At 39.3% G+C, this 72089-nt stretch overlaps 1 protein-coding gene across 4 annotated transcripts; it reads left to right on the top strand.

The window, feature by feature from the left end:
- Nucleotides 1–30485: 30485 nt before the first annotated feature.
- LOC124252815 (glycoprotein 3-alpha-L-fucosyltransferase A-like) lies at nt 30486–64989 on the top strand. 4 transcript variants are annotated; one of them, XM_046686492.1, is made up of 4 exons: nt 49936–49994; nt 56431–56854; nt 62941–62999; nt 63264–63368. In XM_046686492.1, the coding sequence occupies exons 1-3, from the start codon at nt 49953–49955 to the stop codon at nt 62955–62957; spliced, it is 483 nt and encodes a 160-aa protein (XP_046542448.1). In that variant the 5' UTR covers nt 49936–49952; the 3' UTR covers nt 62958–62999; nt 63264–63368. The 4 variants fall into 4 exon arrangements, with proteins under 4 accessions (XP_046542447.1, XP_046542448.1, XP_046542449.1 ...); XM_046686493.1 differs by lacking the exons at nt 62941–62999; nt 63264–63368 and adding an exon at nt 64934–64989; XM_046686491.1 differs by lacking the exons at nt 49936–49994; nt 62941–62999; nt 63264–63368 and adding an exon at nt 30486–30853 and having other exon boundaries at nt 56431–58311.
- The last annotated feature ends 7100 nt before the right edge of the window (nt 64990–72089 follow it).

The raw sequence follows: 72089 nt of genomic DNA, 5'->3' as shown, positions 1-72089 counted from the left end.
TGACATGAAGGTATAGTTATGCTTGTCCTTTATGTTACATTAACACAATGATTTAAAGTCTGGTGTACATAGGTACTATGCACTAATATATAGCACATTATTTAACATAACACGCAGCTATAGCTAGGCATTTCATTTATGTTACTGTTGCATTAACATTGATGAAGACAGTGACTGTGTGTTGGTGTTCATAAGTACTATGGACTAAACATAGCAATTATTTATGCCTGACATTCAGCTATAGCATATCGTTTATGCTACACTAACAAGGGAATGTTTATCTCGTGTACAAAAGCACTGTGCACTAATGCATATATTATTTAACATGACATGCAGGTATAGTTATGCATGTCATGTATGTTACATTAACGCAGTGATTATGTGCCTCGTATGCATAAATATTATGCACTTATACGTAACGTGTATTTGTACATAAAGTATGTCTCACAGTCCCTGAACCATATTACTTTCTGTTCCGACCAACCCTTTCTGTAATTTAAAAGCTGTAGATGAACTCAAGTCTACATTCCTCATGTTTTGAAATTCCTCATGATTCCTTTTTAACTGAAATTGCATTAGTTGTTTGTATCCGAATGATATATACTGAGAGACTAGGCGTTAGCCTAATACATAAAACCTACCTATAACTCTGTGTGTTCTTTATGTTACATCAACACAGGGAATATGTGCCTGGCGTACATAGATCCTATGCACTCGCACATATCATATTACAGCCGATATTCATGGGACCAAGAAAAAATATCGAGTTATCCGAACTTCGAGACATCCGACCGGGGCATAACATTTATTTAAGATAACATGCAGCTATAGCTATGCATGTTCATTCTGTTACCTTAACAAGAGAGTGTGTGCCTTGTGTACATAAACACCATGTACTGGTACATATCATATTATTTACACGTAAAATGCATATATAACTATGCATGTCGTTTATGATACGTTATCACATTGATCATGTATGTTGTATGCATAAATACTATGCACTAATACTTAACCAGTCTGTCTCAGTACCTGAACCACATTATTTTTTCTTCCGCCTAACCTTTTTCTGCAGTAGAAAAGTTCCAGATAAAACAAATCTCTATTCCTCAGGTTCAGGAATCTGAATCACTTAGCTCACTTGCGATCCTTTTCATATTAAATTGAGTTATTTATATGCATCACAATTATATATATTCAGAGACTAAGCGTTAGCCTAATACATATCACTCAGCTATAGCTGTGCGTGTCCATTTTGTTACATTCACAACAAGTGATTGTGTGTCCGGTGGACATGGATACTCATACATCGGTACTGTAGCAATAGCCAGGCTAGTGTACATGATAGTAACACTAAGTGAGTTTAGTTTTACGCCGCTTTTAGCAATATTCCAGCAATATAACGAAATGGGCTTCACACACTGTACCCATGTTCAGAATCGAGCCCGGGTACTTCAGGATGACGAGCGGACGCTGTAACCATTAGGCTACCCAGCCGCCCCTATGTTCAAGTAATAATGTAGCTTGTGGGAATTTAGATATTTAAGAATGTATGTGATCAAGGATCTGGCAATATAAATGACATATTCATTCATATAACGCAGCATATCAATTAAGAGCTCTCTCTGCGGATCTGATTCCGATGTGATTGCTAGGACCGCGGAAATCGATAAGGAAATTAGCTACTGTATGAGAGACTTTTCGTTTTCATCTTGAAGATGGTGGGATTTTGTGAAGATTTCACGTAGTGATGCAACTACTTCATTTTGATGGCGAATGCATTTTGAAAAAACAACTCTTCCCCAAAGCAGAGGTTTTTATATGAGGTGCAGATGTTTGTAAAAATTAATTGGTGTTGTAGTACAACTGACAAAGATTTACAGATGTGAATGTTGATGAGGTGAAGTGCATCTGTGCAAACTGAAATGCAGAGGTTAAAATGTGTCATATTACACATGATTGTTAAAACTGAGCGGTTGTAATATATACACAGTAACACGTGTTATACACATGTCAGATGATTCAGATCAGATGTTATGACGACAGTTAAGATGTTTAAGGAAGTAAATTGTAATACGTTATTTCGTACAAATGGAGACGTTTTAGCGGTTAACTGATAAGGTGTTATAACAGGAAATATTGTACACAACACATTGTGATGCTTGGTGTTAATATTACATCTCCCAGATTGTAAATGATAATATATGCTCGTTTGAACCTGAGTGCAAGTGACAATGTATTAAGATATTACTGATACGGTGATCAACTATACTTGAGTGAGTGAGTGAGTTAAAATTTAAAGTCACTTTGGCAATATTTCAGCCATATCGTGACTATAACAAGTTACAAATTAATATATATTACAGGTAAATTATAAAAACCTGTCAACGAAGGACAGTAAAACAACTAGATTATCACAGGTAGAAATTCAAAACTAGTAACCAAATCTAAAACATTTAACTATACACGACAGTACAATATAAACCCAGGCTATAGATTGCCAACAACTGAAGGTAGATCACCACACGAGGGACCACTTTACTTGAGAGATTTATACTGCAAATAATTTGATAGAGAACCCATGGCTAGGTTTCAGTAACCAAATGATTAGGCATCAGGGTTCAAAATGAGATGTGTTCTGGTACATATCAAGGTGTGATAGGATACAAATATTGATGTGTTATGGTATACACAGAACAAATGTACACTCTTTCCAACCAATATATATCACCCCCACCCCCCACCCCCACACACCCCTCCCACCACCATTCCCAGGACACACACACACACACACACACACACACACACACACACACACAAAAACACACACAGACAGACAGACAGACACGGACACACACACACACAGAGCTCTTACACACCCCACTCAAACACTTCAACCATTTGATCCCTATACTCCTGCCGTTAATACAGGGAATGAGCCACACTCATACCGCGTACAATCGCCCCCTTCTCTAACCCCCTGTAAACACATCACAGCTCCCACCACCTCACTCTAACATCATACTAAATTGTTAAGCCCACTCAGACTTTTTACCTCAACATACACACCAAATGAATGTTAAAAGCTAACATAGGATCCATCACTACTACACATATCTGCACCCCACACCCAGCTACACTCCCACCCACCACTACACTACTCAACACACCCCTTCACCCCCACCCCCACCCCCACACACACACACTACCGAACACGCACACGTAATCTTACATGTTTCCCCATTTACCTAAACTCACAATCACATGCATACGCTCATCACATTTCAAGAGTTCATCATGCATCATTCATTCATCCATTCATGCAAATAGATATATACCTACATAAAAAGTTACGGGACCATAACAATTATTAACATTACACATGTTCACAACTTATTTTTAAAACAATTTGAGAAAATACAATTACAACCGTAGATTACAGATTAATTTACAAGATTACGTCTTCTAGCAAAAATAGCAAATAGGGCATCTCCTAACTTCCTTTTTTTCATTTTACACATTTGCATTAAATAGATAACTTTTCCGGGTTAAGTGAGATTTGTGAAATATGTCATCCCGGAATTATCCTTCAGGCGTGTTATGGCACAAAATGAAAGTGGGTTATGGTACAGATGAAGGCTTGTTATGGTTCAAATCAAGATGTGATAGGATATAAATAGAGTTATAAATCAGTTATAATAGAGATGAAGGCGTGTTATGGTACAGATGAGGGTGTTTTATCGCACAAATAGTGCCATGTTATGGTACAAATGAAATGTTTTTACCTATAAATAGTGGCGTGCTATGGTACAGAAGACAGTGTGTTATGGTACAGATGAAGGTGTGCTAAGGCACAAGTGGATGCGTGGTATGGTAAAAATGAAGGTGTGTTGTGGCACAGATGAATGTATGTTATGGGGCAGATAGATGCGTGTTATGGCATAGAGGAAGGTGTTATATGGTACAAATAGAGGCGTTATATGGTACAGATGAAAACGTCTTATGGTACTGATAAGTGTGTTTTATGGTACATATTAAGATGTGATACGGTACAAATAAAGGTGTGTTAAAATTACAATGTCAACACTTCACCTTCACTATTTAATATGATTCACAATTGCATTTCGAAATGTTTAGGTCTAACTGTTTTTAGCCGATATTAAAATTTTATTTTATGGAAAGGGTTTTGTTGATTACAGTAACCATCAAAATCAGAACATAATGCACATCACAACCAACCTACCCATTATTATTTCCAACTAATCTCCAGGGGCATTGACTGTTTATATTTACTGGTAATTATATTACGCTCTTTCAATTCATCATTTAACGCATTTGTCTAAATTATCGGTTATGTTTTCATTTGCTCTTGGCATTAATTGCGAAGTGAGTATATTACAGCGAGAAATTAACAATATCTCATCATTATTTTTACAATTTAACTTATGCGTTAATCCCTGTCATCTTTGTATAACCCAGTTGTAACTTCTCAGTGGATGCACTAATCATCTCTACAACTACATATCCTTATAACAGTCGATCAAGATTACTATGGCCCTGACCAGTGTGTCAGTCACATTATAAGAGTATGGGGTGCATTTTCTAATCCCATTTAGCCTACATTGTTTTTGTATGCTATATGGTTGAAGGCGAATTGAGATGTAGGCGAATAGAGACTAAACCCTGGATACATTTGTGCGACAACTGTGTGGAAGGTGCCATATGTTAAAGTGATTATTAAAGGGGTGTCCTCCCATTTGTGAGAACTCCCAGTTGTGAGACACATTAATTAATGGTTCGGTGCACATAGGTGGTGTTTCCACATCCCTACAATGAAAGTGGGATCAGCCCAGCCCAGTACCCACAGGAGGCATAGTTCATTGATGAGTTGATTAATGAAATAGATTATCAAAGATTATATTTACACAGACGAAATAGTTCATTAAATATTTTATTTATTCAGAAGAATATGTAATTATGATGACACATTTTTATTGACTATTATGAAGTTTGAAAGTCATTTTGGTTTAAACATATTTTATTATTATTTATGAAAATGAATTGTGATTGGTGAAGTATTACTGCTTATGTTAACACCGCTCCCATGCAACATAAAATAAAAAATGAAATGGACGTCATCGATATTGACTATTGCATAAATATATTTTTAAGTACATATATATATATATACAGAGTACATCAAATACAACTATTCTCTAAGTAGTCATAATCAGAGACTTACAGTTGTTTGTGTCTAACAAGCTATTGTAGGAATATAAATCAATCAAGAGAAAATTCCCTGTGAAAATTGGAAGGTTGTGATGATATAATCGTGGACGGATTTAACTATTTTCTGGTTTACACAAGGAGTAAATTCTTTGTTTCCGTTCAAAAAATTATCCAGGTTATAACGAGTAGTTGATATCCACAAGAGCAACATGCACTGTTTATTAAATGTCTGTTATACTTATCGGCGTTTGGGTCGCAAGATCCGAGCCTGAGGCAGCAATGAACGATTTGACAAGAACAAGAGCCATAATTAAGATCAATATAAATCTTGTTTTCGGTTTTTGTAATTAGTTTTAAAATTCTTTGAGACTGCATGACTTTGGAATTTGGTAGGGCATTCCATAAATTCATTGTGTCGGGTAGAAAGGGTTTGGCATAAGGGGCATTTCGACTGTAAATTTCAGAGTTATTTCAGAGTTATTTCTTAAACTATAGCTTATAGTTTCGGAGATGGAGTAAATCTTAGTAGGTAAAAATAATTTCTCTTTGATCACGAAGTTACCTATACAAAGTGTTTAATTATTAAAGACATTTACCTGAGTATGTTAATCAATTTATCTTATAAAGGTTAATTAAGTTACCTCCACAAGATTCAGTTACATAGCAAATCAGTATTTAGCTGGGGCGAATCTATTCTATGAGACAGGGGAGTATGGTGTGTTTTCGTTGTTAATTACCGACTCCACTGTCTCATAACTGGGAGTCTCACAACTGGGAGTTCTCACAAATGGGAGTAGACCATTAAAGGACAAGATAGACTTACGTGGAATTCACCCTTTACACCATGTTGGCATCACGATAGGGCGTGCATCATGTTTAGGTTTGGTTGTGTCCGTCTCACTGTTTACCACAGTCTATCATTTAGCATGATATGATATGTTTACTGGATGTCAGATTGTACCTGGTGTCATTGTTTGAGATAACAGGTTATACAGGTTTCGTGAAAAGGAAAGTGAATTTTAATAACAGGTGTATGGGCAACATGCGCATATAGTCTCTGCACAAAGTATAGCAACAGTAACGAGTAATGTGTGAGAAATCTCTGTGAGAGTCGGATCGTCACTGCCAGCTGCTGGCGTGGGGTATCGCAGGGGGCGTTTATAATGTAACTGTAAAAGTGTAAGTACAAGTGCCAATGCTTTCCAGACCAATACCCTGGCTATAAATCCACCATAAACACAACTGACAATGTAGCTATCTATGCAATAGTTTTGAGACCATTACATCTTCTAAATCCCGCCATATAGCTGGAATATTGCTGAGTGTGGAGTAAAACTAAACTCACTCACTCACTCTAAATCAGCAAACGAATTTCTTTCAGTTCAGACGTTTTCACATTTAGTCAAAATGCATGTTGCCCATACACCTGTTATTCAAATTCATTTTCCTTTTTCACAGTGGTGGTTTGTCGTTTTGTAATTATCAGTGATGTAGTTTCGGGTGTTTTTTTTGCCCTTTAGTTCATCTGCTAATTCTTATCAAATACAGTAGATCACTGTTTCATTAAAAAGGATTACACAAAACATTTATATCGTAGAGAAAGCTGTGTTTTTTCTTAGCTTACTGACACTTATTTTACAAGGTCATTTTCTCATGAAATTTGAAAGCTGTGTCCTTACTTGTTCATAAAACTTGAAGTATTATGAGAAAAGCGAGATTTATGGATGTCAACTTCTTTATTGTGAATAACACGACGTTTTTTGAGTGTATGCTTACTCCTTCATCAGGTGAAGGAGTAAGCATACACTCCGAAACGTCGTGTTATTCAAAATAAAGAAGTTGACATCCACAAATCTTGCTTTTTCTTATGCATTCCACTTCTAAATGCCCTTCAAATATTTGAAGCATTATGGTAAGGGAGATACATAGGGATGACTTTATCTTTCCAAAATATACAAAATATGCGCATACTCATAATTATTGTCACTCTCTTGATATATGCGTGTTTGCACAGGGTTTACACTTATTGTAACTGCATGTGTTTAGTGTGTGTTTCAAATAGAATGATATATATATATAGAGAGAAAGATAATGTTTATTTGAGTCTCACTTTCTGTACATTGTCATAGAATGCATGCGTTTTGTACAAAAGTTAATAGTACAGAAACCACCCGTTAGGTTATGGGAGACTATATTAAATCAATAAAAACATTGTGAACCAACAAATATCAGCACACGTATAATCGTATACATTTGAAGTTAACACGTACAGGTATGCATACATACATAACATATATACAACAAACATACATACAAACAAACATATAATCACATATACAAAACAGCATACAACCGCACATAATATACGCATACACGCATACATGCATGCATACATACATACATACATACATACATACATACATACATACATACATACATACATACATACATACATACATACATACATACATACATACATACATACATACATACATACATACATACATACATACATACATACATACATACATACATACATACATACATACATACATACATACATACATACACAACATACATACATACACACACATACATACATACATACATACACACACACACATACATACATACATACACACACACACACATACATACATACATACATACATACACACACACATACATACATCCATACATACATACATACATACATACATCACACATACATACATACATACATACATACATACATACATACATACATACACATATACATAACAGCATACAACCATACATACATACATACATACATACATACATACATACACACATACACACATACACAAGTACACACACACGCATATATACATACACTCAAAACATATATGCACACCTACGTACAAACTTACATTTAACACATTTGCGTGCCAACACAGACATACACATACATACACACACTCATACAAAGACGCATACTACACGTGCGCACATACACGTACCTACGTATATACATACACACGCACACATGCACACACACATACAGACGGACGGACAGACGGACGGATCGACCGACAGACAGACAGACACAAAAATATACAGGTATTATAATCACACATTGTATACCCACACACATACAGATACAGGTACCCAGCACACAATACAATATAATGAAATACAATACAGTTACGTACATTCGTACAGCCTTACAATGCATAACATTTATACACCATATGGTGCATTCATCTAGTATAAATGAATGAAAGGGTAGAATATTAATACATTTAAAACTTAAGATACAAGTAGTGTATAATATTTAAGATAATGATTGACGCCGTTTATACATGTTTGTAACTGTATCACAGAGGAGATGGACTATGTCTGGTGTGTTTAATAGATGTGTACATTTAGTAACTCAGGAGGAGTTATTGAAGGATGGATATACATCAGATTGTTGCATTGTTTGGTACAGGTCGTATCGCAGGTCGTTGTACATATCACAGCCTACAAGAAAATGGATTTCATTTTCTATTTTATCCGGGCAGAATGGACACACCTTTGCATTGAGAGGTACTGCGGGTCGACTGTACCTGAGTTTTTCAATGTTTAATTGCAGGCTGCCACAACGAAGAAGTGCGAACATCTTTCTTGAAGATCGGGGAATGGGTCTACTCTAAACATAAGTTTCAGGCTTCAAATCTGTCTTGGTTAGGCGGTATGTTTGAAGTTTATTTCCGTTTGGGTTGCCATGGTCATTCCAGAGTTCACAAAACCAACTGTATTCGTCAATGACATGAAGCTTTCGTCGAAGTTGTGTCATGTCTACTGTAGATTTGTTAATTTGCTCATAAACATTGAGTTGTCCCAAGAATCTGTATACTTCTATTCTCTGTTTGGTTACACGGGCGGTCCACCCCATGTCACCCCTTGAAGCAATATTAGAGGAGTTCCGACTCAGTCTGAGAAAGAATTTGCAGGCTCTGTTTTGAATTGTATCTATACGCTTCTGTTCATACATACCCCAGATGGCGCTACCATAGAGAGTTATTGGTTGCACAAGACACTCATACAAACTTGTAAATATATCATCGGTGAAACCACCACCGTCAAAATATTTAGAACATAGAGCCCCAAGGGCGCGGCAAGCGGAATTTCCCAGCTCATTTATCGCAACTGTGAAATCTAAAAATTCATTTAACCAGAGTCCAAGATATTTATAATTGTCACTTTATTCTACTTTCATGTCCCCAAAGGCAAACTTGTTGTGAACTCACTGTGGACCTCGATCTGAAGTGTAAAATCTTAGTCTTCTTTGGATTAACGCTTAGTCTACAATTATGACACCAGGTGTTAACATGATCTAGTAAACACTGAAGCTTCTTCTCACTGGGGGCAATCAGAACAACATCATCTGCATACAACAGTATACTGACATTTCTTTCATTGATATCAATGCCACAATTAAGCTAACGTAAGGAGTCAACAAGATCGTTGATATAGAGTGAAAAAAGCAACGGTGAGATCAAACATCCTTGCTTTACTCCTCGGGGTGCATTAAACCAGGGTGATAGATGACCATTTGCTCTAACCGTGTATTGTACATCTCTGTACAAGGACTTCACTGCGTCCAGGACTTTACCGGTGATACGATATCGTTGGAGTTTAAACCACAAGCAGTCACGGTTGACATTATCAAAAGCCTTTTTCATATCAATAAAACAGCAGAAAGTCGACTGTTTAGCATTTATTCTGTTTCTAAGAACATCTCTATACAAGAACTTGTGCGTCCAGGAACTATATATATGTTCCAAGCAGCTCACGGTTGACATTATCAAAAGCCTTTTCATATCTGAAAACCATTTTTAGTTCTTCAGATAGTACTTCATTATTTTCACCCAGATACTCTTTCTGAAACCATTTTGTTCTAGTGTTAATCATTATATCACAGTATACTTTTACACACAGATTTTACACCATGATGAGTGAGATGCCTCTATATCTTGACGGGTTATAAGGATCAGGGGGCGGTGGGGTAGCCTAATGGTTAAAGCGTTGGCTCGTCACGCCAAAGACCCGGGTTCGAATCCCCACATGGGTACAATGTGTGAAGCCCATTTCTGGTGTCCCCCGCCGTGATGTTGCTGGAATATTGCTAAAAGCGGCGTAAAACCAAACTCAGTCAGTCAGTATAAGGATCAGAGTCTAGCTTTAAAATAGGGTTAATGATGTTCTGCTGCCAGGCATCTGGAACTTCACCACTCTTAACATAATGAGATATTATTTTGTGCAACATGTCAACACAGATTGGGTTCTTCATACTCTCGGCCAGTAGGTTGTCAATACCTGACGGTTTTCTCAGTTTTAGGCGTATGATCGCATCTTCTACTTCTCTGTGTGTAATAGGTGTGTTAAGGGAATCACATGATACCTGTCTATCAGGCTGAACAGTGTTGTCACTCAGCTGGTTCATAACATCACGAAGGTGAACATCATCATATGTGTCATTATTCTGCACAGAGTATATATGTTCAAAGTCACTCTTCCATCTGTCGAGAACAGCTTTTGTTTCAACTACACGATTTCCCTCTTCATCTTTAACCTCCATTGGCACTCGGTGAGATCTGTCACTGGCAACTCCGATTTTACCTATCTGCTTCCAGAAATCTCTTGAATCATTATTATTAAACGAGTCAACAAGCTTATCGTACTTCACCTGCTGATATGGTTTCTTGCACTTTCTCAGTTGTTTGTCAAACACTTTCCTTTGTTGAATGTATTGTTGTTTTAAAACAGTTTTAACACTGTTATTGGGAGGTTTACATTTTAACCATTTTCGTTCTTTGTCACAGACGTCATCCCAATGTGACTGAAGATCAGAATTCCAATATGGCTTCCTTTTATAGGCATTATGCTTGTTATGTGAAACGGGAACATGGTGTTTGTTTATCTCATCTTGTATCACATTAACAAAGGACATGTATGCTTCGTTCAGACTATTCTTATGCTGTAGTTCATTTTCAAGTCGATGAATGCAGTGGGAGAGTCGTAGTCTGTCATCATCGCCTAGTAAAAAATCGTCCTGAACGGACTGTCTTGTTGTATTAGCACATATGGGGTTTTGAGTGTTACTATGTGAAATATCAATATTGATCGCAAATTCTAACAGAGAGTGATCGGGGGGTTTATCTGGGGGAGGGATATTACAAGTGTTAACTACATCGGCCATACGACATACACCAAAGTCCGTCAACATTGACAACAACTCATGCGGAACTAGAACGTAGTCAACGACAGATTTGCCTTTTGTACTTATTCATGTGAAATTATCACTGTCCCCAATTCTACCGTTGAGCATACAAACATTTACATCACATAAGAAATCAATCAAAATGTTGCCATATTGATTATCGATTGTATCGAGTACTGACCTTGGTTTCAGTCTGTCTTCTCCTTCAATATAATCCATTCGATCTCCACATCGAGAATTAAAATCACCGCAAATGCACATTATACCATCATTTTGATACAAATAAACCTGGCGCACAAGTGTACTGAAAAACACATCCGGGTCGACTGCACGTGAAGTTCCCGCAGGCGGCAGGTAAAACGAGCATAAACACAATGTGACGTCACTGTTTTGTAATTTTAGCCATAGGATATCTTCATTGCTCTTATATCTGATGATCCATCTCAAAAGTTGAGTGGTATAGCTTATAGAATTTCATTTACACTGCAAAAACCAGCATTATGATAATGCATATGTCATCAAACACGTGATAACAAAGCATAATATGCTATAGAAATATTGAGGTAAAACTACATTACAAAAATAACTACCTATCAAAACTGGGGGTTCATGAAATACAAAAGCAGCAAACAACATTTAAACGGTAAATATATGAAGCGTTTCGAAAAATAGGATGCATTGAAATAATCATAAGGGAAGAATAATATACTTAAGATATGTTATCACTGGTGATGGTGAAACAAAGTGAGTGAGTAAGTAAGGTTTTACTACGCTTTTAGCAATATTCCAGAAATATCACGACAGGCGACACCAGAAATGGGCTTCACACATTGTACCCATGTGGGGAATCAAATCGGGGATGAAACGAAGACTTCTTTAAGTGGCATTTAAAAGCTGGAATCAGGAAGAGGACAGACAACGCCATTATTGCAATAGATGCGACGTTTTGCTGTAGATGCTAACACCGTTATGAAGCAATATGAAGCAAGTAATACAGGGAGCTCTGAACATGCTAATCAAATAGAGCTCTTGAGATGAAACAGTCAACGATTTCTGTATCGACATGGTTACATTCATTATAAAATGTTTGATAAGCTGATACAGATATTTTGGTCACTCTCTTGGATGATGGTTTGCAGGGAATTCCTCCGACTTACGCGACATGTGTGTTACTCGATACACGATCGACACAAAGCTGGCGCTGTGAGATGTCTAGTATGTCTCACAGCCCTTGAACTACCCAGCCCTTTCTGCAATGCTAAGCCTTTAGTTAAGCAAGTCTAGATTTCCTCAGGTTCGGAATCCCCCGAACTGCTAGCTGCTGGCGGGGTGTGTGGGTGTGTGGTGTGTGTGTGTGTGTGTGTGTGTGTGTGTGTGTGTGTGTGTGTGTGTGTGTGTTTGTGTTTGTTTGTTTGTTTGTGTGTGGAGGCGTTTATAATGCCACCCTACAAGAACAAGTACAAGTGCCAATGTTTTCCAGACCAATACTCTGGCTATAATTCCATCTTAAATCACAATTGACAATGTAGTTATACATGTAACAGATTTGAGATCATTCCTAATACTAAATAAGCAAACGAACTGCTTTCAGTTCAGGTGTTTTCAAATTTAGTCTTCACACAGCCAGACTCAACAAAGAGCACTTATCAAACCCTGAGTCTACCAAGGAAAGTCTGGGTTAGATTTGATCCTCAGTAATCCATGATTGTCGTAAGAGGCGACGAACAGGATAAGGTGGTCAGGCTTCCTGACTTGGTTGACACATGCTCCTGGTTCATGTTGTTGCTCACTGGATTGTATGGGCGGGAATCGATTTTTGCACAGACTCCCTAAACATCACGTGTTACCAAGTATCATTTCAAACAGGAAAATCAAAGCCGCTAGTTGAAGTTGCAGTGAAATGATTCCTTCTGAAGACATTGCTCACATCTGAGAATCTAATTGCTTTGCAGAACAATAATCCATCGTCACCAATCATTTCTTCATAATTTATTCTAGCTTCACCAGTACTTTGTGTCTTTGTCAGTTTCTTTTGATATGGCTGAACGTAAGCATGTCCTTATAAAATTTGTTCTGTTTCTCCGAGAGGACCCCTTCTAAAGCAGACGTTTCACACAAAACGGACATTTCTGCCAGCATCACTTTACTATTTCTACTGGTAACAGCTTATTAAGAAATGCAGTCGTGTGTAAAGAAAGATTTTAGGCCGTCTCTCCCTCCCCTCCTCTCTCTCTGTCACTCTACGACAATTTCAACTGTTGAAAGATTGGCAAATCCATCAGACACTGAGAAAGAACATTCTTCTCTCAGTAGCCCAAAGAAACTGATTGTGAGAAATAATAAGTCAAACAAACAACACTTGATTGAGTCAGTCTCAATCGGCAAAAAGACAACACATCCCAAGCTGACATTTATACGTCCACTTTCTCTTACAGTTTCTCAATTTTCTCCTATATTGGCCTTCTTTGAACTATTTATCTTGCTGTTTTTCAATGTTAATCAGACACTCAATGTACAGCAGTGGAATGTCAGCAGTAAACTATTCTCTCACTTATCATAGGAATTGCTGTTAGAATTGTCTCAGATTATATTCTGCATGTTGCCGAAATGCATGCCAATCAGTCGTATAAACACGTCTGCTTGACAGCCTCTGTAGTGACAGTCATCAGTGGGAGTCTGCCTCTCATTGGCTCTTGAGTCACATGACTAAATATACAACTGAGATAATGGCCTTGTCAGAGCGATGAGTATTGTGATTGGCAAATTGGTGTCAAGTGCTGTAATATAAGGCCGCAACCACTTTCTACTGGCTGTCATACCAACAGATCTTACAAGCATCAAAATGGAGACTTCTCGCTTTGACGTCAACACTCGCCTTAACGAAACTGAGATGAAGTTCAAAAGGGCATGCGAACAAGTGGTCCTTCTTAATGACAAGCTGGAGGGATTGCAGACTCGTTATGACAAGGCACGACAAGAAAACCATCGCTCCTTTCGCTACAATTTAAGGCTCCGAATGGCAACAGTGGAAGGGGTTCGCAATGCATTCTACGAGTATGCTTGTGAAAAGGCTGAGAGAATTGCAGAGCTCAGATACCACATCTCTCAGTTGGATGCAGACTCCGGCTCGGAGCAGAGCGATTCTGACTCAGTGGAGTATTGACAACACAGCCTGATGTTCAAGACATTATTATATAGCCCTTTTCAGGGCTGACCAAATATCACGAAAGAAAACTTCAAAACATTCTTTTAAAATCAATACAATGCTGATTTCACACTCGTGTAGAAATTGCCTACAGGTCAACTTTTTTAAGGAAAGCCCAGCGTATTTTGATCTTTTCAAATCGAGATACTTCTCCCATTAGTGTTTTCCACATTTATATCTTGATGGCGTACTATTTCAATTATCGATACACCTCTTCCATCTGTACATTTAAGTTACTATTGCAAAAGCATAAAACTACACTCAAACATTTTAAGGTGCATTAGGGGAGACGGATATTATCTTAAATGGGACAAGCATAGACATTTACAACAGTCACAATTATTAATGTCCATGCACTCTCGATGCGAAAGGCACACCCTGTTCATTATGGTAGGACAACATACCGACTTGTATACAGGGATACCCTTTGTTTCATCAAATTGTAATAACTTCAAAGGAATTCCCGACTGTACGATTCTACTTGAATGTTTGCCAATTTAAATACAAGTAAGAATGTCCACTGGCTTCGTTTGGGCTTCTTACTGTACACTGGACCTTTCAGGATAGGGTGCTCTTTCATTCGTGTCTTCATACATTCACCACAGATGAAAACAAGTAAGAATGTAACACGTTGTATCAGGAACTAAATAAGTTCAAAGGATCCCCCAAAGTGCAAAATGGGATATAATCAGTCTGATAAAACAATAACATTTCAAGTAGTTCGTGTTCCTTTAAACTGGCCAGTGTTGCATAATGGGGGAATCTTTCTTTGTACATTTGATCTCAGAAACATCAAAACGACAGGAAATGATTTGTTACATTTATAAATCGTTACTCTGAAGTTAATCAGTTATCTATAGGAACAGACAGGTGTTTCTAATCTTCTCCGCATGCACTACGCTCAATTAGACTCGTTACTGCTGGAGGCCTGCTGATAGTCTTCTCCAATATAGCACTTATCAAAATAAAGGCATACCCGTTTCATCATTTCTTACCAACACGTGCCACCAAGTAGCTACATTTCAAACAGGAAAATCAAAGCCGCTAGTTGAAGTTGCAGTGAAATGCATGATTCCTTCTGAAGGCAATGCTCACATCTGAGAATCTAATTGCTTTGCAGAACAATAATCCATCGTCACCAATCATTTCTTCATAATTTATTCTAGCTTCACCAGTACTTTGTGTCTTTGTCAGTTTCGTTTGATATGGCTGAACGTAAGCATGTCCTTATAAAATTTGTTCGTTTCTCCGAGAGGACCCCCTTCTAAAGCAGACGTTTCACACAAAACGGACATTTCTGCCAGCAACACTTTACTATTTCTATTGGTAACAGCTTATTAAGAAATGCAGTCGTGTGTAAAGAAAGATTTTAGGCCGTCTCTCCCTCCCCTCCTCTCTCTCTGTCACTCTACGACAATATCAACTGTTGAAAGATTGGCAAATCCATCAGACACTGAGAAAGAACATTCTTCTCTCAGTAGCCCAAAGAAATTGATTGTGAGAAATAATAAGTCAAACAAACAACACTTGATTGAGTCAGTCTCAATCGGCAAAAAGACATCACATCCCAAGCTGACAATTTTACGTCCACTTTCTCTTACAGTTTCTCAACTTTCTCCTTTATTGGCCTTCTTTGAACTATTTATCTTGCTGTTTTTCAATGTTAATCAGGTACTCAATGTACAGCAGTGGAATGTCAGCAGTAAACTATTCTCTCACTTATCATAGGAATTGCTGGTAGAATTGTCTCAGATTATATTCTGCATGTTGCCGAAATGCATGCCAATCAGTCGTATAAACACGTCTGCTTGACAGCCTCTGTAGTGACAGTCATCAGTGGAGTCTGCCTCTCATTGGCTCTTGAGTCACATGACTGAATATACAACTGAGACAATGGCCTTGTCAGAGCGATGAGTATTATGATTGGCAAATTGGTGTCGAGTGCTGTAATATAAGGCCGCAACCACTTTCTACTGGCCATCATACCAACAGATCTTACAAGCATCAAAATGGAGACTTCTCGCTTTGACGTCAACACTCGCCTTAACGAAACTGAGATGAAGTTCAAAAGGGCATGCGAACAAGTGGTCCTTCTTAATGACAAGCTGGAGGGATTTGCAGACTCGTTATGACAAGGCACGACAAGAAAACCATCGCTCCTTTCGCTACAATTTAAGGTCCGAATGGCAACAGTGGAAGGGGTTCGCAATGCATTCTACGAGTATGCTTGTGAAAAGGCTGAGAGAATTGCAGAGCTCAGATACCACATCTCTCAGTTGGATGCAGACTCCGGCTCGGAGCAGAGCGATTCTGACTCAGTGGAGTATTGACAACACAGCCTGATGTTCAAGACATTGGCTATATAGCCCTTTTCAGGGCTGACCAAATATCACGAAAGAAAACTTCAAAACATTCTTTTAAAATCAATACAATGCTGATTTCACACTCGTGTAGAAATTGCCTACAGGTCAACTTTTTAAGGAAAGCCCAGCGTATTTTGATCTTTTCAAATCGAGATACTTCTCCCATTAGTGTTTTCCACATATATATCTTGATGGCGTACTATTTCAATTATCGATACACCTCTTCCATCTGTACATTTAAGTTACTATTGCAAAGCATAAAACTACACTCAAACATTTTAAGGTGCATTAGGGGAGACGGATATTATCTTAAATGGGACAAGCATAGACATTTACAACAGTCACAATTATTAATGTCCATGCACTCTCGATGCGAAAGGCACACCCTTGTTCATAATGGTAGGACAACATACGTTTATACAGGGATACCCTTTGTTTCATCAAATTGTAATAACTTCAAAGGACTGTACGATTCTACTTGAATGTTTGCATTTAAATACAAGTAAGAATGTCCACTGGCTTCGTTTGGGCTTCTTACACACTGGACCTTTCAGGATAGGGTGCTCTTTCATTCGTGTCTTCAACATTCACCACAGATGAAAACAACACGTTGTATCAGGAACTAAATAAGTTCAAAGGATCCCCAAAGTGCAAAATGGGATATAATCAGTCTGATAAAACAATAACATTTCAAGTAGTTCGTTTCCTTTAAACTGGCCAGTGTTGCATAATGGGGGAATCTTTCTTTGTACATTTGATCTCAGAAACATCAAAACGACAGGAAATGATTTGTTACATTTATTAATCGTTACTCTGAAGTTAATCAGTTATCTATAGGAACAGACAGGTGTTTCTAATCTCCTCCGCATGCACTACGCTCAATTAGACTCGTTACTGCTGGAGGCCTGCTGATAGTCTTCTCCAATATAGCACTTATCAAAATAAAGGCATACCCGTTTCATCATTTCTTACCAACACGTGCCACCAAGTAGCTACATTTCAAACAGGAAAATCAAAGCCGCTAGTTGAAGCTGCAGTGAAATGATTCCTTCTGAAGGCATTGCTCACATCTGAGAATCTAATTGCTTTGCAGAACAATAATCCATCGTCACCAATCATTTCTTCATAATTTATTCTAGCTTCACCAGAACTTTGTGTCTTTGTCAGTTTCGTTTGATATGGCTGAACGTAAGCATGTTCTTATAAAACTTGTTCTGTTTCTCCGAGAGGACCCCTTCTAAAGCAGACGTTTCACACAAAACGGACATTTCGGCCAGCAACACTTTACTATTTCTATTGGTAACAGCTTATTAAGAAATGCAGTCGTGTGTAAAGAAAGATTTTAGGCCGTCTCTCCCTCCCCTCCTCTCTCTCTGTCACTCTACGACAATATCAACTGTTGAAAGATTGGCAAATCCATCAGACACTGAGAAAGAACATTCTTCTCTCAGTAGCCCAAAGAAATTGATTGTGAGAAATAATAAGTCAAACAAACAAAACTTGATTGAGTCAGTCTCAATCGGCAAAAAAGACATCACATCCCAAGCTGACAATTTTACGTCCACTTTCTCTTACAGTTTCTCAACTTTCTCCTTTATTGGCCTTCTTTGAACTATTTATCTTGCTGTTTTTCAATGTTAATCAGGTACTCAATGTACAGCAGTGGAATGTCAGCAGTAAACTATTCTCTCACTTATCATAGGAATTGCTGGTAGAATTGTCTCAGATTATATTCTGCATGCTGCTGAAATGCATGCCAATCAGTCGTATAAACACGTCTGCTTGACAGCCTCTGTAGTGACAGTCATCAGTGGGAGTCTGCCTCTCATTGGCTCTTGAGTCACATGACTGAATATACAACTGAGATAATGGCCGTGTCAGAGCGATGAGTACATGTATTATGATTGGCAAATTGGTGTCAAGTGCTGTAATATAAGGCCTCAGCCACTTTCTACTTGCCATCATACCAACAGATCTTACAAGCATCAAAATGGAGACTTCTCGCTTTGACGTCAACACTCGCCTTAACGAAACTGAGATGAAGTTCAAAAGGGCATGCGAACAAGTGGTCCTTCTAAATGACAAGCTGGAGGGATTGCAGACTCGTTATGACAAGGCACGACAAGAAAACCATCGCTCCTTTCGCTACAATTTAAGGCTCCGAATGGCAACAGTGGAAGGGGTTCGCAATGCATTCTACGAGTATGCTTGTGAAAAAGCTGAGAGAATTGCAGAACTCAGATGCCACATCTCTCAGTTGGCTGCAGACTCCGGCTCGGAGCAGAGCGATTCTGACTCAGTGGAGTATTGACAACACAGCCTGATGTTCAAGACATTGGCTATATAGCCCTTTTCAGGGCTGAGCAAACATCACGAAAGAAAACTTCAAAACATTCTTTTAAAATCAATACAATGCTGATTTCACACTCGTGTAGAAATTGCCTACAGGTCAACTTTTTAAGGAAAGCCCAGCGTATTTTGATCTTTTCAAATTGAGATACTTCTCCCATTAGTGTTTTCCACATATATATCTTGATGGCGTACTATTTCAATTATCGATACACCTCTTCCATCTGTACATTTAAGTTACTATTGCAAAAGCATAAAACTACACTCAAACATTTTAAGGTGCATTAGGGGAGACGGATATTATCTTAAATGGGACAAGCATAGACATTTACAACAGTCACACTTATTAATGTCCATGCACTCGATGCGAAAGGCATGTCCACTGGCTTCGTTTGGGCTTCTTACTGTACACTGGACCTTTCAGGATAGGGTGCTCTTTCATTCGTGTCTTCATACATTCACCACAGATGAAAACAAGTAAGAATGTAACACGTTGTATCAGGAACAAAATAAGTTCAAAGGATCCCCCAAAGTGCAAAATGGGATATAATCAGTCTGATAAAACAATAACATTTCAAGTAGTTCGTTTCCTTTAAACTGGCCAGTGTTGCATAATGGGGGAATCTTTCTTTGTACATTTGATCTCAGAAACATCAAAACGACAGGAAATGATTTGTTACATTTATTAATCGTTACTCTGAAGTTAATCAGTTATCTATAGGAACAGACAGGTGTTTCTAATCTCCTCCGCATGCACTACGCTCAATTAGACTCGTTACTGCTGGAGGCCTGCTGATAGTCTTCTCCAATATAGCACTTATCAAAATAAAGGCATACCCGTTTCATCATTTCTTACCAACACGTGCCACCAAGTAGCTACATTTCAAACAGGAAAATCAAAGCCGCTAGTTGAAGCTGCAGTGAAATGATTCCTTCTGAAGGCATTGCTCACATCTGAGAATCTAATTGCTTTGCAGAACAATAATCCATCGTCACCAATCATTTCTTCATAATTTATTCTAGCTTACCAGAACTTTGTGTCTTTGTCAGTTTCGTTTGATATGGCTGAACGTAAGCATGTTCTTATAAAACTTGTTCTGTTTCTCCGAGAGGACCCCTTCTAAAGCAGACGTTTCACACAAAACGGACATTTCGGCCAGCAACACTTTACTATTTCTATTGGTAACAGCTTATTAAGAAATGCAGTCGTGTGTAAAGAAAGATTTTAGGCCGTCTCTCCCTCCCCTCCTCTCTCTCTGTCACTCTACGACAATATCAACTGTTGAAAGATTGGCAAATCCATCAGACACTGAGAAAGAACATTCTTCTCTCAGTAGCCCAAAGAAATTGATTGTGAGAAATAATAAGTCAAACAAACAAAACTTGATTGAGTCAGTCTCAATCGGCAAAAAGACATCACATCCCAAGCTGACAATTTTACGTCCACTTTCTCTTACAGTTTCTCAACTTTCTCCTTTATTGGCCTTCTTTGAACTATTTATCTTGCTGTTTTTCAATGTTAATCAGGTACTCAATGTACAGCAGTGGAATGTCAGCAGTAAACTATTCTCTCACTTATCATAGGAATTGCTGGTAGAATTGTCTTTGATTATATTCTGCATGTTGCCGAAATGCATGCCAATCAGTCGTATAAACACGTCTGCTTGACAGCCTCTGTAGTGACAGTCATCAGTGGGAGTCTGCCTCTCACTGGCTCTTGAGTCACATGACTGAATATACAACTGAGATAATGGCCGTGTCAGAGCGATGAGTACATGTATTATGATTGGCAAATTGGTGTCAAGTGCTGTAATATAAGGCCGCAACCACTTTCTACTGGCCATCATACCAACAGATCTTACAAGCATCAAAATGGAGACTTCTCGCTTTGACGTCAACACTCGCCTTAACGAAACTGAGATGAAGTTCAAAAGGGCATGCGAACAAGTGGTCCTTCTTAATGACAAGCTGGAGGGATTGCAGACTCGTTATGACAAGGCACGACAAGAAAACCATCGCTCCTTTCGCTACAATTTAAGGCTCCGAATGGCAACAGTGGAAGGGGTTCGCAATGCATTCTACGAGTATGCTTGTGAAAAAGCTGAGAGAATTGCAGAACTCAGATACCACATCTCTCAGCTGGCTGCAGACTCCGGCTCGGAGCAGAGCGATTCTGACTCAGTGGAGTATTGACAACACAGCCTGATGTTCAAGACATTGGCTATATAGCCCTTTTCAGGGCTGACCAAATATCACGAAAGAAAACTTCAAAACATTCTTGAAAGAACATGTACATTGGTGATTTCACACTTGTATGGAAACTGCGTACATATGACCCTCCTAAGGAAAGCCCAGCGTATTTTGGTATTTGTACATTGAGATATTTCTTCCATAAATGTTATTTTCCACATTGATCTCTTGACGGCTCTCTCTTTCATTCATCGATGCACTTCTTAGTTATTATTGAAAAAGCATTAGACAACACTTTAAGGTGCATTGGGAGAGACAGACTTTGTCTTTAATAGGGCAAGTATAGAAATTTACAACACATTTATTTCCTCAAATAGTATATTTGTCTCGTATATTCATTAATAACCTAGCCTCATATATCACCAAATAACATAGTTGCATATGTCATCAGAAACCTAGCCTCATATATCATTCACTAACTTACTCTCATATATACTCTACTAACCTAGTCTTAAATATCACCCACTAACCTAGTCTCATATAACACCCACTAACATAGTCTCACATATCACCCACTAACCTAGTCTCATATATCACCCACTAACCTAGTCTCATATAACACCCACTAACCTAGTCTCATACATACTCCACTAACCTTGTCTCATATATAACTCACTAACTTAGTCTCATATAACACCCACTAACCTAGTCTCATATAACACCCACTAACCTAGTCTCATATATCACCCACTAACCTAGTCTCATATGTCACCCACTAACGTTGTCTCATATATCACCCACTAACATAGTCTCATATATCACCCGCTAGCCTAGTCTCATATATGACCCACTAACATAGTCTCATATATCAACCACTAACCTTGTCTCATATATCACCCGCTAACCTTGTCTCATATATCACCCACTAACATAATCTCATATATCACCCGCTAACCTAGTCTCATATATGACCCACTAACCTAGTCTCATATATCAACCACTAACATAGTCTCATATATCAACCACTAACCTAGTCTCAGCTATGACACAATTTTGTGTGATACACTCAACAAACTGCCTACATTCCAAACAGCCAACAAAGATATTCTAGGCAGCGTGGGAAATGATTTTTTGCCCTGTAGAATAATGTAAGAGTCCAATTATCAATGAAGAAGGGTGTGTCGTTTGGAGTAAGGTATTAGTAGTTACTTGCTTTATTTAATGTCGCACGCACAACTAAGACATGAGGGGAACAAAAAATAGAATTTTTGAAAGAGTGGTGTTACTACCCAAACCCCACCCCACCCCCAACAACTGAGTGTTAAGGGGAATTTGAATTGGATGCCGAATTAAAAATGTAAAAAGAAATATGAAATAGGTAAAGAGTATTAGAGATTTTGAATTTAATATAGATGCGGTGTAGTAAATGGTTACTGTTATTGTATTTTTTAACCAACCCATGTCAAAAACATATTTATTAAGTGATTCTACCATGAATCAAGAAAATACTAGATTCTGATTGGTTGTTCAGAAAAATCAGACGGCATCAATTGTGGATTGACGCTCATCTGATTGTAAGGCCGCTTCACCGCGCATTGACAAATCTTATTGTGAGAACTACTTCCGTTTGACCACAATGATGGCGGATCATAACAACAACTCCATGGATTTTGACGCTGACTTTCGAATATTCCACATAGGCAATTGGAAATTTTTGGATTAAAAATGCGTTTGATTTCATTGCGCTTCACTGCGCACGTATAGAACACTGCCGCACTACTTCAGCTTGACCACCAACATGACTAATATCAACACAACAGACGTGATGGAAATGCTGATAAAACATTTATTTAAACTCGAAAAATACAATTATATGATCCCCCTTCCACCCCCACAAATATGAGGGAACCTCACGATCATATTACCTTCTATTATAAAAATATTCAAACTCAAGTACAATACACAGCCCCAAACATAAACAAAACAATATCTAACATATAAATCAGAAAGCCGGAATACATCCCTATCTATACAAAATATGCAGCAAAACATTAGTAAACATTTACCTACCTGGTAAATGGTATATTTAATTCCGTTTAGAATGGGAAATTTGCAAGATAGATCTAACGGTCTGGCGAAACACCACATTTATGCCACTCATAGTCATACTCCATCAAATCCCGTTGCATCGTTCACAAAATAATTCTGCTCTCTGCCAGCTTCCCCGCAAGGTTGTCACTGTTAGGTTCATCTACTTTGAAAAACGCTTGGACACAGTCCAGTCCCAAACGATGAAAACAAAGTTCCAAGGAATCACAAGTTAGTCGCATGTACACTAAGCAGCAACACTGTCACTCTTTTGTCGCATGCCGGGGTGGAGGCAGTACGTGAAATCATAATCGGCCGGTCATAAAAATCAACAGCCTTTGATGAGTTACAGGTCGTAGGTTGATCAGGAAAGGATCTATTCTTCGATTCTGCAGGGTTCAGGTTCGACAGTCAGTCAAGTATTGTCCACTGTCACTTCAAATTTCAACCTTTCGCAAAATGTAAACACTGGCTCGGCCGCCATTTCAAACTGTTGCGTATCTGTCTACTTCGAAGAAAATAAGTAGGTCAGACGATTCCATTATAGTGTGGCCAGGGGGGTACAGTTTCACGGCACACAAAACAATAGGCTGGTTTTAGTCGTGTGGAGTTGGGATGAAAAAAACAACAAGATCTCGGGTATTACATAATTGCATTGAATAAACAGTAGTTTGATTTCTTTGGACAGAATATTGTTATGTTGTAATGTTAAAAAAATACGAACGGCACCTACCGCTCCCTTCACAGACGAGTTCAATTCGCCTCTCGTCCCATGCCGGATTACGCAGTGTCTTCCGCAGAGCGAGGAAGTTCGATTTTAAATGTGTCATGGTAGAATGGAGATAACCCTAGTGTGTTTGAAAATCAGAGACATGCTTTACTGAATTGATGGCGACTAAATATTTAGTCGCCATCAATTCAGTAAAGCATGTCTCTGATTTTCAAACACACTAGGTTTATCTCCTAAATAATGATAAATATATAAGAGGTTAAAAACTTGATAAAGGGAGAGAACTGATTTAAAAGTTAAAAGAACACATATACATATTTATAACAATTTTTAAAATGGTAAAAAGTGGTATTATTGTTTTTGTTGCTAGATTGTTTGGTATAATTTTGTGTGAATGAGATATTTAGTGATTGGTTTAATTAATTTGGAATTTGTTAGAATGTGCTTGAAATCAGAAGCGTACTACCTGTTTTGGTATTTACCCAAAAACAAAACCTTAAACAATCCTATAATCTCCCGGCAAACTCCAGTATCTTCACAGCAGAACTCGCTGCCATAGTTCAGGCCTTGCAAACAACATCTGACCAAACAAACACTACCATCTGCATTTTTACGGATTCCTTCAGCCCCATACAAGCTCTCAAAAATTACTCTACAACAAAAAGACCAGATCTAATAAATAACATATACAGAAGAATACTATGCCCCAAAACAAAAATAATCAAATACATTTTATCTGGGTCCCGTCACATATCGGAGTCCATGGCAACGAAATGGACATCCTTGTCAGTTGTGTGTAATTGTGAAACCAGTCAAAGTTACCGTTCATTAACCAAGTAACTGGTCAAGTTCATTTTAGCAGGGGTAGAACAGTTCAGACCGGTGTATTCCCATTAACTTCACTTCCTGATCACTGGACCGTATCATGTTGTTTTAACCTGTAGGTAGTTTGGAACTGAAGGCAGTATGGGAATACAACCTTCATACAACTTTGCGTGATATATTCGGCACATATCTGGTGTGTTGGTATCCTCCCACTTGTCAGACATCCCAATAGTCAGATAGGTTAAAACAACAAACCCACGACAGCTCAGAGGAACCAGGCGCTAGGAAGACTTGAAGCTGGCCACACCGCATAAGCCGTTGCCAATCACCTCCAGGTGAACGTTCGGACCATCTACAGGCTGCAGCAACGTTTCCGGGCCACCAACACCACGAATGATCGCCCCCGTACTGGCAGACCAAGGGTGACCACAAGACGAGAAGACCGCCATGTTGTGCGACAGCATGTACATAATCCCTTCTGGATTACAGGCATCCGAAACAGCACGCCAGACAGTGGGAACACACGGTAGACCAATCAGTACTGATACAGTACACCGACGTCTTACCAGCGGGAACCTCCTTTGCCGTATACCTTACCGTGGACCTATCCTCACCCCTCGTCATTCGGGCGTGAACGTCTACAGTTTGCCATACAACACCAAAACTGGCGATACAGGCAATGGAGAACTGTTCTGTTTACAGATGAGAGTCGGTACTGCGTATCAACTGCAGATGGAAGAACAAGAATATGGCGACGACGTGGCCAGCGTTACTCAGACCGATGTGTTATGGAAAGAGACTCACGGGGAGGTGCAAGCATCATGGTATGGAGTTGAATAAGCCTGAACCAGAGAGTGGGTCCTGTGGTGTTCCAGAACCTTGGTCCAGGGAGAGGAGGCGGCATCACAGCGGTGCGCTACACCGACCAAGCTCTCAGACCCCACGTCATACCACATTTCGCACGTCACCGGAACTACATTTTCCAGCATGATAATGCCCAGGCCCATACTGCCAGAGCTACACGGGACTTCCTACAGCAGAACGGTGTCAACATTATGCAGTGGCCAGCCCTTAGTCCTGATTTAAACCCAGTTGAACATCTTTGGGATGAAATTCAGAGGAGACTAAATAATATCATACCAAAGCCGAACACAGCCGATTTATTGCGCCAGGCCTTTCTCAGAGTATGGTTCAAGGTGCCAATGGCCTTCATCAATCGATTGGTGCATTCCATGCATAAACGCTGTGCTGCAGTTATTGCCGCTCGTGGTGGTCACACTAGATACTGAAGTCAAGAGTCTGAATGGACTGCAAACGTTCACGTAATGTCTTGGAATTGTGCTGACTTATTCATGATGTGTCAAGATATTGTATTGTACACAAGAAATGTTTTTGATCCACTGATTATGTCCATTTCTGTAATGATTTGATTACAGTGCCTATCTAATTTTTAATTCGTACTGACGTTGTTGTTGTTTTTGCTGCTGAGTATATTTTCTTTGCAACTTAACTTCCCAATAACATACCATCCGTGTGACGGCGGCCTGTAAATAATCGAATCAGGACCAGACAATCCAGTGATTTACGTCATGAACATCCATCTACGGAATTGGGATACGGTGGCATGCTTTCAGACAGTTTGACCACCCGATCCCGTTAGTCGCCTCTTATGGGTACGATGGCAACTGGGAAGCACAGGCCCGCGTGTCTTTGCGAGGATTAAAGAGTTTGAAAATATATAGAAAATTTGAGATGACCCCCGACTCGAAATGCTTCACAGTACCATACATTATGACAAGGCCGGACACTTCGGTGTACTCTACCCGCCTGCTTTGCCGACCGCTACGCTACCATCGCATGCAATCGATTAAAACTTAATGTAGGCATAATCATGGATTATCGGCCTATCGATCACCACTCATGACACCTACCAATTCTTTATTGTTATCTCTGCAAGTCGATTGAAACCCGTTTTTCACTCTCAACTGAACGATCTTGACACAAATGGATGACGATATGTCCGGACAAAATGGGTGTGTGGTCGATGCAAGCCCCCTGGTTGGGTTATAACCATGAAGATGTATGCTTCATTTTTCACTCAGCGTTAAGCTATATTTAATAATGGCTAAAACTCAGTACAAGGTAGGCAGGCAGGCAGGCAGGCAGGCAGGCAGGCAGGCAGGCAGGCAGGCAGGCAGGCAGGCAGGCAGGCAGGCAGGCAGGCAGGCAGGCAGGCAGGCAGGCAGGCAGGAGGTAGGTAGGTAGGCAGATAGGCAGGTAGATAGGTAGGTAGGTAGGTAGGTAGGTAGGTAGGTAGGTAGGTAGGTAGGTAGGTAGGTAGGTAAGAATGTGCCATTCATCCGCCGTAGGCTGGGTCAGAGTATTTTATGCATATAATGTATGTGTATATCTATAAAAGAACATACGGGTGTATTGGTGCATGCATTAATCGATGCTATAATATGTACCTATATTACAAATTGCATATCATCCATTGCGATGCGACCATGTTATATATGCTGTTTATATCGAGACCCGTGAAGATCCGGGTTAGAATGGATCTTCAGTAGCCGAGCCTCGCTGACTGGTTGGCACATGTCATCGTATCCCTATTGCGTAGATCGATACTCATGCTGTTGATCACTGGATTGTGTGGTCCAGACTATTATTTACAGACCGCAACCATATAGCTGGAATATTGCTGAATGTGGCGTAAAACTAAAATCATTCACTCACTCACCGTATCGAATACACAACATCCTACACAATAAGTATGTATTGTATGACTACTGCATGATAAGTGGTCGAAACCTTAATGATAACACAGTGTAATGCAGCAAGGGATTGCTTCGAATGATGGCATAGTGCAACACATGCAGATATTCACTGTGTGCACATTGAATGAATGAGTGAAAAATGAAGCATTCAACTTAATGATTGACAACTTCTCGTTTACTACATTGAGCGACGTTTCGATGTAGAGTCTTATACCGTTAGCAAGCTACAAGTTGACCACAATCATATGATGAGAAGTATATGTAGTTCTGTACTTAGTATGTGTTAACAAAAAGCAGATTGACATTAGAAGTATACATGCATAGTATGTTTTGACAAACAGCTGATCAACATTGAATGGGTGGAAAAACCTGCCAGGGCGACGCCATGTGGATAGAGTGTTAGCGAAATATCAGGTTCGAATTCCGAGATACAATCATCTCTCTCTCTCTCTCTCTCTCTCTCTCTCTCTCTCTCTCTCTCTCTCTCTCTCTCTCTCTCCGCTCTCTACCCCTCTCTACCCCCTCTCTCTCTCTCCGCTCTCTACCCCTCTCTCTCTCTCCGCTCTCTACCCCTCTCTCTCTCTCCGTTCTCCACCCCCCTCTCTCCGCTCTCCACCCCCTCTCTCTCTCTCCTTAAAGCGTTGGCTCGTCACGCCGAGGATCCGGGTTCGATTCCCCACATGGGCACAATGTGTTAAGCCCATTTCTGGTGTCCCCCGCCGTGATATTGCTGGAATATTGCTAAAAGCGGCGTAAAACTAAACTCAGTCAGTCAGTCTCTCTCTCTCCGCTCTCCAGCCCCTCTCTCTCTCTCTCTCCGCTCTCCACCCCTCTCTCTCCACTCTCCACCCCTCTCTCTCTCCCTCTCTCCACCCCTCTCTCTCTCTCTCTCCGCTCTCCACCCTCCTCTCTCTCCCCTCCGCTCTCCGACCCCTTCTCTCTCTCTCTCCGCTCTCCACCTCCTCTCTCTCTCTCGCCTCCACCCTCCTCTCTCTCTCCTCCGCTCTCCACCCCCCACCCTCCCACCCTCTCTCTCTCTCTGTGTATTTTCATTGCATGTGAAAGACTACCTTTAACAAACCGAACATTTCTCATCTAATACAGTTCACCCTGGTTATTACACCACCCAGGATATAATGTACAATGGCTTTTGGAAGAAAAGTCAATTTCCCCTGGTTATAATGGCAACTACACTGTCTGCATGTAGTATGCATGCCTCAATTGGTTAATTGACAACGATTAATACAACAAGTGACCCGCATCCCCTAGACGTTGGGATTATCCAGTCATTCATGGCTCATTACAGGGGACATCAGCTCAACCACTCAGGGCCTCTAACTGTCCTACCTGGTTATAATACCACACTGGATATTTACTCCTGGACAAACGGTTGCATTATAACCAGGGTATATTGTTCATCCATAATGTTAGCTTTGCGAGACTTGCGTCTCGTGAGAGAGGGGGTGCAAACCTATTTATTAGGCTTCGCTTTTCTCGATATTCCGTTGTGGACACAACCGTATATCGCGTTTATCATACTCTGTTAATGTCAGCGAGACCTCCAAATAGGTCAGGCAGACATCTGTACACACCCTGGGATGAAAACCTCACAATAAAAAGTACCCTGTCAACCATGGAGAGCTAACGGGTATCATTTGCTCTAAGTTAGGGGAATTTTATAACTGATCTTGTAACAATGGGGTCTTCAAGTACAATATATTAAGAAGTACTGGGCGTTGTACAGTAGCCTCGCTTGACCGGATTCAATGAAGAAAGCAATTCATTGAAAAGTTTATGCATTCATTTCTATGTTATCAAACCTCTGAAATATCTGTCTGGATATTACCTGGGGACTTATGTGCAGTCATAAATGTTCTTCACATCTAACGAATCCTTCGTCGCATTAATCGTCTTAAGCATCGCAGTTGTCATCGTACATCTTGTCGTAAGAGGCGACTACCGGACGGACAGACAATTTATTAACGCCTCACTTCTGCACACAGAAATAATACACGTACAAAATATTGCACTTTTGATTTGCGATTGTACGCTTATAATTTTGTTTATATGTTTTTTTCATAACCAGCAATGTATATTATATGTCATGAATAAAAAAAGAAAAAAAAAGAAATAATACACATACATTTGTGCATACAACCCTAACAGGGTGAGGTGGTCGGACTATCTGAAAGCATGCCACGGTATCCCCATTCCGTAGATGGATGTTCATCATTAAAATTGGTTTCAACATATAAATTAGAAAGAAAGCGATTTCATAATGATATTAGGCTGCAGAAACACTGCAAAGTTGAGATCGAAAACAAAACTATGATACCTGTACGAATATACATCGTCAGCGAAACATATACTTAGTTGTTAAATCACTATCAAATAGTTACGGCAGGTGCTCGCGAAAAGCCTAAGTGTAAAGAAGTTACACCCAAATATTCTTTGTGTACTGAATAGAAGTGCAGCCTTTGTTCGTGTTTGAATCGCGGTGAATTGGTTTATGTAGACAAGCACAGTATTGATAAGAGACACAAATGGGAGTAAACTAAATTTCTTCATGTTGTTACAACGGTTCTTTTTATGACATATTTTCAAACGGAAATATTCGACATTAACGGACATGACGTCACAGAAAATGACAACGATGTGAGGAGAGGGTCAGTAGTCGATGAATCATATGGAACTCTGCATTTGAAACAGTACGTTACCAGGAGTTAACTGTTGTACATCCTATGGTGAACATTATATTACGAGGACAGCAATAACATGTGGCTGAGGAAGGAATGATGACTTGTGTATGTTGCTTCCAGATTGGACAGCGTTTCATCAGGCAAAATGAAGGTAAGTATTTTATTGTCGAAAGTAGCAGAATGCGTTCTCTGTCCTTCGTATTTCATGGATTTGAAAAGAGTACGTTAGGCTTATGGGTAAAGGCTTCTGGATCTAATGGACCGTTTCAGGATACTTGTCGAGGGGAAACTGGGTCAAATACACTATATATGTGTTGAAGATATCACACTAAGATGTATGCAACAGTACGTTGAGTGTATCAAACAAAACGTTGAATGTATAGAAGGGATTGGTGGAGTATATATGTGAATATGTTTGTGGTATACATGTGATTAGCTTAGTTGTCTATGAGGCTATGTTAGTGGTGTATATGATGAATGGTAATTGAGGACATATGAGATTAGCTTATTGGTGGATATATGAAATTATATTATTGATATATGAGACCAGGGAGATATGTGAGATTAGGCATATTGGGTGATATATGAGACTAGGTTAGTGGGTGATATATGAGACTAGGTTAGTGGGAGATATATGAGACTAGGTTAGTGGGTGATATATGAGACTATGTTAGTGGGTGTTATATGAGACTAGGTTAGTGGGAGATATATGAGACAAGGTTAGTGGGTGATATATGAGACAATGTTAGTGGGTGTTATATGAGACTAGGTTAGTGGGTGTTATATGAGACTAGGTTAGTGGGTGTTATATGAGACTAGGTTAGTGGGTGTTATATGAGACTAGGTTAGTGGGTGATATATGAGACAATGTTAGTGGGTGTTATATGAGACTAGGTTAGTGGGTGATATATGAGACTAGGTTAGTGGGTGATATATGATACTATGTTAGTGGGTGTTATATGAGACTAGGTTAGTTGGTGTTATATGAGACAAGGTTAGTGGGAGATATATGAGACAAGGTTAGTGGGTGATATATGAGACTATGTTAGTGGGTGTTATATGAGACTAGGTTAGAGGGTGATATATGAGACTAGGTTAGTGGGTGTTAAATGAGACTAGGTTAGTGGGTCGTATATGAGACAAGGTTCGTGGGAGATATATGAGACAAGGTTAGTGGGTGATATATGAGACTATGTTAGTGGGTGATATGTGAGACTATGTTAGTGGGTGATATATGAGACAATGTTAGTGGGTGATATATGAGACAATGTTAGTGGGTGATATATGAGACAATGTTAGAGGGTGTTATATGAGACTAGGCTTGAGGGTGATATATGAGACTATGTCAGTGGGTGTTATATGAGACTAGGTTAGTGGGTGTTATATGAGACTAGGTTAGAGGATGATATATGAGACTAGGTTAGTGGGTGATATATGAGACAATGTTAGTGGGTGATATATGAGACAATGTTAGAGGGTGTTATATGAGACTAGGCTTGAGGGTGATATATGAGACTATGTCAGTGGGTGTTATATGAGACTAGGTTAGTGGGTGTTATATGAGACTAGGTTAGAGGATGATATATGAGACTAGGTTAGTGGGTGATATATGAGACAAGGTTAGTGGGTGATATATGAGACAATGTTAGAGGGTGTTATATGAGACTAGGTTAGAGGGTGATATATGAGACTAGGTTAGAGGGTGATATATGAGACTAGGTTAGTTGGTGATATATGAGACAAGGTTAGTGGGAGATATATGAGACAAGGTTAGTGGGTGATATATGAGACTAGGTTAGTGGGTGATATGTGAGACTATGTTAGTGCGTGATATGTGAGACAAGGTTAGTGGGTGATATGTGAGACAAGGTTACTGGGTGATATGTGAGACTAAGTTAGTGGATGATATACGAGACTGGGTTAGTGGGTGATATATGAGACTAGGTTATTATGGGATATATGAGACGAGGTTATTGGAGCATATATGAGAAGAGGGTATTGCAGGATATTTGAGACTAGTTTATTGGTTGATATTTGAGACTATGCTAATGGAAGATACATGAGACTAGGTTATTAACTGAAATATGCGCCTAAGTTATTGGGATATATATGAGACTATGTTATTGGGGATATATGAGACCAGGTTATTGGGGATATATGAGACCAGGTTATTGAAGATATATGAGACCAGGTTATTGGGGATATATGACACTAGGTTATTAGTGGATATATGAAAATATGTTATTTTTGGACATATGTGACGTTGTTATTGCGAGATATATGCGACTAACTTAATGAACGATATATGATGCTAGATTATTAGAGACCCAGTGCATCCGGGGATAGGTTATTGGGGGATGTATGATGTTAGATAACCGGAGGATATGTTACTAGGTTATTGGAAGATAGATGAGATTAGGCTTTTGATGGAATGTATATGATACTTGGTGGAACATGTATGAGGTGAAGTGTAAAGCACGTGCGTGTGCGCGCGCGCGTGTGTGTAGTTACGTCTGTGGGCTCGTGTGTGTGTGTTGCTACTAGTAAGAACTTATACTGGTTGCGTTGTGCCACTGTGATTACAGTTTACCATGGATATCCCACACAAATGCATGACACTTAGTTTCAACCGACCACAACTGACTTGAGACGGTTCAGTGCATGCATCAGTGCCATGGAAGAGAGATATGAAGCTTTACCAGATATGTTTGGCATAAGCTGGCAGTTATTATAGGAATCACACGCGTCTTTCACTCATCCAATCCGATTGTTGGTCTGTTTTGATTTCATTTTATTGATTTATCTATTATTTTATTTACTTTAACATTTTGTATTTTTTTCATTATATTTATTTTACGACACGGATCTTCTCCAACATGTTTCACTTTTATCTTGAAGATAAAAGTGAATCCGCGTCGTGTAATTATTTCAGAAATTACTTTTGGTATGTGTGTGTGTGTGTGTGTGTGTGCGTGCGCGCGCGTGCGTGCGTGCGTGCGTGCGTGCGTGTGTGTGTGTGTAATGTTTGGGGAGTGGGGTGGTGGTTTTGTAAATGCCATAAAGCTAAGGTTCTCACTTGCATCTTCAGCAACCAATGAGTGTGTTCAATGCAAAATCTTTTGTTGAAGGTTTAGTGGAACCACTTTAGTGGTTATAGCCTACGGTATAAATGTCATTATACCGATGGCTCTCATAACGAACTGAGGGTTTTAAAGAACAAGTCTATGTTGTTCCGACAACTTGCTGTTTATCTTGGTCGAAACGCGAAGGGCGAACCACTGTTATAACTGTTGAAATTAATGTTTCCTTTGTGCTCTCTAAAACCGTATTTTAATGTAGATGTGATAGCAAAATTGTCTTTGACTGTCAGTTTATTTCACGTTTACTCGACAATAACACATTGTCCAACTCCTGTTGGTCAACAAAGAAGAGCTTCTAGAAGTATGCATGCGGTGGTTATTTCGTCAGTGTTTAACAAAGAATGATAGACGAACAATTAGTCTCTCAAAATATATGTTTGGTGGAGAAAAATGCTCTTCTTAAATTCAAATGGAAAATGATATTAAAACCTGAACCTAATTTAAATATATACCTTGCTTCATTTAGGTCTTTCCTGTCAAAGAAAGTATTGGGCAGAAGGGCAACTAGAATGGTTCAGGGACTGTGAGACAAGATTATGGTCAATGAGTTTATAATAGAGTCTAAAGCTTCTTGACATTTGCACAGCTAGGACCATATGTCAATGATCACAACCTTCTCTGCACCATCTCACTCGCGGTAGTCATTTCTTCGTCCATCCCTGGATAGGTGTAATTAACGTGGACAGTGGAACCACACAGAAATATATGGAGATAATGGACGGGGCGTTCAGACCTGAGCAAATACGACTTGCTTCAGTATGGGCTTAAGTATTGCAGAAGGTAAGTAAGGGAAAATAATGCAGGTCAATGACTTTGAGGCAGACCACAAACACCCGAATGTGTCCTCCGATCCGAGCTTATTCCGACCTTTGGAAGAGATAGCAGATAGTAAACTGAGGGGCAAAAGAAACGTCCCCGATCATTTTTTTATCATAAAATGATACAAACACGTGCAATTCAATGTTGAAATGTTTTATATAATTGTTGAACATATTATGCAGACTGTCATTACAGAACAATTGAAACAATTTGCTGTAAGTAGAGTTTTTGTGACGTTTTTCACAGGAGGTTCAAATGTCCGGGTTTCGATCATGACAACACATGCACATCAGTACTGACAGAGTGTCTTTGAGTGTCCAACTCCTCAGTAGCGAGTGTGTCTACCTCTTGCAGCGATACATGCTGCCACACGACGTCGTGCAGAGTGCACAAGACGTCTGATCACGTGATCTGGGATGCGACGCCATTCTTCCTGTAGAGCTTGAGCCAAAGCAACAACGTGCTGTGCGTTCGTTCCGACATCTGTAGACTCGTACCCGACCATCAGCTTTGTTCAACTGGAAGCGGTTCTCGTCACTGAAGAGTACCCGGCGCCAGTTCCGCGGCTGCCACTGCCGAACTCTACGTGCCCAAGCCAAGCGACGACGTCGATGTTCACGCGTTAACGTCACGCCCCGGAATGGTCTGTAGGCTCTGATACCGAATCGGCGGAGTCGTCTGGATATGGTCCTTCTACTGACTGGATGGGTAAGGCTGGTTGTTGCTGATGACGTCGCAGTCAGGAATCTGTTGCGCAAGTGAAGCACCCGTAAATGGCAGTCTTCCTGAGGGGTGGTTACGGGTGGTCTCCCTGTCCTAGGCCTGTCTGCAGTCCGACCTGTTGTTCTGAAGCGTGTCATCAGTCTGGTGATGGTTTTCTTGCTGCAACCCATGATTCTTGCAACGTGACTGTGAGAAGCACCCAGCTGCAACATCCCAATAGCTCGTTCTCTCTGTTCTGCCGTGAGTCGAGGCATGTTCTTTGTGTCCAACGTATTGAAGTGATGAATTCGAACAGTCGAGCATAATTTTTATACTGTACTTTCATACGGGTATGTTTCCACCGAAGCATGCAAAAAACGTGAATAAAAGCAATTTTCATGCTTACAAAAAACTCCACGTGGATTTCCTTTCTGTGAGACGTGGGGATGCGTTCGGGAGATGTGTTCCTAAATAAATTTCCGTCATAACGACAACAGAAGATCTGTTTTTTCAAATTTTACTTTGGGGACGTTTCTTTTGCCCCTCAGTTTACATTGTGCTGAGCGTTGAGGGAGGCAAAGTATCAAACTACATTTACTTTCAGTTACTGTCAAATAATACACAACCGACAATGTCCGATATGAATAACTGCGTTTATCATCCAAAACCGATATTGCTTGTGAGAGATCAAATGATATCACCTAGGAGATATCATCTTGACGGTAGATTTTGTACAATGCCCTGACAATGCTATGATGTCTGAACTTGATCACGCCACAATGCTATGACATCGCTACACTGCAAGTCTAATGGCAGTACCGTGTTCAGAGATGTACATTTTTCATTGAAAACTAATAAGAGTGGTTTTTTATGATAAATAGAATATCACCCTCCTGTCTTCTGATGTCAAATATATCAACACTCGTTGATAAAAGTGAAAACATCCCCGGCAAGCCACGAATATTTGTTACTTTATCAACTCGTGGTGATATATTTGATAACAAAAGGCACTCGGGTGAGATTCTCTATGTAGCGGAGGGGTATCTGATATCAGTAAACATGGTCTCGTTTGACTTCTGAATCAACCCACATCTTACAAACCCTAACACCGTCGCATAACAAACTTCGCTGTTCTACACGTGACAGATTAGAATAATCAAAACCATGGCAGCCAGAATGAAGAAAACTACAACTTTAAGAAGTCCTGGACATCAGGTGCTTAAAGACCATCTCTGATGGGATTGGCCTCTAACTTTTGTTCAAAGCGGAGCGAAAGGCATCGTATTCCGTCTCTTTTACGCTTGAAAAACTCGACTCTTTTCAAGACTCCTTTGTGACGCCCACCATTTTATACAGATTTACTGACCATAAGGGTGTGTCAGTAATGTATTAGGTGAAAGGAATGGGTGTGAGTCGGATGAATTTAATTGACTTATCTCCCTTATGTATACATGTGTGTGGATGGTGAATGCAAGGAGGGATACAAGTACGTGTTTGTTGTCTGTGAGCTTTAGATGTGATAATGGTAGTTGTTATGGTATGAAAGGATATCCATTGTCCTCAATTTTAATATATTTATTTCTTTTTCATGTTTTGTGATGTCATAGATTTTAAAGGTTTTAATGTCTCTCATAACCATTATGGATTGCCTTTACATTTGAACTTGTCATATATTGTATTTTAAATTCTGCAAATGTATTAGGTGAGACGAAATGTACAACTTCTTTCTCTCATAGCCCAGCGGAGAACCAACCCCCAAAATAGAGGGCCTGAATATAAATTAGCGATGTTGATTCTGTATCCGAACTTACCCATGCATTGACACACGAAACCGTCTTGAATAAACTCATACCTGCCATCATACAAAAACTAAAGAACGACAGGTTAGAGATCATTGTCGAGAGAGCCGTCAAGAATGCTACTACGCGCGCAAATTGGATCTTAAAATGAAATCATAAAACAGTAGTTTCGCATTATTCATAAACAAGGGGGTAACATTTTCGAGTTAAAACCAAACTGGATAGATTCCTGACGGACTATGAATCCCTTGAGCAATATACTAGGCGTAGCTCACTGGGGTTCATGAACGTGAAAATGCCCGACAAGAAGACGCCCACTGAAGAAATAGTCATCGACTGATTGACCCTATTGTTCAGAGCTTTATGGATGGCAACTTCTCATTTATTGCATAAAGCGACGCTTCGGTGTAGAGTTTAACGCCGTTATCACGTTTAGCTTGATAACGGTTTAAGAATCTACATTTAAACGTCGCTTTAGCAATAAATAAGAATTTGTCATCCATAAAGTTGTATGTTTCATTTTTGAGTCACCAATTTCTAGAATGCCGATCAAACAATGACCCTATTGCTATAACCCAGGACAGCGAAAACCGTAGAAGCCGGCGTTTTAGACTTTAGCGTCGATATCAGTGACCACAAGGTGGTTTATGTCACTCTTTCCAATTACATTAACTTAACAAAGTCTTATGCAAGAGATGATTCACTATACAAGCAAGGTGATTACGAACTACTTAATCAGTTCACTGTTTCCACAAATTGGAAAAAACAACGTTTAACAACTGCACCTAGGTCAGCGAAGCTTGTGACGCCCTAACATTGACACTTAGATATTATGTAAAAGAATGCCCTCCAACGAATAATAATAAGGCCAAGGGACAAGCCCTGGTTTGGCAGCGATATTCCGAGTGCCAAATTATAAAGAAATTCGAACGACCTTAAAAGGTACAAAAAACAACAACAAGGGAATAACGTTAACAACCTGCGAAAACAAGCAAAAGAAGATATCCACTGCAATCTAGAAGGGATTTTATCAACCGATTATCAAACTATTGGAAATTACCCAGGTTTATTTTAAAGGATTATGGTGCTGCAACTTCCATATTCCATATTGGATGCTTATAATAGTATGGCTTTAGGTATTTCGTTCGTAGAGTCGTATAAACAGGACAGATTAGAAGGAAATGTAATTCATCCTCAACGGTATTCATATTACATAACTGACATATTCTGCTTTCTCTTGTATACCTGCATACCTGCCAGTTTCAATAAATAATTCGTGGAAAGAGCAGCGAAACCGAGAGAGATATATATATAAACCTTTTTACGTTGATTTTTGCTAAATAGTCTTCAAAACGTATATCCGATTTCCATTGATAATGATATAAACATTTTGTTGATAGAAGTAATGATTCCGACCAATATTGCAAATACATATATTTCATTCTTTGTGTAAATGATATGATAGAATTTGCATGGGACTGAACATTGTGATCATACCACACATAACCATAACCCGTTGTGTACAAGAACTCTCTAATATCAGTCACTCAATTTCTTTTCCCATTTTCGTCATACAATTTCATCATATCATCACATTTTTTGGGACACCTGTGGCATGGCATATGCAGTAATCTTACCCATTACTTTATGGCTTTAAATTTGTCTAATTCATCTATTTGTTTCTGTAAACCGCTAACAGTACTAGAGAATAATACAATATCATCGTCAAAGAGTAGCATAAATAGTTGTATTGTATCTGGGTGTGGTTGGATCTCCTTCGTACATGCGTCACCTATTTGCATTGCCATTTCATCAATGAAAAACGTAAAAATTAAAGGGCTTAAAATACAGCCTTATCTAACACCTAGTTCACTAATAAAAGGTTCAGATAATTCATGCTTATTCCTTACACATTCTTTAATATTTTCGTGTATACTCTTCAACATTGTATTTATTTTACTACTAGGACCGTGCGATTGCAAAAGTCCCCATAGTTTATTCCGCTGTACAGAATCCAAAGCCTTAAGCTGAGATATCTTTGTATTTGACTATGCAGTATATTGATATTATCTGTTGTTGTATATCCCACCCTAAAGCCCGCTTGACCCTCGTATATCTGATCCATGACATCAGTCCGTTAAACTAATCTTTTCTTTATAATATAAGTAAAAAACTTGCCAAATATACTCAGTACAGTTATTCCACGGTAGTTATTAGTATCTTTCTGATCACCCTGTTTACAGATTGGATCAAGAATGCCAAGTGACCAAGATTCAGGAAAGTTCCCAGTGTCGAGAATAATGTTGAATATAAGCTCAAGATATGGAAGTAAAAGATCAGATGAATGTTTGAAACATTCCGGTAGGATGTTGTCTAATCCTGGTGATGTTTTACACTTTAGATGCTGTATACGCTTTAATATTTCATCTCTACTTTTGGGGGGATCCAAACTTAAATGTCGGTTAAGTAGATCAAATCTGGCAAAATATATCTGGTGTTTATCAGCCCGACATTAGAGTATGCTTCCGTACTACAGCTGGAGGCAGCTAGAAAAGTAACAGGTTTAACCAACTTTTCATCACGTCAAAGCCTATATCACGAAACTGGGTGGCAACCTCTAGCGCATAGACGAACCGTCAACAAACGTGTACATATGTACAAAATAATTAATAAGCTATGCGTGTCATAATTTGGTTATACCTTTGGCACGGACATCTATGTTTAAAAGATCCTGTGTTATAAATACATTAGGCCAATGGAATAGTCTATTGTCGGTTCATCAGTTCATCAGTATCTTCTTTTAAAACTCGGAGCGGTCCTCGTTACCACCGACATATTATATTGTCTGATCTGATGTTATTGCCTGTGAATCTAGCGCGCCATGTGAAAATTCATCCCATTTCCTATTTAATGTACTTTATATGACGACTTTAGGAAGTCATTCTCAGATATTGATAAATTTGGAGGACAAAAAAACACTGCACACTTTCTAATTCGGTGACCCCAACCTAAATGATTTCTGTAATGAACACTGAGTATATATCAACAGGTTTACTCCCATAAGAACTACATCCCATTTGAACTACATCCCAAATTAACTACAGGGATTAATTAGGGATTAATTATCTAAGTAGAGGCACCCCCATTGCATGTAATGAGCACAGCCCATCAGCTCTCCCAGAAGAACTACATGCTTAAACTCTTATTGACCAGTAATTATGTTGATGTGAAGGTAATCTAATAACCAGAAAGTAAAGGACGAGAGCGAATTACTCTTTACCTGTTTCATATTTCTTAGCTTTTTAATTCGGCCTCCCATTCAAATTTCCCTTAATACTCAGTTGTTTTTGTTTTGTTCATTTTTGGTTTGTTTTTACGTTGTTGTTGGTTGTTTGTGTTTTTGTTGTTGTTGTTGTTTTTGTTTTTTTTTTGGGGGGGTTAGTAACATCACTCTTTCCAAATTTCTGTTTTTTGTTCCCCCTCATTTCTTAATAAGTGTACTACCCCATCGCCGAAATATCTTAGTTGTGCGTGAGACGTTAAATAAAGTAAATAAGAAGAAGAGCGAAGGGTGTGCTGTAGTTAATGAATGTTCTTGCATTCATATGATAGAAAAAAAACAAGCCAAGCTTAGTATATTGGAGTAAAGGTAAAGGTATATTGTAGTAAAGGTAAAGGTATATTGTAGTAAAGGTAAAGGTATATTGTAGTAAAGGTAAAGGTATATTGGAGTAAAGGTAAAGGTATATTGTAGTAAAGGCATAAAACGAATGAGTTTTTAAGTTAAAATAGTATTGTTATAGAGTGCAACCAAGGACCTCGATGCAGCTGGATACTTATTGAAGCTGGGCTAAACTAGTTCTACATGGATCAGATTGAACACTGAAGATGAAAGTGACACTAAATTATCACACTAAATATATAAACCTATCTATAGATGAACTATCTAAACATATATATATATAAAACTCCAGACTTTCTCAGCACAAGATCTTTCGCTGGTCAACGGTTCTTCATGTGTACAATGAAAAGTAAATGCCGTCATAGGCGACGCAGAACGGTAGTAGCTATGTCGTCATCATGCGTATGACGTTAGTGACAATAGGTAATATGTAATAGATATATAAGAATATCTTCTTAGGTAGCTGGAAATGCTGTTCATAACGCAGTAAAAGTCCCGAGAATGACACTTAAACAAAAGAAACAAATACAGAGATGGACATTCTTCCATTTGTTTGTACCTACAATACTAATAACTGTACAATTACGCCCATTATAAAGGCAAATCATCCAATTTTGCATTAAAGTGATACTATGCAAAAAGGTTTATCAGTCAGTGTAATAAAATGTGAAACACCTCGATGCGGAACTTGTTCAACCATAACTGAAGACAGCAAATTTACATTTTGTGAAGGCAAACTATTTACTGTAAAACCAACATGAACTGCCGCAGCAAAAATGTTATAAATGTTATATTTGTTTTATGTTGGGCAAATCCATTAAGCAGACGCAGGTGACAGCATGTAGTTAATCTGTGCACTGGACCATAACAGGTGTTGTTTTAAGCTGTAGTTCTTATGGGATGTAGTTCTTATGGGAGGACACCTATCAACACTGTATATGTTTCCTCAATGTCAAGCTTCCATTGTAAATTGTACATTCCCATTATGTAATATTATGTTTAACTGTGTTTAGGGAGAATGCGACCATAAGTGGTGCACTCGCGCCTTATCCCTTTGTCTTTTGGATAATAAAACCGAGAGGATCAAATCCGCCTTTCAATTCAATCCCGACTTTCTGACTTTCCCATCAAGGCAGCATATTCCAATGATACGATTCATTATCTCATTGTCGATATATATGTTACAGTCAGATTGTAAAATCAGCCATTTCGTGAAATGACTAGAAATTTCAGTCATTTCATGAAATGCCTAAGAGGATCAGCCATTTCACTATTGGCTATATAAATAGGGTTGGACGTTTCCATCAAATTTGATGTAAATGTGCTTGATAACGTTTGCCAATGTTCGTGGTGCACGAAACAAATCGCCAAAACGCATTTTGTGGCCCCGACTCTCAGAAACACGAAACGCATGTCTTAGTTGGATACATGGGAAGGATCGTGCGAAACATCGGTATAAATGGCTTGTGAAACATTGCAATAACACTGCACATAAAGTCACTCAGAGATAATGCCAAGGTTAACCCAGGAAGAAAGAGAACAAGCAGTAGGGAAAGTTGAATGGCTGACCCTCTTAGTTATTTCAGTTAAATGACTGAAATTTTTAGCCATTTCACGGAATGACTGATTTCACAATCTGACTGTAACATACTAGTATATACATCCTTCCTTATGAATGTGCACATTTTTGTTTGAATGAACTCAAAGGAGCTCAGCGTGTTCTTCACGTGACAGCATCAGGCTTATAGTTGATGAAAATTAAACAATTATATCAGGATCAGAACCTGTTGGACATAATCGTCTTTGTACTCACCTCAAGACCAGTCATGTTCGTCGTAAACATCACTCCAGTTTTAGGACTTGCAAGCTGAAATTGAAATTACAGTCATTGTGCAATTATGCAAACGCCTTTAAACAAAATTTAATGTTATGGAAGAAGGCAGAGGGGACATTATATATGCAGGGCTGAGTCTGAAATCATAGAGCAAGCAATGTTTATTAACACAGATGACTTTGTCAGATGACAATAAAACCTGGTATTTCAATAAATTGCGTTTGACATTTCCGTGACTTAAACCACCATGACATTTGAAACAGAATAAGAATCTTTTTTCAATCAAGGTGTTTGCATGAATGTCTGGTTATGTAATCGCGTATAAATTACCAGAGCAAATCGCTGCACGATGCAACCCCATTATTTAGCCGATGAGTTAGTTTACTTTTACGCCGCTTTTAGTGTTTCCAGCAATATCACGGCGGGGAACGGGCTTCACATATTATACCCATATATATAAAATATAGGGTCTATTCAACCTGACCAGGACCCACAAATGTTTATGGTTCTGGGTCCTTAGGCCCTGCAGATTTTCAGGGTTAAGGGCAAACACTGCCCATGTGGGCATCGAACCCGGTTCTTAGAAGTGACGAGCGAACGTTTCAGCCACTTGGCTACCCCACCGCCCCCTACGGAGAATACAAGGTACCTTTCGTAGTGATTGATAATGCGAAGCTTAAGGACCAAGCTTAAGGATTCAAGCTTGATGACCCTTGAACGAAGATAGTGTGGATAAAATATCTTGTAATAGCTTACGGATGATGTTTGTGGTAATATCATAATTAATAACGCTTTTAATAACAGCCCATGAATGATGGGGTTTTTTTTGACAGTAAAATAAAAGAGAAACTGGAATATATGATATGCAACGATAATCGTAATCCCGTTATTATAAACCCGTGAAGATCCAGGTTAGAATTGGTCTTTAGCAACCCATACTTGTCGTAAGAGGCGATAACAAGGATCGGATGGTCAGGCTCGCTGATTTGGTTGACATCGTATCCCAATTGCGTAGAACAAATCTCATGCTATTGATCACTGAATTGTCTGGTCCAGGCTCGATTATTTACAGACTGCTGCCATATAGCTAGAATATTGCTGAGAGTCGCGTTAATGGACGTTTTGTGCAGGTGGCCCCACAATGAACCAGAACTTCCTTGTACGTAGCTTAATAGCGTCTAAACCCGCCGCCAAATCCTGAATGGCAAGTAACATAGACCATAGAACCGCTGAATGTTAAACGCTCCATCGCTCATCAATGAGAGGTATGACCTAGGCTACATACGGACCTTACTTGGTCTCTTTCAATAGCTAAAGGACACATGTCATTGAAAGGTAGCCGATGAGGATGGGGTTATTGGGTTTATCTTTACACCGCTTTTATAGCAATATTCCAGCACGGCGGTGGGACACCAGAAATAGGCTTAACACAGTGTACCCTGTGTGGGCATCGAATCCGGGTCTTCGGGGTGACAAGCGAACGCTTTAACCACTGGGCTACCGGTCGTGCCCGGTGAGGATCGGGTATTGAAATATCCATCAACATTATTATACGTTTACCAGGATTAATCACGAGAAGGATTTTGAACTGAAGCGTCAAATGTCGATAAACAGATACAAGATTTGCAGGGAGCTTAACCACCGATCCATGATATAAAGTGTGGAGTGAGAAAGGCGTTGTTGATGTCTGTTGTTGTGTTGTCAGTAATATTCCACCGACATGTCGGCTGTCTGTAAATAATCGAGTCTGGACCAGACAATCCAGTAATCAGCGTGATCATCGATCTACACAACTGGGATACGATGACGTGTCATCCAAGTCGGCGAGCCTGACCGATCATGTAGATTGCCTCTTACGACAAGTAAGGTTGTTGAATACCAATTCTAACACGAATCTACACGGATAGTGGAGTGAGAAATGACGAGTAAATACAAAATGGGTATATATCGTTTATTCGTTTTTTAGGCCATCGGCCCATGTACATCGTTGAACAATAATATATGATGATATAGTAAAAGTGACAATGATAATACATTGCGGAGAGGCAAACAATGTTTAACATATTTTGCTACATTTAGAATAATTTCATGATCTTTACTGCATACTAGTAACTTATAAGAACAAGTAGTAGAGTTATCATAAAATCTAGATGGTATATATTTTCTCCTTATCAAATTATACATTGGGCACTCAAGCAAAAAGTGTATAACATCTTCAAGTACATTATCATTACAATTCTTACAGAAACACAAACATTTATTTATACCCTGCCTACGACCAATAGTTGTTTGAATAGGTAACTCGTCTAATCTGAGCAAACATAAATATCTCCTCAACTCCAAGTTTCTAATATTCATGATATAATATTCTGTATCAAAACACGATTTTAACTGGAGATAATATTTTAACCTATCAGATGTACTTATGTTATTAAAAATTTCCTGTATATTACATTCACATATGCGTTGCTTAAATAGCATTAAAAACATATCCACATTACCAATATCCTGAAACAGCCACACATCACCAAATCCGAAACTGAAAAGTAATTGCCTTACACCACTGGCCCATGTTGTCCTGCCAGATTCATCGAGTTGTTTCATTAAAAGATAACTCTGCCTGGGATACCTACTATTATCCATCCTCAAAAGTTTGCACCAATACTTAACACATTTAACATGATAATCTACATACCATTGATGTCTACCACACTCCACCAAAACAGCATTACTAGAATTATATTTGCTTACCCCTAGCACAAACTTACAGAAATTAGCATAAAATGATTCTAGCTCTAGATATGTCTGAAATCCCCAAACTTCGGCACCATACAATAACACAGGTTTAGTTTTAATGTCAAACAATTTGAGTGAAATATTAGCTGGCAATCCTGGGAACTTAAAAAGTAACTTTTTGATGAAAACATTGAAGGGGGCAAGGCAGGCTGAGCGAGTGTAGTAATTGAGAGGCAGTTGTAAGCTTGGTTGAGTGGCCTTGGCTGAAGGGCTATGGCGCTTTGACCGTGGAGTTTGTTATGGTTGATGCTTGAGAAGTGGCGGGGGTCGGTGGTGGCTGGAGGCGCGCGGACCTCGGAGGAGACAGTAGTTATTGGGAGGTAGAGTTGGTGTGAAATAATGAAGGAATAGAGAGGCGCGCGGACCTATGAGAAGACAGGTGGTAGGAGAGATAGGTGAAGTTATAGATGGCTTGATAGTGAGCAGAAAGTGGATCGAGATTGCTAGGTTGAGAGATGGGCGCGGACGTCGGAGAGGACAGTCACGCACATTTGGAGTGACTACATACCCATCCGTGAAACAATTAAGTAATGAAACAATAGGCGAGAGCTTTCAATACAACTGATAGCTCATGACAGGTAATTAATGACAGATGGTCGGATTGGGGTGTGCTGGTAGTTATTGCCCGGGAAAGCCACTTTTAAGAAAACAAGAGTGGAAAATGGTTTGGCTCAACCGGCAATGGGTATGGTTGAGTGATCGTGTGAATGTGGGTCTCCCGGCAATGCGCTATTAGCTAATCCATGTTACCGTAAATAATGGAGATTTTTAAATGTCGCTCTAAATTAGCTGAATTAAGTCAAAATGAATTGAAATTTGTGTCATGATGTTTATAAACATACGCTCATTCATTTACAACCTTCAAAACATGGAAAAACATGTATTTTGAGTAAAGGTAAATATTCTCGCCCATGGGCCAAAATGTTTTTCGCCCATGGGCGAGAGTTTTTAATATCGCTCTAAGTTAGTCGAATTAAGTCCAAATGAGTTGAAATTTGTGTCATGATGCTTATAAACATACACTCATTCATTTACAACCTCCAAAACATGAATTCTGATCGAAATTAAACATTCTTGCCCATGGGCGAGCGAGTTTAAATTTAAAGTTTTCGAAAAAATATTTTTCATGTTTTCATCCTTGGCATATATCCATAACAACTGCATGTTTAATTTGGTCAAATCTCTTGTCAGAAAGTGCCCACAGTGCGGAGAGTTTCTGGACTTTTGTGAGTCCAGAATTAATTAAATTGTGACGTGTTTGTCAAATATGGAACTAAAGTACTACAACATTTCATGGTTATTTCCGGGGATAGACACATCTTGGCCAGGTGCAGTCCCACATTTCAGCCTATCTATAGCACTATTTACTTCACTCTCTGATATATCAGAATTCAAAATGTCATTTAAAGTTTCATCTTGACAGTAGTTACAGTTCTCCTCTGTGTGATTAGATTCATATAGAGTTGCCGAGTCCAGATTGTCAGCATCCACTTGAATGCCTACTAGATTAAGAACGTGTTTAAAGTACTCAGTCCACTCCCAAGCGGGAATGTTATCACTATTTATCTGATCCTGTGTCTGAGTTAAAGAATTGAGTTTTCGCCAAAATAATTTGCCGTTATTACTCGAGGCCACAAGATTATTTACACAGTCATCTTCATATAAGCTTGTTTTACTTCTGCACACACGTCTGTATTCATTTCTAGCGTGCTGGTATTCTTTGAGTGTTTCTTTATTTCCCGTTATTCTAAAGGTATCCAGCGTTTTAAACTTTTTCTGTTTTAACGAAATACACTCATCGTCATACCATTTCTGATTATTTTCAAAATTTGTACGATGTCGAGTAGATGAATGCTTCTGGAGACCACAAAGACGAGCAGATTCTTGAATAATGTTCACAAGTGTATCAACAGCCACATCAATATCATGCAGACAACAGTCCTCAAAATCCGCCAGTGTGAAATTTGCAAGATTCGACAAGAGAAGCGTCCACACTATTGTTCCATATGAATTTGGGTAAAGTTGATGTATATATTAACCATGTTTTTCCGTGTTGGTTCTATATTTTCATTTGCCTTCTTTGGCATAGTCATTACAATCGGAAAATGGTCAGAGTCACATCGTGTCTCAACAGAAAAGTCACTATCATACAAAAATATACTACTGGAACATAAACAGTAGTCAACCAGACCCGCCCCTTCTCCTCGGAAGCACGTGTAAGCGCCAGTAAAATCACCCGGACAACGGCCATTTAACATATAAATGTTAAACGAAGCGCATAATTCGGTTAACTCCTTTCCGAATTGATTATACACGTCGTCTCTAGTCCTACGTGACATACTGAAGGTGTCTGAAGCGTAGTCCATATCTTCAAGACTGGGTATGTGTCTGTTATCATCATCAATCACATAATCAAGTAAAGCACCAGTTCTTGCATTGTAATCACCAAATGCAACAATTTCACATCCGGGAAAATCATACATAACAGACATTAACGCTCTTTCAAAGTATTCAATACATTTACAAAGTCTGTTATCAGTTTGTGCTGATGTGTTTATGGGAGGTATATAACAAATACTAAAATGACATCATGATTAAAGGAAAATACATTCCTGTCAAACACAACAAATATCATATCATTGAAATGAGTAATAACCTTTTTGATACCATTGATAACCGTAGAATGTATACACACTGCAACGCCCCCTCTTGGGTTGTAGTCTCTGTGATTCACAAACACTGTGAACAAAGGAAAAGCAGCCTCAATATCATCTTTATCACAACTCTTCCAAATTTCTAATAAACCGCAAATATAATATTTGGAACAAAAAGAAGTAAAATCCGTGCTATGTAATTTGTTTTTAAGTCCATTTATATTCCAGCACATACAGTTAACCCGCTCCCGGCTTGGGTCAGATGTACCGTTACAGGAGTCCGACTCACGGGCCAGGCCTAAATCCTAGGTTGTTTCACGCGATTTGTCATCGGTCGGCGTCTGCACGTTTGCACGTGATTGTCGCGGTCTCGAACCTTGTCGATTAAGCTGAACGACTCGCCCCTTGTCGATGTCATAGGTGTACACCTCATCCTCGATATATAACTTATCGAACCGCACTGATGTTCGTCGTTCATCCTTCTTGGCGTCCATCATCATGGGTTTAAGGTTTCTTTCATTTTACCCTCACGGTATGCGAAAAATCATCAGATATCAACATAGATGTAGATTTCAGTTTCTGTGCTGATTGAAAGATTTTCCGTCTGTCGTGGTCACTCGGGATTTTAGCAATTATTGCTTGGACTTTGATGATCCTGTTGGCGCGATTTATAATCATGCTACCATCATCAAGTTCAAGATTATCAGAGATTACCGATCTGACTGCCTTTTAACAATCCTGCCATGATTCAAATCCATCTCGCTTCGGGACGCCATGGAATATGATATTAACACGTCGGCTCTGGTGCTCGAGGTTGTCGAGTTTATCCTATAGCTTGAACACATATTCCTTCAATATGACATGTTCATGTTCAATACCCTCACACTTGGTAGTCAGATCTTCAAGCTGTGAGTTAACTGCTGCCAAGGATGTGTTGATGGTTTCCAGTTGACACTTCATCTCGTTGTTTACCTTCATTATACCGTCGAACGTATCGTATCGTGAAATTGATATATCGTCACACCTTTAGTTACTGTTATGCCGGTCGAAAACTGCCCCCCAAACTATTTACCTCGTCGGCGGAGCTTGTTTCCTTTGTTCGATGAATATATCGATACTTTTTTCGCATCGTTGAAGTTAGAAGTGTTACTTTTCAGTAGAAATTGGCTGTTATGTCCAAATTTACACTGTTACTCCCTATCAAAATCAACATGGTCAGAGAAAATAACTAAAGATCATCAGACTAGTTATTGTCAGGATTATCAGCCGTGAAAGTTGTTCTCTATTTTCCTTGGCTGACATTCAAATGATGGCCTCGCACCATAACCATTTCCATAAGGTAATCTAGGGAAATATACATTGTCCTGACTAGATTTTTGGGACATAAATTATGTGCGTCGCGTAAATTATGCCATCTCGACATGGCTCTGAAGCCATTGAGCTTCACCCACGGTATCCTCCCATTTGTTACACATGCCAGTTGTTACACACCCCAATACACATAAGGTCACAGACGACTGCACACACCTATTACCTATTAGTGAAGAATGGGATAGTCCATACTCGTTACAGATAAAGAAAGATAACGCAACACAATTGATTAGCACTAAATATCATTTTATTGCATTTTATAATTGTATCTTGAACAATTTTGTCCTTTGGCAAGAGGTTTATATGGGTGCAGTATGTATTAAGGCTTAACCATGCAAAGATATTTTGGACTGTAATTACACGTTATCACTAAACTATGCTTTGTGTAAACTTGCTTAAACATTTGAACAGCGCCCGTTACATCATTTTCCATCTTGCAAATGTTACAATGGAATGGATGCAAGAGGTCGTCTAGCAATCATGGAGCGCCCGGGGGTAAGTGCTGAAAACGGTTATTTTAAAGAGGTTTTGAAAATGTTATAATTGTTCACTTTTTATCAATTTATAAAATCCTTTTTTGTCATTCTGCATGATAAATAATCTAATTGATATATTGTCATTCTGCATGATAAATAATCTAATTGATATATTGTCCCTGTTGCTAGTTAATGTAAGTAAAACATCAACATTTACAAGGAATTAAATTTATAACAACAGTATCATCGCTTTAACACTGTTTTGAAAAAACATCAGAATACGTCCGTTGTAGGGTGAGTCAGAATGTCGCTATTGAATCGAAATGCAGACAAATCACAAAAACGCAACACCGTCGGGTTTTTTAGGTTTACATGAGCATTTGACAAACGAATCATTAAAACAGAATAATGGAGCCTGTAAATCTTGCGCGGCGCTGCTTCCGGTTCAAAGCTGGTTTTCAGCTTCCTTTGCGCGCGGAAGCGTATATTCAAGAACCAGTTCTGGTTCCAAATTGTGCGACCGCAAAAATATGACTTCACTCGGCCGGACCAAATGTACAACTATCCTTGGCTGACACAGCTGTTGACAGTCGTAATAGTTGGCCTAATTTGGGGATGGTTTGATCGGAATTTGGTTTTATTCCTGCAAGGGTTATCGGTTTCTTACTGTCAATTGATAACCATGAGTCCATTCGAAAAGGTACGAAACGTTGTTTCTCACCAGAAGTATTTAGGGCTCGCGAAGTGCCATGATCATTTACGGGTCCTATTGGGGAGCGTCCTGAAAGTATCTGGATAAGGGTCGAGGTTTTCAAACGTAAAATGGCCTGGACAACCAATCCTTTTGCTCGGTCAACTGTCAATCACCTCGGGGAGGGTCGCTGTCCGAGACGAATAGGATTCGTAATTCTGGCTGCCGTTCCATGGATTGCTCTTGGATATGTCATACATAGCGGGATTTGGTGATGCGTCGGTTTTAAGATATGTAAGATGTGGGTTGTTTCAGAAGTCAAACGAGAACATGGTACCAGCTGAAGTTTATGGATGTGCGATACCCCCCTGCTTCACACATTTATATCGGACATTCGGCAGTTATTATTTAGTTACAACAATAACTGCAAGTAAATGTTAAGAAATATGGGATTTTACCTCACTCAAAATTTGCCTCACAATGTATTATCTGCTATCGCCTGCAATGGCCGGAATATGTTCGGATCGGAGGACACATTGAGGTGCTTGTTGTCTCACAGGCACTCAACCGCATTATTTTCCTTTCCGGCCAGCCCTTTCGTCAATGCTGAAGCCCAAAATAAAGCAAATCTAGATTCCTCGGGTTCTGGATGGCCATCTCACTGTGGCTCCTTTGCGCTTGAAAGGGAATACATTGTTTCCATGAAAATGTTATGCATTCATAGACTAACCGTTGGTCTCGGGTATCATTTTAGGCTGGACCATGCCACGTGGTGCAGACCATCTGATGATTAAAGACTTTCGCAGTTCAACTCGTCTTTTCGTAGGATATCTAACAACTAGATTTCAAAGTTTTCTTTATTACATTCTGTTTCAAGATTTTTCATTCTTGTTTTCAGCTTCAGTTTGTTTTATTCGTTCAAACATGTTTCCAATCTTTTGAAAAGAACTGGTGCATTTATCTCCATATATTTCTGTGTGGTTCTCTGTCCACGATAATTACACATATCCAAGGGCGGAAGAAGAAACGACTACCGAGTGATAGGGTGCAGGGAGGGTCGGGATCGTTGACATATCATTCTAGCTGTGCACATGTCAAGAAGCTTTAGACTCATTGGCCATAATCGTGTCTCACAGTCCCTGAACCATTCTATTTGTCCTTCTGTGCAGTACTTTCTGTAACGGGAAAGACCTGAATGAAGCAAGTAATAGGTTTGAATTTCATTTTCATTTTCAACTTAAGAAGAGCATTTTTCCACCATAAATGTTCGTCTATCATTCGTACTTAAGCACTGACGAAATAACAGCTGCAAGTATACTTCTAGAAGCTCTTCTTTGTTGCCCAACAGCAGGTGTGCCATCAGGGGGGACCGTGAAATAGGCTGACGGTCAAACGAAACTTTGCTGTCAAATCTACATGAAAGTTCCGTTTTAGCAAACACAGGGAAAGCATTAACTTTAGCCTTGGACTCAATAATAAACGTATTTGGCAAGATTTTACATGTCTGTTTCGGGCTTTAGTAGATTTAATCGTTCTATCATGTCTGTAATTTCTTATTTCTCTGTGTAGTTCTTCTGTCCAGACCCGAGAAGATCCGGGTTGGAATTGATCTTCAGTAACCCATGCTTGTCGTAAGAGACGACTAACGGGATAGGGTGGTCAGGCTCGCTGGCTTGGTTGACACAAGTCTTGGTATCCCAACTGCGTAGATCGATACTCATGCTGTTTGATCACTGGATTGTTTGGTCCAGACTCGAGTATTTACATGTAGCTGGAATATTGTTGTATGCGGCGTAAAACTAAACTCATTCACTCACTTACTCCACTGTCCAGTGTATGAATATTTGTCCTAGGATACATGCACCCAACACGGCGAGTGACATGGTGAAGAGTGTATCGACGTCGCTGATGATGTTGAGGACAGGTAGTCCCAGCTTCTCAAATTGCAAATTTTCAAAGTGACTGGATTTTTCGTTTTGGTCCATGCATCCATTGTAATATGAAACATACGCCCTTGTAGTGTAGTCACTTTGAAAATGTGAAATTTGAAAAGCTGGGACAACCTATCCTCAACATCAGGAATGTTGATAACCCTTCACCCTGTCACTGGCTGTGCTATAGCCCTTGACGTTGAACCCAACCCGACCAACTTGCAAACACTGTGTAATCTACATGGTCGAGATACTGAATAAAATATATTTCATTTATCAAATTGTGCATTCGTATATTGCTTTTAATGCCACGCGTTTTGATGCGAGTCAGGGAAATGGACAACTTGATGTCAAATGCAGTTGGTTCCCGCGTCTCTGCTAATGAATAATTGACATGCCATTGCATGTCTTTGTCACAGGTGCCATTGATGGGGCAGGGTGCGCTGGTTTCTACGTTTCCTGTTTTAGAATGTGTTCGTACAGGGCGCGGTAGTGAAAAAGGTGAAAAAGAATGCAAATAAACACTGGGCACTTATAAAGCGCCTACATCCACGCATTTGTGCATGATCAAGATGCTAAGACATTATAACCCGAAGTTGTCTGTGAGGCGCTAGAAGGTTAACAGTCATATGACTTGTTTCACCGGGTACCCATTCACTTCTGGGGAAATAGAGGCAATTTTAAACAAACTCACTTGCTAAGGTGAGGCCATATGTATCACGCGCGCTTAGTTGTGGGGCTGGACAGAAGAGCTAGGAACTCTCTGCAGTCAACCTGCAAAACACAGTTACCAACACAAGCACTCCGTGACCAACTTTGAATTGAGACCTGGGCTCCAGACACACCACACCACACCACAACACACAATAACAACACAACAACAGGGCAACGCAACGAAGCGTTGCACCACAAACACAGTTCAACACAACACACCAACAGCGCAGCACAGCACCGCAACGCACCGCAACCGCAACGCAATGCAACGCCACAAACACCATACAGTACAACACAACACAGACACAAAGCAAAACACACAACACAACACACCATAAACGCAACACAACAACACAGCACCGCAAAACACTGCATCGCACCACACCGCAATGCAACGCCACAACACACCACAACACACCACAAAAACAACATCACATAACAACGCCACAGAACACCACACCGCACAAACACAAACCACAACACAACGCAACACAACATCACACCACTCCATACCACCACTTAACTCAACACACCACACATCACATCACGTCTCAACACACAACACAAAAGCACCACAAACATATGCCTTACTGTGAGGAATTATGCATTCTTATTCTTTAACTATAAGGGAGACGACTCGTGGCGGCTTGCCGGGTTTCTGTTGTTAAGGGAGCATATCCAATATGTTATCAGAAGCTCTGGATTAGGATGTCTTTGTAATGGAAAGGGCGTGAGAGTAATAAACGTGTGGTCTAGCACATGTCTTACTGTGAGAAATAATCTTTCTTAATACCCATTAATGTTCGTTAATTATAAGGGAGACTTTCTATCAGCGTTCCGTTGAAGAGGTGTATTTTCAACAATTTTTTAATATAATATTATAATAATGACAAACTAAGCAGTGTGAATGTAATCAGGGAGAATGTTTTCTAACGCAAAGCAGGTAAAACAGGGGTCGATGGTTTAGCTAAACTCTTCAAAAACCATCGTTTTGTTTACAAAAAGACAGACTTATTGTACACAAGTAACCAAATAGCAATATTCCAGCAATACCACGGCGGGGGACACCAGAAATGGGCGTCCCATATGGTGCCCATGTGGGGAATCGAACCCGGGTCTTCATCGTGACAAGCGAACACCTTAACCACTAGACTACCCACCGCCCCCATTTTGCGAAGATGTCAGTTTGCTCGCCAATATCACCTTTAAACAGTTTGGATGAGGCTTCTACGTGCAACCATTGTGATGGAAGGTTCACTGTGAACCAGATTGTGCCTGACCGTCTAGAATGTGCAACTGAAAGGGATACTAATGACCAAGCAGTAAAATTTGAAAAATATCATTAAAGTTTACTCAGAGTGACACACTCAGTTGTAGACTTTCGGCCTGTTTTAACGACTGGTTGTTTAAAGTACACATCGTACACGTGAAAGTCTATATATTCAAGTCAATTTCCACAACACAGGTATGTAATGACATCTAAGAATTCCAGTAATCAATGTATTATGGGTGGCGATCCCCGAGACAAAACAACTGTTGTTAGACCAGTGTATTCTGATGTATTTCCTGTGCATTTTAAACAAGGACATATTTTCATAAAAAGTGCAGAGTAAAGACACCCAACTCTCCCCTTACAATACATTAAATATTTCCTTTCCCCGTGCTGTTGATCACTGGACTGTCTAAAACGTAAAACTAAACTCACTCACTCCTTTCCTTAATCCCCATCCCATCGCATATATATATAATCATTACTTCACACAGCTGTGCCTTTAAGGTGCTTGGAATAAACGCGACAACTGTTGTTTGTGGCAGTACGCTTCCCATGACTGATAATATTGCTTTTATGGTCAAATTTATATATATTTAATGTGTGTGGTGGTGTTTAGTCTTGTGCATAAGGCCAAAGACACAAACCTGTTGAAGTTAAGCAAAAATGGTCTCTAATGGGTGATAGCTTGATTCCAGGTTGTGTTTGGGATTTCAGTCCTGTCCCATAACGAAGCACACCTGAAACATTTGGTTTCACCTGAGGCAAGTGAGTTTGTTGTAAAATGTCTCTATTGCCCCAGCAGTGAATGGATAAGTGGTGGTATAAAATGGTCTTAGGACTGTTAACCTTCTAGAGTTTCACAGGCAGCTTCAGTTGAAATAAAAATTCTTGAGTAACACGAGGGGCTATCAAAAAGTAGTAAACCTAGCTCCAATATTTGAATAGCTTCCATTTTATTATGAAGGAATCATTAGCAAAGCCATATCCAAAATATCGCATGTGTTGGTAATGTGGTTATCGAGATATTAGTCATCACAACACATTAGGGCATAATATTTGTAAAGTAATTTCAGAAAATGAAACACGATGTCATTTGGTACCCCTTAGATGATGGTATGTCCTCAGATAATATCACATAAAATATGTTCAGTATGGTATTGGATGACTTTTCGTCATAATCAACAGTCAAAGATTTGGATTGCTTGATTTAGGTTTAGACGGGAACTGTTTTTAAAGACACGCCCATTTTAATCTTTCAAACACATTGTATCGAGGCACTGTTTACAATATATTTAGCGCTGGTTCTTGTGTGACCATTCAGTATCTAGTTTGAACCCTTGGCATCATGTATGAATAAGTGAAACAATAGAATAAGTTATGTCCTTATGATTACGTCATCAGAAAAGGGGTGGCTAGTGTCTCTAAAGCAAGCTCTTTCAGCACTTTAATATATAAGTTTCATTCCAACGGACTTCTACCTATCTCAAACAACCAAAATGGTTCTAGCATATTTTGTTTCCTGAAGTTTATGATGCATTTATTGCAGATTTTGCATTTTGGGTTGTTACCAAGATAAAAAGTCAAACAAAATAGGGATCGTGAGGCTGGAACATAGCAGAATCAATTTGCTTGAGATTGACAGATATGTAGAAACATAAAAACAGCTGCATCTGTATCATTTTCTTGGTTCTGCTCACTACATTTTGATAGCCTCTCATATAACTATGTCTGCGCTGTGCGCATAATTTGTCCTCAGCGCCACTGAGCAACATTGGGGAGGGGTGGTGGATATCAGGAATTTTACAAATGAAATATATATCATATGTTATATTTATTTAAATTTCAGATTATTCCACTGGTATGGGGGAAATTTCGAAAACACCACATCTACATAACGGCGCTCTTTGCAGTGGCAACTTTCGTCCTCAGCTTACGGGAAATAGCCAGACTCGAACAAATCCAAAATAGGAAGCTGGCTAACCAAATTGTTCCCTTTGATTCTGAGTTCCCTGAAGGAGCTAAAACTCCTTTGCTCCGTGAAAGTCCATCATTTTGGAAGCAATGGGTTGAGCGAACATTGAAGGAAAACTTTGATGACATCATAACTGAAGCACAATATGAGCACACTTCTGGTTCCAAGAAGGCTCCTTCAACCGTCAAAGAAGTAACAACAATGACACCTAGCAGTCCAAAGCGGTTGAATTACGTTGTTTGGTTCAATGCACCAGCATGGATTAAAAGACAGAAGGGTTCAGAATTGTTTGGAGGTTGTAAGTACAAAATGTGTACATTATCATACGATCGTCAAGATCTCCCTAAAGCAGATGTCGTCCTTGTTGATGGATTTAACCTACACAAGGGGGCGCCACCACCCAGATCAGCCAATCAAATGTTTGCTCTCTTTTCCTTTGAACCACCAACATATTTAACAATACCTTCCGAATGGAAAGACGCTTTCAACTGGACAATAACCTATCGTCCAGATTCGGATGTGTGGAGGCCTTATGGGATCGTACGGAAAAGGCCATCCGGTTTGAAAGGGAAAAACTATGAAAAGTTGGTAAAAGAAAAAACAAACAGTGTTGCATGGTTCGTTAGTCGCTGTGCTTCACACAGCCAAAGAGAGAAATACGTCAAAGAATTGGAGAGGTACATCGATATAGATGTGTTCGGGAAGTGTGGCGATGCCAAATGCGGTAGAGATTGTTATGAAAAGTTAAAATCCTATAAATTTTTTCTTGCTTTTGAAAATTCCTTTTGCGAGAATTATGTGACTGAGAAATTCTTCAAAACATTTTTGCATGATGTTGTTCCTGTGGTACGTGGTGGCCCAAATTATAAGAATCTGTTTGGAGGTGGTTATATCATAGACTCAAAAGATTTTGCAAACATAAGAGAGCTAGGATATTATTTGAACTTTCTTTTGACCAATGATAAAGCCTATATAGAACTGTTGAAAGAAAAGGACACGTTGAAAGTATATTTTCCATTACCATGGTGTGGTCTGTGTGAAAAGGTACATAAACCTTTTCTTAAGCAAACCTATGCTGATATCAACCAGTGGCTGTCGAAAGAAAAATGTTATTCACCAACTGATTTAAGTGGATAACACTGATCACCCATAAGCGCGGTAGTCTGTGAGGACAACAGAGATATTATGCCATTTGGGGCAAAGTTAAAGAGATTTTATTTACTTTCCAGTAAAAGCAAAACAATGTGCTGTTATAGGTGCAAATATGAAGCACGTTACTAATTCATTGTCAAGCTCTTGTATCAATCTCCGAAAATACACAACCATATCTAAAGTAGGAATTTTAAAGTTTTCAGCCTTCCTTTGTGTTAGTTCATTAGCTCTAAAAAGACCCATTAACAGTTTCTGCGCTGGCTACTGATCATGTTAAAACGACAAGGCTTTCCAAATGCAGTTGGATATTTTTCTTATAGCAGGGGAATAAAATAATAATTGGAACGGTATAGTGTCCTACTGTTTTTAGTCGAAACGATGAAACGCCTTGCAAACTTGGAAACAATACCATTCATTTGCATAAACATGAGTCTGGTTGACAGCCTCAGCTGTGACATCCTTCCTTGAAAGTGTGCTTGTGATTGATAACTGAATGACATCACTGAGTATAGAAGTGAGATAAGCGCTGTGTCAGCAAGCTGAGTATTTCAACTGGCAAAAACATGACAAACCTCGCTATATAAATGCATAAAATGTAACAGCGATGAAATAGAAAACGAATATCACTTTATCATAGAATGCTCAATCTACAGTGATCAAAGAATTAAATGATTAAATCAGTCCTTTTTTAACCACCTTCAGTTTACAAATTTCTACAATTAGTTTCTACTAATAACGTTAAAAACTTAAGAGCTACGCATTTATACGCACTGTTACAGTCAATAGTGATAGCCAATTGTTAATACAACTTGTGATCTATTGAAACAACAGGGTCGGTAATGAATGACATGAGTTTTCTTATTATTAATAGTCAAACGCCAGCGTTTACACCAATTATCAACGCAATCTAACATCCGCTGTACGTTATACAGACAGACAGACAGACAGACACCACAATTGAGATTGTTGATTTCTTCAGCCATGTCATTAATGTGAATAAAAAACAGAGTGGGTAACATTGCACAACCCTGTCTAACACCGTAATTTACATGAATATATCTGTTGTTTATGCGTGCACGAGTGTTGGAGTTATTGTACATAGATGGAACAGCATAAAGAAATTTCCCTTTGATTCCAAGTTTTAACAGTTTAAACCATAGACAATTTCTGTCAACCTTATCAAACGCTTTCATAGCATAGATGAAGCACACAAAAGTAGATTTCCTAGTTACCTTTCTGTTGTTGATTACAGAATGTTGACTATAAATATGTTCTTGAGTTCTACGGTTGGATCAGAAGCCATTCTGTTCCTCAACCAACACATCGTGAAATTCTAGCTACTTTGTGAGCCTAGTATTAAGGATATCTGAAGTGAAATACCGCGATAACCCAGTGGATCACGTGGGTCTCCCTCAGGCTTCTTAATAGGATTTATAAAGCTGGTATACGAAATATCCGGACATTAATGGTTTTCAAGGCAAAAAGTAAACAGTCTAAATAAAAGATCAACACATCTTTTACTTTATAGAGCTTCAGCAGGTAAACAATCTGGACAAGCAGCCTTGCCACGTTTAGCACGGGCAACCGCGCACTCAACCTCCGCCAACGTTATTGGTCTATCGAGGTCGCTGGTGTCAAACGTTCTGTCACTCGTCACGTGACCGTTGTCCATTTCATCTCGAAGTCGCTGTAAGTGAGCATCATCAAAGCAAGAGGAATTATCAGTCTCAAACAGAAAACAATAGTCACGTTTCCATTTACACTTACTTCCTGCGGGATAGCAAATGAAGCAAATAGCAATGCCTAATTTACCGATAGTTTTCCAACAACTGCGCGAATCTTTATCGTTATGTTTATCCAATAGTCGCCGCTGCTCGTCCAGTTGATTAGAACGTTTACATTTACGAAGCTTTCTATCAAAACATTTGCTCCTTTGAGAGACATTTTAGAAGTTTTATAGATGAATGGAAACCAAGTTCTATGGATAGTCAACTTTTTTATTGCAACGAGTGCGCCGTTTCGGTGTAGGTACAAACACCGTTATCAAGCAAGTGATTTTTAAAACATTTTCTGTCGGACACATAGAAAAGTCGCAGATTCAGACAAAGCACACTTACCTAATTCTTTGTGTATAAACTTTACAAAATCATTGTAGGCCCCGTTAATATCGTGTTGCGAATTCAGCTGAGTTTCAATTTTGACTATTACCTGATTTACCATGTTAACTATACCTGTAGTATGAAACACACAGTGATATACCTGTAGTAGCGTCCTGCAAACAAATAGTCGTTATCTTACTGGGAATATAATGCTGGTGTATAAAAGCACCACTATCATCATAATCAACAGCTTTACCCACGTCGAGCTTCACATAATAATAATAATAATAATAACAATGTGTCCATTTACATAGCACCAAACTCCACACTAGCGCTAACAATCAAGGCACAGCACATTATTACCCCGGATAACCCAAGCTGCCTGTTAGGCGCTAGAAGGTTATAGTCATATGACTTTTTCCACCGGGTACCCATTTCCTGCTGGGTGAACAGAGACAATTTTTAACAAACTCACTTGCCTAAGGTGAGACCACATGTGTCACATGTGCCTCGTTGTGGGGACTCAAGTCCTAGAAACTCAAGCTGCCAAACACGGTCACCCATCCAAGGACACGGTCACCCATCCGAGCTCGACGCTGCTTAACTTCACCGATTTGTGACCTGAGTTTTGAGCACAGGACCACGCGTCACCATGGTTAGGAATACAGTCGTGCCCCGTTTATCCGAACCTCAGATATCCGGAAAACTCGCCTTCCGAACGAAAATTCCTCAAAACGAATTCACAATGTTGTAAAAACACTCACTTATCCGGAAATCCGGTTTCATATTCACATACAAAAAGCTAAATTATGTGCATTTTATTCTCGTATAACCGGATGGCTGAGCACCTGTCAGTATGTTTACACACGCATTTTACCGAGTGGCTTTGCGTGCCCTGTCATGTAATTAAATATATATACCACACTCCATTGTTGCTTACAAAGCTGTGATATTTTATTTACTACTATCTGTTTTATATATAATATAGTGCCTTGTGTCTCATAGGCCATATGGCCGGATGTTATATTTTATTGAATGTTTTTAAGTTTATGTATGTTTTATATATAACATGTGACACAAAAATAAAAATATTTTCTTCTTCTTCTTCTTCTCCTAAAATGAAAGAAGTCGGCAATCTTTGAAGCGTGAGAGGCTTAACTACATATCTCACAGGACAGAATGGAGTGGTCCGGTTAACTGTCCGGCATATTACAACAATCAACAACACAAGACATAGTGATAACATTGAAGTCTGTAAAATAGCTCAATTCTTCGTGGGCCCGCATGTATATTCCGCTGGAACTTAAGTGACCTTTCCGCAGAAGAACATTATATCAAAGTTGACAAAAACTATGCATTTACGGTATATATTTAATCACTGTGAAATATATTTGAACAAATTAGGATCAATGAACAAATTTGGTGGGACATTTTGTAGCTGAGGTAGTTCGACTGGTACCCATTAGATGCATATCATAAAAATCAGTAAGAGATTTCACATAAGCTTGAAAATGTTTCGCTATAACGTTCGTTCCGGTTTGGAGCCCCAAATGGTGCAATCTACCCGACAACTTGTCGAATACGACGGCAAATCATCAAGTACGTGTACATTCATTGTTTTCCATTTTGTCCAATTATGCACGTCGGCTTCAGACTCGGTGTTAGCCAGTAGTGTCACTAGTGTGTGCCGTGAAAGTTGTTGTGTATTCTCATTGGCCGACAAGATGTCATTCTAAGGTTATGACCGAGCACCAAAACTATTTACATAAGCAAAACTAGGGAAATATACATTGTCCTGACTAGTATTTTCTAATTCACTAGTTTTCGGGTAATAACTTATTTGCGTCGCTTATATTATCGCTGCTCGACCAGCATGGGATCTTGTATGGAAACTTGAAACGTTATTAATCAGATCTAGGATCCTAATTCTTTTCAACCAAATAATTCCAGTGTAATTTTTGTAACAGATAATTTCTATTTTCCCTCGTCTCAAGCATAATCATTTTTTCTAAATGCTACACAACCTGCAGTCACCCATTTGACACGAAAGGAACTGCAATCACATTTCAACAACATATATTCATAGCGACTGGTCATTTATTTATAGGCGTGGGTGTGCTGGTTGGACTGTATCACATTTTGCTAACAAATAATATTCCTGATAAACTATATGGTCTAATTGAAAAATTATTTTAACATCATGCGGTGCCTCCGTTTCGATTAATTCTTCTTCTTCACCTTGACTGGAAGATTGTCTTGCAAGATGTAAAATCGGATCGTATTGACAACATCCACCTTAAAAACGACATCAGGATTCAGGAACATCTTTTATTGCTTCAGAATCCATGGACACACTTAAGTTGTGAGGTAAAATCAAAGAGAAAGCCATCAGCAACAGGCACATGTCACATGATAACCCCTCTACTCATTAACTCTCGAGTGTTTCCGTAATAAACGGAAGTACGAGTACGTTTTTTGTGTTGTAATTGCGATTTTACAGACTTCTTATTCAATATTAATCAAGGAAGGTGAATTTTAGAATGAATTCACCTCTATGAAAAGTTTTGTTTTCTTTAGTAATCTCCTTTAAGGCTCCAAATGGACACAGTGGAAGGGGTTCGCAATGCACTGAACAGACAATATCTGATATATAAAGTAAAACGTTTTTTGGACTTTGTACATTGAGATATTTTTCCCATTAGTGTGATTTTCCACATTTCTCTCTTGCTGGTTTACTGTTTCGCTATTCGATACACTTCTTCCAATTTCAACATGTACAACGTCCAACTGGACCCGATACGGCTGGGGACCTGTGGATAGTCTTTTTGAGTATAGGACTTATATAAATAAAGGCATATCCGATTCATCATTTTCTACCAACACATGCCACCAAGTAGCTACATTTTCAACAGGAAAACATAATTTACCATTTGAAGTTGTTGTGAAATCAATCTTTCTGAAGGCATTGTTCGCATTCTCTTTCTCCGCAAAGACGCAATGTGAATCAGACGTGTCACACCAAACGAACATTTTCACCAGCAACACTTTACTATTTCTATTCGTAACAGCTTCTTAAAAAATGCGGTGATGGTTAAAGAAATAGTTTAGGCCGTTTCTCGTCTCTCTCCGACAGGCAATATCAGCTGTTGACAGATTACCTCCAACTGACAAAAAACCCTCAGACACTCATTGGCTCTTGAATCACATGACTGAATATACATCTAGGATAATGGCCGTGTCAGAGCGATGAGTATTATGATTGGCAAATTGGTGTCAAGTGCTGTAATATAAGGCCGCAACCACTTTCTACTGGCCATCATACCAACAGATCTTACAAGCATCAAAATGGAGACTTCTCGCTTTGACGTCAACACTCGCCTTAACGAAACTGAGATGAAGTTCAAAAGGGCATGCGAACAAGTGGTCCTTCTTAATGACAAGCTGGGGGGGTTGCAGACTCGTTATGACAAGGCACGACAAGAAAACCATCGCTCCTTTCGCTACAACTTAAGGCTCCGAATGGCAACAGTGGAAGGGGTTCGCAATGCATTCTACGAGTATGCTTGTGAAAAGGCTGAGAGAATTGCAGAACTCAGATACTACATCTCTCAATTGGATGCAGACACCAGCTCAGAGCAGAGCGATTCTGACTCAGTGGAGTATTGAGTAAACAGCCTGATGTTCAAGACATTGGCTATATAGCCCTTTTCAGGGCTGACCAAACATCACGAAAGAAAACTTCAAAACATTCTTGAAAAAAATCTGTACATGGCTGTTTTCACACTTGTGTGGAAACTGCGTACATATCACCCTACTAAGGAAAGCAAAACGTATTTTGCTTTTTGTACATTGAGATATTTCTCCCAATAGTGTGATTTTCCACATTTAGCTCTTGATGGTTTACTGTTTCGCTCATCGATACACTTCTTCCATTTGTACATGTTAGTTATTATTGAAAAAGCATGAGACAACACTTTAAGGTGTGTTGGGGTAGACGGATTTTGCCTTGAAAAGGAGAAGTATAGACATTTACACCAGTCACAAGTTGTGATTTTCATGTACTCTCTATGAGAAAGTAACAGTCTATCACAATGATAAGACAACATACCGACTTGTATATTGGAATACCCTTTGTTTCATTAAATTGTAATAACCTCAAAGAAATGCCCAATTGAAAGATTCTTCTTGAATGTTAACAGCAATTTAAGTGAAAAGTACAAGTATCCACTGGCTTCATGTGGGCTTCTTACTGTACACTAGACCCTTGAGTGTAGGATACCCTTTCATTCGAGTCTTCATACATTCACCACAGATGAAACAAATATCTCTGCAACACGCTGCATCAGGAAAAAACAACACATGTGGAAAGGATTTTCCAAAGTGTGAAATCGGATTTGATCAGTGTTCTAAAACAATCCGATTACAGGGAGTCTGTTCTCCTACCCTAAACTCTTCAGTGTTGCATAATAGGGGTCCTTCTTTGTACGTTTGATCTCAGAGACATAACAAGAAACTCTAGGAATGGGCATGTTACATTTAAAACCGTTACTCCGAACTGAATCGGTTATCAATAAGGCCATACATGTGTTTTCCAATCCTCTCCACATCTTCTTACGTCCAATTACACCCGATACCGCTGGAGACCTGTGGATAGTCTTTTTGAGTATAGCACTTATAAGTACAAATGCATATCCGATTCATCATTTCTTTCCAACACATGTCACCAAGTAGCTACATTTAAAACAGGAAACCATCAACTACCATTTGAAGTTGTTGTGAAATCAATCCTTCTGAAGGCATTGCTCACATCTTAGAGTCCAATTGGTTTGCAGAACAATAATCCATCAACGTCTTTCAACAAAGTCATCAATCATTTCTTCATAATTTATTCTAGCTTGACCAGCACCTTGTATGTTTATCAGTTTCTTTTCAGATGGCTGTATTTAAGCACGTGCTGGATAAACTTGTTCTCCTACTCCGCGAGGACACCATGTGAATCAGACGTGTCACAGCAAAGGAACATTTTCGCCAGCAACACTTTACTATTTCTATTCGTAACAGCTTCTTAAGAAATGCGGTGATGTCTAAAGAAATAATTTAGGCCGTTTCTCGTCTCTCTCCGACAGGCAATATCAGCTGTTGACAGAGTACCTCCAACTGACAAAACCATCAGACACTGAGAAAGAACATTTTAATCTTAATTACCCCAAACAAAATGAGTGTGGGATAAAATAAGTTAAAGAAACAAGACTTGATTAAGTCAGTCTTAATCGGCAAGAAGACAGAACATCCCAAGCTGACAGTGTCACATCCACTTTCTCTCACAGTGCTCTAACATTTTCCTTTATCGCCCTCCTTTGAACTACTTATCTTGCTTCTTTGGATATTAATCACATAATGGACAAAAGTGGAATATCAGCAGCAAAATATTCCATCTTTTCACTGGAATTGCTGTTAGGATTGTCTTTGATTATATTTTACATGTTGCCGAAATGCATGCCAATCAGTCGTATAATCACGTCTGCTTGACAGCCTGTGTAGTGACAGTCATCAGTGAGAGTCTGCCTCTCATTGGCTCTTGAATCACATGACCGAATATACATCTAGGATAATGGCCGTGTCAGAGCGATGAGTATTATGATTGGCAAATTGGTGTCAAGTGCTGTATTATAAGGCCGCAACCACTTTCTACTGGCCATCATACCAACAGATCTTACAAGCATCAAAATGGAGACTTCTCGCTTTGACGTCAACACTAGCCTTAACGAAACTGAGATGAAGTTCAAAAGGGCATGCGAACAAGTGGTCCTTCTTAATGACAAGCTGGAGGGGTTGCAGACTCGTTATGACAAGGCACGACAAGAAAACCATCGCTCCTTTCGCTACAACTAAGGCTGCGAATGGCAACAGTGGAAGGGGTTCGCAATGCATTTTACGAGTATGCTTGTGAAAAGGCTGAGAGAATTGCAGAACTCAGATACTACATCTCTCAATTGGATGCAGACACCAGCTCAGAGCAGAGCGATTCTGACTCAGTGGAGTATTGAGTAAACAGCCTTATGTTCAAGACATTGAATATATAGCCCTTTTCAGGGCTGACCAAACATCACGAAAGAAAACTTCAAAACATTCTTGAAAAAAATCTGTACATTGCTGTTTTCACACTTGTGTGGAAACTGCGTACATATCACCCTACTAAGGAAAGCAAAACGTATTTTGCTTTTTGTACATTGAGATATTTCTCCCAATAGTGTGATTTTCCACATTTAGCTCTTGATGGTTTACTGTTTCGCTCATCGATACACTTCTTCCATTTATACATGTTAGTTATTATTGAAAAAGCATAAGACAACACTTTAAGGTGTGTTGGGGTAGACGGATTTTGCCTTGAAAAGGAGAAGTATAGACATTTACACCAGTCACAAGTTGTGATTTTCATGTACTCACTATGAGAAAGTAACAGTTTATCACAATGATAAGACAACATACCGACTTGTATATTGGAATACCCTTTGTTTCATTAAATTGTAATAACCTCAAAGAAATGCCCAATTGAAAGATTCTTCTTGAATGTTAACAGCAATTTAAGTGAAAAGTACAAGTATCCACTGGCTTCATGTGGGCTTCTTACTGTACACTAGACCCTTGAGTGTAGGATACCCTTTCATTCGAGTCTTCATACATTCACCACAGATGAAACAAATATCTCTGCAACACGCTGCATCAGGAAAAAACAACACATGTGGAAAGGATTTTCCAAAGTGTGAAATCGGATTTGATCAGTGTTCTAAAACAATCCGATTACAGGAGTCTGTTCTCCTACCCTAAACTCTTCAGTGTTGCATAATAGGGGTCCTTCTTTGTACGTTTGATCTCAGAGACATAACAAGAAGCTCTAGGAATGGACATGTTACATTTAAAACCGTTACTCCGAACTGAATCGGTTATCAATAAGGCCATACATGTGTTTTCCAATCCTCTCCACATCTTCTTACGTCCAATTACACCCGATACCGCTGGAGACCTGTGGATAGTCTTTTTGAGTATAGCACTTATAAGTACAAATGCATATCCGATTCATCATTTCTTTCCAACACATGTCACCAAGTAGCTACATTTAAAACAGGAAACCATCAACTACCATTTGAAGTTGTTGTGAAATCAATCCTTCTGAAGGCATTGCTCACATCTTAGAGTCCAATTGGTTTGCAGAACAATAATCCATCAACGTCTTTCAACAAAGTCATCAATCATTTCTTCATAATTTATTCTAGCTTGACCAGCACCTTGTATGTTTATCAGTTTCTTTTCAGATGGCTGTATTTAAGCACGTGCTGGATAAACTTGTTCTCCTACTCCGCGAGGACACCATGTGAATCAGACGTGTCACAGCAAAGGAACATTTTCGCCAGCAACACTTTACTATTTCTATTCGTAACAGCTTCTTAAGAAATGCGGTGATGTCTAAAGAAATAATTTAGGCCGTTTCTCGTCTCTCTCCGACAGGCAATATCAGCTGTTGACAGAGTACCTCCAACTGACAAAACCATCAGACACTGAGAAAGAACATTTTAATCTTAATTACCCCAAACAAAATGAGTGTGGGACAAAATAAGTTAAACAAACAAGACTTGATTAAGTCAGTCTTAATCGGCAAGAAGACAGAACATCCCAAGCTGACAGTGTCACATCCACTTTCTCTCACAGTGCTCTAACATTTTCCTTTATCGTCCTCCTTTGAACTACTTATCTTGCTTCTTTGGATATTAATCACATAATGGACAAAAGTGGAATATCAGCAGCAAAATATTCCATCTTTTCACTGGAATTGCTGTTAGGATTGTCTTTGATTATATTTTACATGTTGCCGAAATGCATGCCAATCAGTCGTATAAACACGTCTGCTTGACAGCCTGTGTAGTGACAGTCATCAGTGAGAGTCTGCCTCTCATTGGCTCTTGAATCACATGACTGAATATACATCTAGGATAATGGCCGTGTCAGAGCGATGAGTATTATGATTGGCAAATTGGTGTCAAGTGCTGTAATATAAGGCCGCAACCACTTTCTACTGGCCATCATACCAACAGATCTTACAAGCATCAAAATGGAGACTTCTCGCTTTGACGTCAACACTCGCCTTAACGAAACTGAGATGAAGTTCAAAAAGGGCATGCGAACAAGTGGTCCTTCTTAATGACAAGCTGGAGGGGTTGCAGACTCGTTATGACAAGGCACGACAAGAAAACCATCGCCCTTTCGCTACAACTTAAGGCTGCGAATGGCAACAGTGGAAGGGGTTCGCAATGCATTTTACGAGTATGCTTGTGAAAAGGCTGAGAGAATTGCAGAACTCAGATACTACATCTCTCAATTGGATGCAGACACCAGCTCAGAGCAGAGCGATTCTGACTCAGTGGAGTATTGAGTAAACAGCCTGATGTTCAAGACATTGGCTATATAGCCCTTTTCAGGGCTGAGCAAACATCACGAAAGAAAACTTCAAAACATTCTTGAAAAATCTGTACATTGCTGTTTTCACACTTGTGTGGAAACTGCGTACATATCACCCTACTAAGGAAAGCAAAACGTATTTTGCTTTTTGTACATTGAGATATTTCTCCCAATAGTGTGATTTTCCCCATTTAGCTCTTGATGGTTTACTGTTTCGCTCATCGATACACTTCTTCCATTTGTACATGTTAGTTATTATTGAAAAGCATAAGACAACACTTTAAGGTGTGTTGGGGTAGACGGATTTTGCCTTGAAAAGGAGAAGTATAGACATTTACACCAGTCACAAGTTGTGATTTTCATGTACTCTCTATGAGAAAGTAACAGTCTATCACAATGATAAGACAACATACCGACTTGTATATTGAATACCCTTTGTTTCATTAAATTGTAATAACCTCAAAGAAATGCCCAATTGAAAGATTCTTCTTGAATGTTAACAGCAATTTAAGTGAAAAGTACAAGTATCCACTGGCTTCATGTGGGCTTCTTACTGTACACTAGACCCTTGAGTGTAGGATACCCTTTCATTCGAGTCTTCATACATTCACCACAGATGAAACAAATATCTCTGCAACACGCTGCATCAGGAAAAAACAACACATGTGGAAAGGATTTTCCAAAGTGTGAAATCGGATTTGATCAGTGTTCTAAAACAATCCGATTACAGGGAGTCTGTTCTCCTACCCTAAACTCTTCAGTGTTGCATAATAGGGGTCCTTCTTTGTACGTTTGATCTCAGAGACATAACAAGAAACTCTAGGAATGGGCATGTTACATTTAAAACCGTTACTCTGAACTTAATCAGTTATCAATAAGGCCATACATGTGTTTTCCAATCCTCTCCACATGTACTACGTCCAATTACACCCGATACCGCTGGAGACCTGTGGATAGTCTTTTGAGTATAGCACTTATAAGTACAAAGGCATATCCGATTCATCATTTCTTTCCAACACATGTCACCAAGTAGCTACATTTAAAACAGGAAACCATCAACTACCATTTGAAGTTGTTGTGAAATCAATCCTTCTGAAGGCATTGCTCACATCTTAGAGTCCAATTGGTTTGCAGAACAATAATCCATCAACGTCTTTCAACAAAGTCATCAATCATTTCTTCATAATTTATTCTAGCTTGACCAGCACCTTGTATGTTTATCAGTTTCTTTTCAGATGGCTGTATTTAAGCACGTGCTGGATAAACTTGTTCTCCTACTCCGCGAGGACACCATGTGAATCAGACGTGTCACAGCAAAGGAACATTTTCGCCAGCAACACTTTACTATTTCTATTCGTAACAGCTTCTTAAGAAATGCGGTGATGTGTAAAGAAATAATTTAGGCCGTTTCTCGTCTCTCCCGACAGGTAATATCAGCTGTTGACAGAGTACCTCCAACTGACAAAACCATCAGACACTGAGAAAGAACATTTTAATCTTAATTACCCCAAACAAAATGAGTGTGGGACAAAATAAGTTAAAGAAACAAGACTTGATTAAGTCAGTCTTAATCGGCAAGAAGACAGAACATCCCAAGCTGACAGTCTCACATCCACTTTCTCTCACAGTGCTCTAACATTTTCCTTTATCGTCCTCCTTTGAACTACTTATCTTGCTTCTTTGGATATTAATCACATAATGGACAAAAGTGGAATATCAGCAGCAAAATATTCCATCTTTTCACTGGAATTGCTGTTAGGATTGTCTTTGATTATATTTTACATGTTGCCGAAATGCATGCCAATCAGTCGTATAAACACGTCTGCTTGACAGCCTGTGTAGTGACAGTCATCAGTGAGAGTCTGCCTCTCATTGGCTCTTGAATCACATGACTGAATATACATCTAGGATAATGGCCGTGTCAGAGCGATGAGTATTATGATTGGCAAATTGGTGTCAAGTGCTGTAATATAAGGCCGCAACCACTTTCTACTGGCCATCATACCAACAGATCTTACAAGCATCAAAATGGAGACTTCTCGCTTTGACGTCAACACTCGCCTTAACGAAACTGAGATGAAGTTCAAAAGGGCATGCGAACAAGTGGTCCTTCTTAATGACAAGCTGGAGGGGTTGCAGACTCGTTATGACAAGGCACGACAAGAAAACCATCGCCCTTTCGCTACAACTTAAGGCTGCGAATGGCAACAGTGGAAGGGGTTCGCAATGCATTTTACGAGTATGCTTGTGAAAAGGCTGAGAGAATTGCAGAACTCAGATACTACATCTCTCAATTGGATGCAGACACCAGCTCAGAGCAGAGCGATTCTGACTCAGTGGAGTATTGAGTAAACAGCCTGATGTTCAAGACATTGGCTATATAGCCCTTTTCAGGGCTGAGCAAACATCACGAAAGAAAACTTCAAAACATTCTTGAAAAAATCTGTACATTGCTGTTTTCACACTTGTGTGGAAACTGCGTACATATCACCCTACTAAGGAAAGCAAAACGTATTTTGCTTTTGTACATTGAGATATTTCTCCCAATAGTGTGATTTTCCCCATTTAGCTCTTTGATGGTTTACTGTTTCGCTCATCGATACACTTCTTCCATTTGTACATGTTAGTTATTATTGAAAAGCATAAGACAACACTTTAAGGTGTGTTGGGGTAGACGGATTTTGCCTTGAAAAGGAGAAGTATAGACATTTACACCAGTCACAAGTTGTGATTTTCATGTACTCTATGAGAAAGTAACAGTCTATCACAATGATAAGACAACATACCGACTTGTATATTGAATACCCTTTGTTTCATTAAATTGTAATAACCTCAAAGAAATGCCCAATTGAAAGATTCTTCTTGAATGTTAACAGCAATTTAAGTGAAAAGTACAAGTATCCACTGGCTTCATGTGGGCTTCTTACTGTACACTAGACCCTTTGAGTGTAGGATACCCTTTCATTCGAGTCTTCATACATTCACCACAGATGAAACAAATATCTCTGCAACACGCTGCATCAGGAAAAAACAACACATGTGGAAAGGATTTTCCAAAGTGTGAAATCGGATTTGATCAGTGTTCTAAAACAATCCGATTACAGGGAGTCTGTTCTCCTACCCTAAACTCTTCAGTGTTGCATAATAGGGTCCTTTCTTTGTACGTTTGATCTCAGAGACATAACAAGAAACTCTAGGAATGGGCATGTTACATTTAAAACCGTTACTCCGAACTTAATCAGTTATCAATAAGGCCATACATGTGTTTTCCAATCCTCTCCACATGTACTACGTCCAATTACACCCGATACCGCTGGAGACCTGTGGATAGTCTTTTGAGTATAGCACTTATAAGTACAAAGGCATATCCGATTCATCATTTCTTTCCAACACATGTCACCAAGTAGCTACATTTAAAACAGGAAACCATCAACTACCATTTGAAGTTGTTGTGAAATCAATCCTTCTGAAGGCATTGCTCACATCTTAGAGTCCAATTGGTTTGCAGAACAATAATCCATCAACGTCTTTCAACAAAGTCATCAATCATTTCTTCATAATTTATTCTAGCTTGACCAGCACCTTGTATGTTTATCAGTTTCTTTTCAGATGGCTGTATTTAAGCACGTGCTGGATAAACTTGTTCTCCTACTCCGCGAGGACACCATGTGAATCAGACGTGTCACAGCAAAGGAACATTTTCGCCAGCAACACTTTACTATTTCTATTCGTAACAGCTTCTTAAGAAATGCGGTGATGTGTAAAGAAATAATTTAGGCCGTTTCTCGTCTCTCTCCGACAGGTAATATCAGCTGTTGACAGAGTACC

Source organism: Haliotis rubra, unplaced genomic scaffold (assembly GCF_003918875.1).
Source record: "Haliotis rubra isolate DU_JTF1 unplaced genomic scaffold, ASM391887v1 Scf525, whole genome shotgun sequence".
Classification (NCBI taxonomy): domain Eukaryota; kingdom Metazoa; phylum Mollusca; class Gastropoda; order Lepetellida; family Haliotidae; genus Haliotis; species Haliotis rubra.
Note: the sequence above shows the minus strand (reverse complement) of the source record. Positions and strands in the feature narration are given on the sequence as shown.

Excerpts from the sequence above, each read along its gene's own strand:
- LOC124252815 (XM_046686490.1), top strand. The coding sequence starts at position 49,953 with ATGGATGCAAGAGGTCGTCTAGCAATCATGGAGCGCCCGGGG. Across the intron at positions 49,995-56,430 it reads CAATCATGGAGCGCCCGGGG|ATTATTCCACTGGTATGGGG; the intron begins GTAAGTGCTGAA and ends TTTAAATTTCAG.